The following is a 67,819-nucleotide window of genomic DNA, read 5'->3' on the forward strand; positions in this document are numbered from 1 at the left end:
AGTCATTGTTGGGCACAAATGATAGATTAGGCAATTTCTTAAATTCTTTCATGTTCCATTTTGGTAATGTAAACAACATTTATTCGGTAAAATTTTACCTGGTAAAACTATAGAACAGCTCCGCACGGGCTATTACCTTGAAAATTGAATTTTCCTATACTTTCAGTGTTGCTGATGAAGGCGGTGGTTTTTATTTTCGATCGATGGGTGGGGACCCTTTGGGAACGCAGAGTTTTGGGTAGGGAAAATCACTGGGAGAAAGACTAGACTGTCATGTCGTTATGGAATGGTTCTGCGCATGGAATGGAACCATATGTTCAAGAAGGGAGTGGCTAAGGACACCAATCATAAAAAGGAACTATACTAACCTAACGTACCCAAACCTAACCTAACCTAGTTGGCTGTGCTACTTAGCTGGTGGGCCCGGGTTAAGGAAACTCCACTTTTTACCAAAACTTCCCTCATAACACTGCTCGTGCATGATAGCATTCCAGGAAGGCCAACATACAATTACATATCACTTCTGAGGTTAATTATAGTTGACCAACAAAAATTTACGGTGAATTCTTGATAAGCTACCAAAATATAGACAGTCCCCGGTTTACGACAGGTCTGGCTTACGACGTTCCGAGGTTACGACACTTTTCAAATATATTCATTAGAAATTATTTCCCGGTTTACGACGCATGTTCCGGGGTTACGACGCATCGTATGCCAATCTGACGGAAGAAATATGGCTCCAAAACGGCAGAATAATAAAAATTTGGAGGCTTTTTTGATGAAAAACTCAATAAAAATGCAGTTTACATCGTTTTCAATACACCCAAAGCGTTAAAAGTAAGTTTTTCTTAGGATTTTTGACGATTTTTTGGTTTACGACGCAGCATAAAAATGGAACCCAGTCGTAAACTGGGGACTGCCTGTACTATAGAAAAAGTCAATTTCCAAGGTAATATCCCATGCAGAGTTGTTCTATAGTTCTGCATTTTACCGTAAATAGGCTTTCCCTATCTGTGAATTAGTAGTGGGTAGTTTTTCCAAGTATACATCATTTTATACTCTTGCCACGATGAATAGATCTCTCTGGCGAGGCTTTTAAAGCTGCCCTGTTGCCAGTTTTACGAAAACAGGCAACTGACATGTGTGTGACAGACCTTTAAATGTCTTCGAGACAAACCCTGAGGCTATACTTATAAGATTTTCGGGGCTTTTGATTTCCAGGTACTTTAATCTCCTTCCTACTCCACCCTGCTCTCTCTCTCTCTCTCTTTTCTAAATCTTACAGCTTTTTTTTTTTTTTTTTTACATATGATCACCTTATCTATTTTGTCAGTACTTGTAGATAGGTGTACATTTATCATTATTACACAATTAGATACTTAAAAGTATTTAATTAATGCTATAGAAATAGGTGATATATTTCTTGTTCATTTTTCAAATTACGAATTAAAATAAACTTCTTTGTCGCCTATATGTTATCTATAACGAAGAGTGACGACCATCTTGAGTTTTAAAATACTATTTTTTTCAATCAAACTTTTTTTCCACACCACCACTAAGGTAAAAGTCAAAGTGCGTTTTTTTTGAGAGAGAGGTTTCCCCTGTAGGCCTAATACTCTTTTTTATATATAATTTATTCAGAAAACTCGTCATCAGAGCTATCAGCTATGTTGATGACAAAACTGTCAACCAACTTGTCTACAGCCACATCTTGCCGGGCATCCTCTTTTTGAATTTTCTCTACGTGCCCCACTGCATTCTTCCAGTTTTCCGCCGTAACATTATTCAGTGCTTCTTGCACTAAAATTTTAAGGTCTGCCAGTTTGAACGTATTCTTTTTCGCTATATAAGACTTCACTTGAGCCCATATGAGCTCAATAGGGTTGTATTGACAATGGTACGGTGGTATACGTACTACCCTATGCCCTGCTTCAGCTGCAATTTCGTCAATCTTATACTTTTTTCCCATGCTATTAATACGTCGTTTATAGAGTTCATACAGCTCAATTTTCAGCAAATCATCACTTGGCTCTTCGCCATTCTCTATCAACCAATGCTTTATGTTTTCTTTCTTCCAAGATGAGGTTGGATGCTTTTCCTGTTGCATAGAATGGTATGATGCGTTGTCCATCACGATTGCACATTTGGGAGGGTTGTTCGGTAGCAACTGATTTCTAAACCATTTTTCAAAAACTTCAGCATTCATCTGTTTATGGTAGTCCCCATCATTCCTAGCTTGAAAAACCAGTTCTGCATTGTTGACAAAACCATCTTCTGTTCCTGCAAATATATAGAATTATCAATCGGCTTCCTTTACCGGTGGGAGGTTTTACCCCCGTAGCCTGCTGGGATGATAAACCTGTCCAACACTTTTGAACAGTGTAATTTTGATTGACCCAAGTTTCGTCGAGATACACGAATTTCAGCCCTGACTCCTTGTGAATATTACCGTGACCACCAAAAGTGCTCCCTAGAGAGAACCTACGCGGCTTATCCTTGGATTTAAACGCACGAGGATCTGTGTGTGAAATACTGGCAACGCCACCAAAATGAGATGCCATATTGATAGAAAATCTGATTCCGTTTCTTGTTATTGCGTAAAAAACCATTATCAATCGTGAACCTATGTCATAGACTTGGAATTCTGCGTAACGAAAAAGATTTTATTTGATATCTGTAATGGGAGAAATGGTTTTATCTCTCTGTTGTTGTTATACATTTGGCAGATATGCCATACCTGTGAAGACCCAAACAGCCCCACCGGAGAGCTCTCTTCATTTTAGAAATAGTATAGTCAAATTATTCTTCACATATGCACATTCTAAATGAAGGTATGTGGAGATGTCAGTTTACTTTGGTATTTTTATGTGTGAGATAAGGGCATGGAGGGTAAGGTTGTGCATTGCCCAGCCATTCATAGAGATGTTTACCCAGATTACAAGCTTCAACATTTCAGTTGGATGTTGAGTTAACCCCTGTGCCTGAGCTGTCACAGACTATAGACTATTACCCTACTCTTAGGGTTTTCTACTCACAGGTACTCTGCTGGGATTCATGACCTATTCTGTCCCCAAGTAGTCTCCTTGATCCAATGGATCTTCAAAGCTGGGACTCAAACTTTTTGACTTATCACCTCCCATTCAACTCTCTCACTGTGTTATCATTTTACATTAATGACTGAGGAGAGCATTTACTCCCTATTGATGGGTCAGAGGCATGGATGTGTGAACAGTTGAATCTAGCTGTACTGCTGCTTATGTCTTCAAAACATCTTGTCTGAGGGGGATTCAAAACTGTGAATAAATCTAATTAAGACTGGTGATTTATATAAAAAATTTTTCTAAGACTGCTGAGCTTGTAAAAAAATTTTGTTTTACATTAAAACATCTTAGTTTTTGGGTTAAAATACTGTATTTATTATCACATCATTTACCATACAACCAACGGAACCTTGAAAGCAAAAAGACAAAAAAAGAATAAAGATTCCTCTGTCACAACACTTCCTAGTGTTTGTGACTGAGGGAGACTGTACCAAAGGAAAATGACTTCTTTACTGTGCTTAATTAAACTTCACAGCAATTTCACATAGTGGAAACACGACATACCCAAATGAATTCACATAGTTTAAGCTTTCTACAAAAGTTTCAAATATGCAAAATTTCACAAACTTGAAGTATAAAAGATGAAAACTTAAGGGCTGCTTTTGGCAAATTATTTGAAAAATAAACTACATGATGGGTACAAATGCAGATGGCAACACTGCGTATATATTGCAGTATGTGTACTGTATTGGATTTTAAAGTTGGCACATTCAAAACACGCACCACAGCATACAAAGCCACTCCACTACATTACATCAATTATAAAAAGTAAATCTCAGTACTGTCTCACTTGAAAAGAAAAGGCAAATTGTTCAATGGCATTAACAAGAACTGACAGAAACTGCATTAACAACAGAGTTTACTCACAAAGTGCATATTAATAAATATGTACAAAATATCTACTTTGTGCAATAATAATACCTTTAGCATATAAAATATACTTTCTCACAAACAAATACTGTAAAAACGCTATCTACTTTCCATTCATATACAGTGTATCAGTCAATAACACATACAAAGGATAAAGAATGTGTTTATTAAAAAACCTCTGTTAACTTTAGTACATTTCATAAAATTAACAAGACTTGCACCGGGATAACAAAGAATATATGTATATATTTGCATATATATTTTACATACATATTTATGTATACCTTAAAGGCATGGCATTGGAGATAGTACTGTACACAGTAATTCACAATGATAGATGTCATCTTAAGATGAAACCTGTTGCTTTGAGCATTCAGAAATAACAGAAGCACATGTAAACTGAAAGCAGAACTGCTTAATAACTGTGAACCACAACTATGTTGCAAACCTTTAAGGTTATAATTATATTGCTAAATAAGTGTCTGAATGACATTTTTTTTTTGAGGGCCAACCTAGAGACTACAGTAACACCCCATCTAAGGTCACATGAAATAACAGTATAAAATAAACCAATTGTAGTCATTATAGATTCTCAATAATTTGGATGTGGTAGGTCAATTACAACACAATCATGCATCTGTGGAAAACAATTATCTTTCATTGAAGACTGATGTCAATTAGCCTGGATTTGAGATTATGAATAAAATAATATACAGAATTTCATCCATATAAAATTTATAGACTGAAAAACCAACTACTGTACTCTGCACTTTGCTCATATATAGCTAGAAAAGCAAGTTACCCAGCTGTGGCATTAATTGTTACCATACAAACTTCCTGCCAAAGTGGTATTAGCAGAATCAACAACGGTTAAAAATCCTAGACTGCTTGCCCAGTGGGGTACCACTTGCATGGCACGTTGTAGATGAAACTTTAGGTTCTTTGCTGTGTCTTGTCAAACCAACTTATAAATAACCTTGAATAAGTGATAAGAAATTCTAATCAAACAAAAATGTAATGCGACTGGAAAACTAGTGTTTCTTTTAGCAATTTTAACATCCCTTAGCAAATCAAGTTAAAAATATAACCAGGCAAACTGGTCAAGATTCCATGACTTTTAATGTTGATGTAAGTAACTTGCAGCATTCTAATCTTCATTAAAGCCACTGTATTATCCTTGTTTCAAATTCTATTGCAAGTGTCCTCTTTTCACTAGGTAACAACCCTCATATTTAACACAAACAGCTCACAACCAGACAATGTACTGTCTGTTACAAATATGGGCAAGAAGTTGAATATTTCCATAAGTAACAAAACAACTAATGTTTTTTACTATTTTCATACATACACCTACATTAAACTTGTAAAAATTAATTAATTTTCGTTTATGTGCTGCTTAAATAACAAGACAAACTACTAGAGTAGTCCATAATATCAAATGATATTTCCTTAACAACAGAGGACAGGAATTAGTTTTGTGCCATACTTTCCATTGTCTAGGTATGATGAAAAGAAAGGATGAATGTACAAGAGAAAACTGACTGTAAACATGCCTGACGACTGTCCTTTACACAACACAGCAGTCAAGTGGGTTTCCTGAAATTTATAAAGTAGAAAAATGGCAAATAATCAATTACAGATTATCTCTGCAAACTCCAGTTCATGTTCCTGAATTTACCATGGTTCATCAATTTATACAGATTGTCTCTGCAAACTCCGGTTCACATTCCCGAATTTACCATGGTTCATGAATTTTATGTTATTATGCTATAATTAATGTGAGAAATATTTACCGAAAATGTTTTCACACCTTATTTTGCTTTTTAGATGTTTACCAATTTTCTTACTTCTGTTGACAGTAAATTCTTGATAAGCTACCAAGATACTGTAGAAAAAGTCAATTTCCAAGGTAATATCCCATGACATAACTTCGGAAAACTCATGTTGAATTTTTTCTTCTTTCTTCAGTCTTAAACTTATCCAAATTACTCCCAGGAAATGGAAAACCCAACAAGAAGACTCTTCTTCAATCCCACAGCAGACAGCACCTGGAAATAAATGATTAACATATAATTTTTTTCATGTCCCAGGCAAATTAATCTTTTGCATTAAAAAATACATTCGTTTAATAAACTGAGGCCAGTAATACAAAAACAATTTTTAGCACTGCATATACTGTACCTGTAATAAGATTCCTTACCAAAAAAGCATTAAATGCAGTTTTGTGTTTTCTTTTTCCTTTACATACCTCCTTAGACCGATCTTCCTATGAGGTCAGTTGTTGAGTCTCTACAAACTGATTACAGTAATGTCTAATTTGGTTATCCATAAGGCTCCAATGTGCTTGATAAGTGACTGACAGTAGTTAATTATGGTTAACTGTATTTTTATAACTCTAAGGCTAAACCTTCTGGTGAATTTCTTGTTACAGGTTTTTGTCACTACAGCATATACCACTGGCCTTGAAAACAAGGAGAGGTTAGCAAATAAAGTTGCATTTATTCACTCCCAGCTAATATGTAAGGAAGTGGCCATTACTTTTAACAAACATCCACATAGAACAACAGGTGGTGTTATCACTAATCTCATGCAATTAATCCATTCAGTCATTTGTTTTATATCGAATATAGAATAACAAAAATTTAAAAGTATATCTTAGTTTAACCAGACCACTGAGCTGGTTAACAGCTCTCTTAGGGCTGGCCCGAAGGATTAGATTTATTTTACGTTGCTAAGAACCAACTGGTTACCTAGCAACGGGACCTACAGCTTATTGTGGGATCCGAACCACATTATGACGAGAAATTAATTTCTATCACCAGAAATAAATTCCTCTAATTCTTCATTAGCCAGTATGAGAGTCGAACGCTGGGCCAACAGCGTACTAGGCGACAGCTCTACCACCCCTCCAACGAAGAACTACAAACTGTGTAGACTCTTGAGGTATTATTAGGATGAGGCTAATCTAAGGTAACTATAAGAATGAGGTTAATTTAAGGAAAATTTTTAAATTTTCCCAAATTGCACCAGCAATTTCTGTTCTCACTATATAAACTTATAAAGTGAAGTACTGTATACAGAATGCTAGGTAATTCTTATACGAGATTTTGCCAACAAGTATTTCTCAATTATAATACTTGTGTTATTATAACACAGACTTGTAGTGCTTGTAGTTAAATAAGCTACAAGAATGTACTTAATATAAAATTATTCAAACTCTGGTCTAGTGCTCCAGTAATATTAAACATAAACATTATTCCAACGGCTAATGCTCCAGTAATATTACTCTACTGTACTGTATTTAGACTTTGGTCTGAGTATTTCTTGATATTACTGTATTTATAATATATATGAAATATATAATGTAATACAACTTTGCAAGTGTATTAATGTAATGAACATCTCATTAAAGCTTTTTTTTTTTTTACTAAATTTTGGTTTTATTAACTACTTACTTAAGAGATCAACATCCCCTTGCCTTCCCCAAACCAATAGGCCTTTTTGGCCACTTATTAATATATTAATAAAAACCCTGGTTGGAGACTGGGTTTGATAAAAATCTGTAATGCATTGTACACATCACATCACCATCCTTGGGAAAGCTGAATGAACACATTTCTGACTAAACAATAACAGCTCTCTTACTTTGTTCTTTAATGCTATGCACTCTATCCTTAGATTTAATTTGGGCTTTGCTTTTAAGAGATTCTATAATTCACACTGCTACCAATTCTTGAGCTGTGATATACCCATCAGGCTTTGCATTCCTATCCATAATGCTAAAAAAATTAACATGGTGCACATGATTTTAGTATAAGCAAGTACTATGGGAAAATAACAAGCAGAAGATCAGTACCAAGCACTGTCACGTTAATTCATGCATAGCTGGGGTACAAAATTTTGTGCCCCGACGATGTGTGAATAAACATGAAAGTGCTTAGGACTGATCTAATGCTTGTTATTTTCTTGTGATATTTGCTTGTCCTATCCATAATGTAAGCAAGTTACAAACTTGACACACAATCTATTTGATCAGTCCATAGTATTTACATCTAGAGAGCAGCACTCTCTGCATTTCTTTACATTTCCTAAGCAATATCTTAAATCTATTTAAGAAATTAAGTGGGGTAACTGGTTAAGCAACACCTTCCTTGCAATAAGTAAGCTTGATAAGGGCATCTAAATTTGTCTGTCTCTTCAACATAAAAATAAATAACACATAAGTGCTACACTTCAGAAGGCATCATGTACAAAGGACTGGCAAAGATACACAAAGTAAGACAGTACATAAATACAATTACAAGGTTATAATGAGTCCAGGCTTGGCACATAAAATAGCACATAAACAGGGAACAAACAAATCTTATTGTTTTACTGGTTTTCAGAGCTAGGCCTCTCCATCCAGATCATCGATAAAGATAACATAAAGATGATACGCATAAATAATCTTACCTTTGTAATTTCTTCATATGAAAAGGTAACTTTTTTATTGTCTACATAGACAGCAGTAACATTTCCATCTACTCCCAAGATCTCGAAATAACCTAGAAAGCATAAAAATAGTTAGTATAAAAGAAACTGACACTAAAAGCATTTAGAGATCAAACCATAAAATACTCACATTATTACTGTATTAAAAGCAAACCAGTAAACATTTTTCTATGAACAATTGTTTCATTTTCAAACTTGTGGTTTTGCCATATCAACTTTCCAGCAAGCTATTTTATTCTCTTATGTTATCATGAGGATATAGGTTTACTGACAAGTGAATTCAAACAGAGCAAGCCTTCTTCAACACTAGGGACATGGAACTCTCATTAGTTTTACTATTTGATTCGCCTACCTCAGGAAGCAGGCTGGTTGTTTTGTGGCCATTTATTGAAGGCTACAGCCTACCCTAGCTTTGGCTTTGGCTTGAGTGCTTTTCATCTTGCAATACACACATTATTATACAAAGCTTGTGTACATGTTGGGCAAGCTTAGGTTCTATTTTGTAGATTGCATTCAAGTAGATCAAGCCTTTTGTAACACTAGGGATATGGATTTCAAGATGGGCAGCCTGTGTAATAGAACCTAGGATGGAGTACATTTAAACAACAAATTATGTATATTGTGAATGTCTCACAAGACCTATTAGATTAATCTAACTTTGACTCGTGTAAGGTATCCTCAACTAAGGTGTTTTATGAATGGAATCCCATTCATGTAAGCTCTGCAGACCTGAAGAAAGCATGCAACCCAGTGTTACAGAGGGCTTGATCTATATAATGCAACAGTTCCTTACAGTTCTTTTCTTGCAAACATTCATGTGATAAACCAGTAATACACAACTTACAGTTCAACATTTTGTTACCAGAATTTCCAGTGTATACACAGCAACATAATACAGTAATTGATTTAAATATTTTGATTTGCTTTCATTAACACTGTAAAAGTTGTTTAAGAAGAGGAAACCTACTTATTTGATACAGATAAAATAACTGTTGGTGCAGTGGATACAAACTCCAGCTATAGACAGTATTTTGCAACTCAACCTTATTCACAGTAAAATAACCTGTGTGCTGCTCACCCAGCAGCTGACCCATATCATCACAGTAAAACAGCATATGCAATACCTTGGTAATAGATGGCTTGGCAGAAACACACAAGTCCAAAAATGAAATTACTGCCCATGCATACTGAAATTCATGACCAAACAGCAACTGAAATGCAAAACTGTCTCAACAATATACTGTACCCGTTGCATAAAATGACTACTGTATAGTTAAAATGCAACTGGTGGATATTAAATACCACTCCAAATGGTAAATTAAGTAATCCCACTGAAAATGGTTTTGGCCAATATTAGACTTTCAAAATTTTATTATGAACTGCTCGACTCAAAACACCAAAACTCGCGATCAAAAAAGTGGGAAGGCTAATACTCTGCAAACTTCTGGACTTCTTTAAAGAGATGCAAATCTATATTTCTCCTACTTTAGCTACAAGAGTTGTGAAGAAAGGGAGAAGTGTGGCTTAACTAAAACACTAAGCATTTACAACTAAAAGCTTTTGTATCTTCTCAGTTATTCAACATACCTAGATTTGCTGGTTCTTGGTATGCTGCCAAAGTCACATTCACAGACACATTCCCAGGTTCAGCTGAAAAAACTACATGTGTGTAGTTCATGTTTTCTGCTGTATCTGAAAGAGATTCAATCGACACCATTTCAGGTTTAATTTTTATTTTAAAAACCTTCATTACAGGATACAGAAAAATAAATTCTAGGGGAATACATTAATGTAATATTAACAATAACATAATTCTGAGGTGATTCAATGACTGTAAAACAACATACACACACACACACACACAACTATGGTAAATTTGAAGTTAATATCTTTTCAATTTCTATGCCAGTTAGTGATTTTTCTATAATTCTATCTATTACCATCATCATCATCAACATCTTTAACACTGTCAACTTTTCACTTTATGGGGTTAGATGTAAAATGAGTTCTCTCCACTCTCTGTCCTGTGCACTTTCTCCTTAAACTCCTATGTAGTCTAGGTCTCCACCTATCTAAATTTTCTATGAATTCCAAAGCCTTTGCGCAGATCTTCATCCAGCTATTTCCATAGCTAATGTTTTTCTGACTAATTGGTTCCTCATCCCTTCTCATTACACATCCAGAACATCCCAATCTTTGATAGGTCAGTCTGTTTTCCTGCCACTACATATACAACATATCTGTGCCACTTCCTCATTCCATCTGCACCTGGACATGAATCTTAACATTCTAGTGTCACGTTTTCAAAATCTCCATCTTTTTTGTCAGTGCCCATACTCCTGGAATATGTTCTGCTTATAGAACATATTCCAGTAAACATCTTTATTCCATAAACTATTCTCCGATGAAGGTACACTTGTACCAGCTATTATTGGACTCATTTTATTGAAACTGTCTTTCTGTGATGGGATTATCTTCTGTTGGGAACAGTGCAATACCTGGCAAAACTTCCACAACAGATCCTGTGTTTCAATATCCAAGGCACAACATACTGGATATACTTGGTAGTGACAAGAATTTCCTCACCTGCTTCTTATAATAAGTTGCAGATACTGTACAGTTCAATAAATACATCCTTATGAAAGACTTAAATTAAAAAGTTATTTTTAATTTTTTATACAAGAAGGAAGTTCCTCAGGTCTAGGCTGACTCCCAACCATATGATACACTTCAGAGAGATTCTTATCTCTCTCTCTCTCTCTCTCTCAACAATAAAAGTCTATTCATTAACAAAACATTAATGAGTTTATATGGAAATAAATGCTAAATTTCTATGTGAAGATAAATCAAACCATCTACAATTGCTCTCTCCTGAGAGAGAGAGAGAGAGAGAGAGAGAGAGAGAGAGAGAGAGAGAGAGAGAGAGAGAGAGAGAGAGAGAGAGAGAGAGAGAGAGAGAGAGAGACATCATTACAAGAACTGCATACCTAAGCTTTCACCGTCATCCCAGAACCACTCTCCTGCTGCATGTCCACTTTCGTCAAGTGCTGCTATGATGCCCATGTCATTCTTTCGACTGAAAAGAAAATAACAGGTGGTTATTCCCTATTCTGGCATATAATGGTCGCATTCACATAATGATAAACTCAAGTTGTGCCTAAATCCATCTGATAATACCTGTATTACCTTGCGGAAGAAATTAAACCTCTACAACTCAGTAAAATGTGTCAGTCAGTTCCTTTAACAGTGGCAACCAAAGAATTCACATTTGCTGAATAAGGAGTACAAATTTTATTCCAAGGAAAGGAGGGTCGATAAAACTTCACATCAAGGAGGATTAATAAAACCTCCTTTCAAGGTCTCTCTTCCAAGCTAATTTTTGTGGCATTTTTGGCATTCTGGAGCAGAAAATATGCCTTCATGACAATGAGGCATAAGTGTATGTAACCACAAGGAGCCAAAAGATGAGTCAAGCATGCTAGTTAACAATGGCATGTTCTTACAAGGAAATAAAAAAAAGACTGAATGTGCAACTTGAAGAATAAACACTAAGCGCAACAGTAGCAGTGTGTAACATGCACTAAAATAAAGAGAAGTCATAATTAACGAGTCCCACGGGTAACCTATGGCTACGTATGTCATCCCATCAGTAAGAAGGGTGAACTAAGTATTTATAAATGATCCCAATGCAGCCTGAAATAATAAATGAAACCTCAGAATGGCCTGTCTAGCACATTTCTCTTCTACAGGGAGAAAGCCCTTAAGAGTTACTGTCAGTGACCACGAAAAACCCCAAGCGAGTAGCGAGGCTTAGCAATAAAGCATGAAATCCATGACACTGTATAATGCGACATGATCCAAGAAAAAGATCAAGGATTTTGGAAGTATTTTCAAAAGGGAAAAAGACGACTCAATCCAAATAGCATGGTAATAACCAAATTAATGAAACAGGACACAGTAATCGTAAATCTGCTGACGTGCATTTGTTTGTTTGTAGAGCATTAGTACCATTTTTAGCTAAAATGAGATATGGCATGGAACACAGCAATGTAATTTACTTGTAAAGAACCAGTAGGCTTACCCATCTAATAAATTTTGTAGTTTTTACAAAGTGTTCATGTTTTCCTGGAGGACATGGTAAAGTTTGTTTGGATTTTTCACAAGTGGAAAGATTGTGTTAATTTTCCAATTATTTACTGGAAGTGTATTCTGAATTTGGAAAATGATTAAATGAGAGGTTAATACATAAAACCCAACTAAAAATTACATAATTTTAGACAAATTCTTAATAAATACTTGTTGGGCAGACCAACTCTTTCATAACTGAGTCAAGCACCATTTGCTTGACAGTACCACATGGGTTCGTCTTACTGACATTTATCTTACCTCCTGGTCGTGGTAACCGCAGGTACCTGAACTGGCATGATTGTACCTCCTCGTATCAGCAATGGGATCACATCACTTGGGGCTGCCAGCATCTCATAACTTCCTTTTCCTTCTATAATGGTTTTGGAATACCAGTCATACCAGCGTCCCTCTGGAATGTATGCTTTGACTTCCGTGACATTCTGATTCATGATAAGAGAAAAATATATTTATAAATATTGCACAGGATGAAAGAGAATTTAGAGTCATGAATTCAGATACATAAGTAAACCTTACTGTCATTAGGTCATACCCACATAATAAGAGTATTTTGGTGAAAGAATACATCATTTGAAATTCTTGACAGGATGGGGAGATGACTCTAATGCTCATAGCTACTGAGCTCTTTGACCCACAAATCAAAGAGCTGATAGAGTATATAATGTTTATAAATGTAATATCACATATCTGTAAAGGTGCATATTGTAATAAAGGGTTATCAGACAACTAGAAAGATGTCTGTAGAAAGAGACATACAGGAGTCAAAATGACATTCATATTGTGCGTCCAAGTCAAGCAGCACTCCTATAGGCAGATACATCAGAGCAAAAAATTTAAAAGATATACCCAATCAGTTACACAAAGCCCATTTGGAGACTATCTAATAATACTGTTGAAGTAATGAACTTTAACCTGACTACGGACCCACTTCTAAAGTTGCGCAAGTATGAACCAAAGGATTTTTTTCATATGGGAAGCAAAGTTGAAGCGAGACCACATTACTGAAGTGCAGACATCAAGCAATACCTCTTTTAATGCTGGAGCAATCATTAGTCCTGACCCCCACATGAACTGAGTGTCGATTCCATATGTTCTTTCATCTTTGTGGAATCTGAAATGAGAATTCAAAAGTCACTTCCAGCTGGATAAGACCTCAACAAACTAAGAAAGTTTCAAAGTCTTAGATATAATAATAACTATTAGTGTTACTGTTTAACCAGATTGTTGAATCAAAACTCTGTACTCATATAGGCCTGGACTTAAGGATTTGTTCCTAATAACAAAGCAACAGTTAGAACACAAAAAAGATGAGGACAATAAGCAACCAAGTAAAACAACAGCACCTAGAATAAAAGTACTGTAGCTGGAAAACCAAGGCTAGTTGGAGCCAAGTAGAGGCTGCCCCCAATGTCCAATGCACAAAAAACCGTAGATAGCACCTTGTTAAGGCAGTTTCTATGCCTCCACCATTGTTCAAAAAACTTCAATCCAAATTCTAGGTAAAATATCATCAAGACTATTGCTAAAATGAAACAAACAAAAGGCCCGTACAGTTACACTTGAATAACTCGTGTTTATAACACTAGAAGCAAGGTCATAAATTCAGCACTCTGATGATTAGTTTGGTACTGTATGGATTGTGTGGACATGCAACATATGCATGTCATATTTGGTCCTTAAATAGTGTGATGTTAAGGAAAGGAATAATGTGATAACTACTGATGTAACTGTTGAGGGTATGAAGAGATGGACGTAGAAGAATAAGCTGGATTGATATTGTGAGGAGAATCAAGAGGACCTTTAGTACAGACAGTAATCAAACCTAATGTTAAAAAATCATGAAGAGAGAGTTGATATGCCAACTTCCTAAAAAGATGAAACATATATTAGGAAACAAGATGTTAACCAGAATTTAGCAAAACATTTCGTTACCCAGAATTCAACAGAAGACTATGTATGATCAGTATAAAACATACAACTACTTAAGAACATGTACTAATTCCACATGTACTGATTCTAACTACACATCTCTGGCATCTCTCCCAAATTTCAGTAATGCATCTCTAGTGTAATTAGATGCCTACATATTCAAGTCCAAACTCACAATAACATCAACAAACCACACTTTGAAAAGATAACAAAAGAGAAAGATACCTGGAACAAGTTCACTGAGCTCCAATATACAGTACAGTACCACAATGGGTACCAGAGAACGATAGATGATCTCACTATGCAACTAGGGTTTAATTCAAGTAGCAAATACAGAACAGTAATATAAAATTAGCTCCAAAGCATTTTTGCTTCATTTGTGGTATCATTATATTAAAAAAAATGGCATTTCTGTGAACACTTACTTTCAACAGAAGATAGCAGGTCATTTAATATTACTAATAATAAAAAAAGTCTGGTCCTCTTAAACTGAGGGATGGCCAATATTTGGAAACAGTTTTAATTTCCCAAATGCTGAATAATGCATTATGAAAAATATAAGGTCTTGGAACTATGCAAAGTAATGCATGACCACAATGCAGCAAGAACAAAAGCAACAATTTAATACATACTGGAAAAACAGAGGCCTAGCTACAGGCTCCCCCGTAAGATGAGCGTTGAAGAAGAGGGAATACAGATATGGCAGAAGGAGGTATCGTATTTCCAGTGCTTTGCGTGATGCTTCCACAACATCTTGGCCCAAGGCTACAGGATCCTGGTCCTGAAGTATATAATAATAGGAAGGTTAAAATAAGTTTAAGTCAATATATGGTGAGTGCTGAAGACTGGAATATAACTTGAATTGGCTATGGAAGCCAAGGTGGGAATGTATGAAGAGATTACTAAGATAGGCTACCTCTTCTTGAAGGAAGGGAAGTGTGAATGTTGAATTCAAATAAGCTTCCACATTAAAGATACTTCTAAATACTTTTTCCATTGCCATAGGTCTGCCTTCACTTCAGACAGTATCTCTTCATTTGAATTTTTATGTGACCAATCAATTTACTTCATAACAGAATTACTTTTTATTTTCCCTGTTCTTCTTCTCACCTCCCTATTTTGATAGCTCATTTTCTTTATCACTTTATTCTTGACTACCATATCCTTCCACCTGTTGGCTTTGCATGATATCTTCTGTCATGTGACTGCACCTCATATTATCTTCCATCTAGTCTGTATTCACACATAATCTAGCAAACTAATTTTGTCATCACTTTCTCTTTCCCAAGAGTACTCATATATTCTTGTTTAGAAACAATGCAATTCCAACAATCAATTTCCTTTTCCAATATATTTTCATGAGACTATTCTCATTTACTCCAGCAATGCCACACCTATCAAAACTGACATACCCTTTGGTCACTTAACCTTTCATTATCCAAACCAAGTCAGGAAATGAAAAAGACTATCCCAAAAAATTAACTTTATCTCATTTTTCTACTCTTGGACTGTATAAATTCACTATTATAACTTTTTCTACTCCACAGATCTTCCTCATGCTAAAGCACTACCCTTTCCCTAGTTCAACACCTTTTAGCTACCCCAGACACAATCACTCTGTCCTTCCCTTATCTGCACACACACTGCCCTTTCATTTTTGTCTCACTTAGTTCCAACACATCTAGCTATTCTGCCTTAAATCAATTGTCATAGATTTCTCCCCTTCTGTGACATCCATGCATACACACACACACACACACACTTGGATGTAAGGCTTACAATACTTGTGGAAATGTATGTATGCATGTACTGTATATACTTTGAGTCTGTGCCTTCCAGATGTGGAGAACAAATACATACAATGCACTCATATAAGACATCTTAACTGTTGATTAGTAAAGAAAACTTACTAAGTATGAAAGGTAAAACCTGACAAGTTACTTACATAAGCAGTGTCTGTATTGTGATTTCTTGAGAAAGGGTAAAATGCTCCCAGCTGCATCCAGCGCAAACAGAGGCTGGCTGTTACATTGCCATTGAAACCACAAATGTCCGCACCAACCATTGGAATTCCAAACATGTTGAAGTTGAGAATACCTATACAAAATAGAAGTCTTCATGAAAAAGAAGAAATCAGACGTATCATGAGAAAGAGATGGTGTACAGTAATTAATTTAAATCACTCATTCTGATGTCTTGTTAACAGAAATCAATATGTTGTAACTAAAACCACATGCCTTTGATATTTTGTTTCCCTAACCGACTGCCATAAGAAAATGATTTATAGATAACTCTAATACAAGCAGTCCCCAGTTTGCGACAGGGGTCCCGTTTTTATGCCGTGTCGTAAACCGAAAATCGTCGTAAACCGAAAAATCGTCAAAAATCCTAAGAAAATCTCAGTTTTAATGCTTTGGGTGTATTGAAAATGATGTAAACTACAGTACATTTTTATTGAGTTTTTCATAAAAAAACCTCCAAATTTTTATTATTCTGCTGTTTTGGAACCATATTTCTTCCGATGGATCGGCATACAATGCGTCGTAACCCCGGAACATGCGTCGTAAACCGGGAAATCATTTCTGATGAATATATTTGAAAAGCGTCGTAACCTCGGAATGTCGTAAGAAAGGACCCATCATAAACCGGGGACTGCCTGTATTGGCCTTCTTTTTGCCATTCACCTGTCGAATACATGACCTACATCCTTTGGAGCAGAGACCTTTCAAATACCAAGTTCACATGGAAAAAATATCAAGGCCAGTATTTCTGATTTTCTCTGTTTATGAATTTTTACCAAGTTTCTGTTTGCTTAAATTTTAATTACTTTTCGTCTTTCAGAAGCTGGGTCTATTTCTTCACATTATAAACCTCAATTTTATTTGTCTCCAATATCTGTAAATCATATTTTGTGTAAATTTCTCAATTTTCAACACCAGCATTATTTTAAATTAATTTATACTGGCAAATTACATACTGTACTTTAAGACATACATAGGCTATCTCACAAGATTTCTCCTCAAGTCATGGGTGGAACCAGAAGAAAGAAAATTTCAAGTGGATGTTGTACAACCAAGAGGGAATATCATAATAATAATAATAATAATAATAATAATAATAATAATAATAATAATAATAATAAATTATTATTACATACTTTAATTAGACCAATGTGTCAAAACACTTCATTATCACAGGGATGGCTTGAAGGGTTTGTCTTTTATAGTGATTTTTAAGTTCTATAAAAAAAACTGCAATTCTTTAAAATGCTTTTTTGGATAGTTCACGAATGATAAAGATTCAAAACAAATTTTCTTAACTGATTTGTTTCTAAAGATTGACATTCACTGTTGGCTGAAGTATGGACTTTCATGTAAAATGTGTTTAAATGTTAGTGTTGACCTGCATTCACTGCATAAAGGATCTGGATCAATTACCAGACAGAAAACTTCAATATGTTATTGTTTTTGGTTTCATGTTTTATTGGTGCCAAGTTCATTACTCCATAAAATCTGCCATTCATTTGTGAAAACGTGACTTATTTTACACGATGACAAAAATATAAGACTACTGTACAGTAAACACCCCATATTCGCGTTCTCGTGATTCGTGGATTTCTCTATGGAACATATATACATATTATTCATGGAAAATTCACCTATTCGCAGTATTTTCCACTAAGAAATATTCACTGATTACTGTATTTTCATATCATTTTCATGACTAATTGCACTTTTTGTGATAAAACTATTAAAATACTCAGGTATAAGCATTTTTAGAGGGATTTTTATGTTTGAACTATCAAAATAGGCAGTTGTAAGTTTTTTTAGAGGGGTTTTAAGAATTTGCAGATTTTAGCTATTCGCAGGGGAGTGTGGTACTAATCCCCCGCGAATACGTGGGGTTTACTGTATATTGATTCACCTGAGATGGACTGCCACAAGTTAAACCAGTCCGACCAAATGTCGCCAGTCCAGTGTCCACTGTAGTGGCCAAGTCCAGCAAATGAGGAGCGAGATATAATGAAAGGCCGCTTTCCCCGTATGATTTGTAGAGCCCTGTGAAAGAAGGTGAATGATATTCTGAGAAATCTAATGATGCAACAATAACCCATTTTTTACATTCAAGAGGTACTTGTCTTCATTTCACTCACGCCCTTGACCTTGCATTGTTACGTTTAAATGGTTTGTACTCCAGACATCAGAAATTTAAATAATTTCTCCAATTAATAATTGTAAAATTCATTTCTCCTTTTACCTAAATGCTGATAGGAGCATAAATAAAATTATCAGTGTAAAATGTTACATGGTTTCTTGGTGATATCAATTTTGGTTGGTTAACTGTGAATTAAAATGCTACATAAAACTGTACAGATTAAAAAAATATACTAAGAAATATCTGTGAGTAGTTTTCTGATACTTGTAAACACTACAATATCCACCACTCGTACACTACACTATAGTGTGTTCTGCAAGGGTTTTCTAGCTACAAGAGGTTCTGCCTTCAATTGCTGTATTAAGGAATGCATCTATGTTCATTGGCAGTTTTAATATGACATTCACACGAAAGGGGCAGTGAGTCACTGACTACTGGGAAATTTGAGTACAGTATATCTTTATTTGTATTATCCATAAATTTTCCATGCTGCTGAGAATTACCAAGGATAAAAAAATAAAACTAATAGGTATGGAAAAAGCTACCTAAATGACTGAAATCTATGCATAATGATGACTAAGATACAGAAGTATGGGAAGTGAATAACTATGAAAATAAGTGGAATGAAACTACTAGATTAACATGTATAAAATGCAGTAGGACTACCCCATGAAGGCTAAGATTTTGGACATTCATCAGGTTAAATTATTTATAACCAAAAATATGAACCAGTTTATCCAAACTAAGGAAAAATTTCCACACTCATTTGATCCTTCAACAAGAGACAAACTGGGCTAAGAAAAGATAAAAATTGAAGAGACAAATGGGAAAATGGCAAATTGATCTCATGATAAAACAGAAAACAGGCCAAAAAAGACTTGCTAGAAAGAACTTTCCCCAATGAGAATAAGTATATTTAGCTACTCACTTATTGGTTGCTATTGCCTCTGTAAAACCATAAAGATTGTGGATACTATAGTGCCTGCCAAAATAATGCCTTGCTGTCATACAGATAGTGTGGTAATAGAGGATTCCTCCATGAACGTGAGGAAGAAAAGGAGGATGCTCTAAATTGTTATCACCACAGCCATCATAGCTACCAGACCAAAAGTTCGATGGTTCATTCATGTCCTGTAAAGTAGAAAGCAAAGCATCAACTCCCAAACTAGGCATTTGAAGGCTTGTTTATGTCCTATAAAATATAAAGTAATGTATTAACTACCAGACCAGAAGTTTATTAGGTCATTCACACCCATTAAAGTACAAAGGAGCATTTACTTCATACCAGAAGTTTGACAGTTTATGCATCGTTAGGAAAAATACGTACTGTACAGACAAAGAGTTAGATAGCTCCTTCATGCCTTGTACAACAGAAAGCAGAGCATTAGCCCCTAGACCAAAGTCTGAAAGGTTCTCATCAACTGTAAAACAGAAAACAGGCCTTCTATCATCAGCATTTATTGATTATCTATAATAAGGTACTTTAATGAGAGACACAACTGAGTCCAATTTTGAGGCATAAAGCTTGCCACAGAAGAAGAATCAACTGATACAAAAGGTGATCCCAATATATGAGCTCCATTTTACTTTGGTTTGATATGTCAATACAAAGCATACTGAATACTGTTTTCTATAAAATACTGTAATGGGCAATTATGACGAGTGGAGAAAAAATTGTTTTATTTAAACTGTGTAAATATTAGCTTGCCTCATCACACACCCAAACTTACAGACTGCTCTAGGTAAATGAAGATATGTAAAATCAGAATAAACAGAGGATGCATAGAGTCTCTGTTGAAATTTTGTATCTTTACCGAGTCAGACATATAAAGTACTGTACTGTACCTACAAAACAGAAAGCTAAAGTAGTGCTGTATAATCTGCAATTCAACTTAAGTGGTTTCACAAGAACCCTGGGAGAACAGAATATGATAGTTCACATCTAGATCTGCTTGGATGAGAATTACAAGGAGGGAGGCTGAGGATAACTGGAGATTTGTTGAAGATAAAGCACAGGAAAGACATGATTGGATGAATTTCACATGGGTACTTTGTGTCACAAAATGTGAGTGGTAATGAAAAAGATGGTGTTTTAAAAACAAAAAGGTTTAAAAGTTGAAAGTTTATAAGTTGAAAGTTAGGGACAATCTGTACAGTTAGGGAAGAAAATATGAAGGTATAATATTAAGCACCTGGAATATGAATACAAAATGACAAATTTTAAAAATTAAGAATTGTACTAACAAGTAAATCACAAAAAACCCTAATAAACAGGTGCAACAAGAATTATAATTAAAAAGTAAAAACTTACAATCCACGCTCCATCAAATTCAACCCAGCTGTGATAGCGCAGCAGCTGACGACCCCAGTAGTATGTGCTGAGTGGCTGAGTGAAATCTGGCCAAGTTGTAGCAACTGTATTCCAAACCTAATGAAAGAATGACCAAAAACAATCAGCATTCCGCTTTCATGTACTTATTTGCTGGTCTACAGGGTCCTTTGTTAACATGGAGTCTAAAACGTACCAATTCAGTATAACAAATAATAAATAAATTTCTTGAGCTGCTAACCTCCATAAGTACTGTAGTATTTTGGCAACTCTTTAGTTGAGGATAAGACACTTCACATTCCCCTTTGATGGTCAGAACATTCAGTTATCTTATACAATGTTCACCCTGTTAATCTGCTTTCCTCTTTAAACCGACAAAAGTATGAATTATTCCAGCCTTATTCTTGACATTTTTTTAATATGAACTTATACAGTATTTAAACAAGAAAACATATCAAACTTCTGTGATTCATAAAAACTTTACTAGTTAATGATAGTAATTTTGTATTAGCAGATACGCTGCAAAAGTTTATATCTGCCATGTAACAAGATCTTTTATTTTGGTCCTTACAAAACATGGTGGTATTGTATTTCTTATCAAATGAGGGTTTACATGACAATTAAGCAAGCACCCTTATCAACCCCAGACTTAAAAGAAAAGATTTTTCAAAGTTCAACAAACAGTGATTTAGCCTGTCTCCTTAATTAATCTTTCTCTCAGTTTAATATCACTCTACAGTATTTCTGTAATTAAGAAATCAACAAATAATCAGTACTGTATTATTAATAACAACCATCAACATACAAGATAGCACTGTATTATAACATACTAGGAAAAGTACTTTACTTAATGAGTTTACAGTCAATCGTTCTTCATTTAATCAAACACCTCCATACTCTTACTTAAATGAAAGTCCTGCTTGACTATTTTCTCATAATCCCAAACTCTCCCATTTTCAAAGTTCTTTTTTTTTTGTGTCTCTAAGTCAAGATATATGTATATCAGCATCCTATTACACATCACAGTGACTTTTGTGCGACAGGGAAGACCTTATCATTATGTACCTATAGTTTACCTTTGTAAACAAAATACCCATCTCTCGGCCCTCTTACCTTTCCGACAAAAGGCATATTGGAGCCATTCCTTACAAAGACATGTAATGCAAGGCCTTCATCCCAAGGAGGATAAGTATGAAGAGGTTCTGAAGCACTGATACCTGGATCCACAATGGGCACATAATGCATTCCAACCTGTTGATAACAAGGCTTTGTGAAGTTCAATGCATTACCTTCCTTTCTAAATTAAAAAAAACTATAAAGTAGTTATCGCTACAACCACCAAGGGGGTATTGCCTACCGTGTACCTGGCATGGAAAATTGTAGGCAGTACTACAGATTCTCTGCAAGGTTTCTTAGACCAAACCACAGCTCCACTGCCTTCTCTCCATTACTATCCTCTGTTTATTCTCTTTCCACTTGACTATCCAACTTCAATTTTTCTCCTTCTTCCCAACATTTAAGAAAAAATATTCTGGGCAACTTTGGGAGCCTAGAAACTTGAACTGGCTGTCTTAGTATAAATGAACATAAGCAACTTACTGAGACTAACGAGTTCTCATATGAAAATTAAAAATACAACAAAAAAAGTTTAAGTTGGACAACTCTAAGTGAGCAGAGGCTAACGACAAAGGCAAAGCTAAAAGAATGCTACAAAGAGTATTTAGTACTATTTACTGTATAGTGTGCTATGCAAGGCATATTTGAATTGGTAATTACATATATTCGTCAGGTAAAGTTGAAGAAGCTAAACAGCAAAACAGGAAAAGGATTAAGGGAACATAGTAAAGTGACAATCAAAACAGTTTAAGTAGGTCTTGCACCCCTTTACTTTTTTTTACTTCTGTTTTGTTCTGTTTCTCTCTTTTTTTTATTTGCTATCCTATTTCTTCACCTCTTTCTTATTCTAATTTTCCCCCTCATATGATCCTTTCTAGATTAGCTGGACCTTAGTCAAGGTAACCTAAAACACTGAATATTTCCAAAACTTGCAGAAGTCTTGCTTATATGTAAACATATGTATATGAGGTAACTTAAAAGACTTGTAAAGCCTAAAGGTTATGGTACTATACTAGAATTTACTATATAAACTAGACCAAAATCTCATATGAATAATACATAATATTGAAATCTGAAGATGCCACAACAAACTTTTTCTATAAGAGTAGTTTTAACTCGAAAGAATGTAGAAATACAGGAATACAGTAACAGTAGTCTTCAGCAAAATATGCACAACTACTGTACTTTAGGTAAGCCTAGTAAAGTTTCACTCCAGCAGCCAGGTAAAAGTATTTTAAAATTCTAAAACCTTTACCTCATGAAGCTGTTGGACAAATTCTGGAAGTTCCCTGAAATGAATCAGATCATAGGTGAAGTCCTTGTTCTCCTCCATGTAATCGATATCATTCCACTGCACATCCTACAAGGAAGAAGAGACAGTGCAATGTTATGACTTGTAAATTTGCGCCTAACCATATCTTATAACATCCAAGCCAGTGCATATTATCACTTGTCAAGCTGATGATAATCCACCGCAATCATAAGACAAAATATTGTACAACAGTATTCAGAGCATATGATCACTAATCATAGTGATAATTTGTCAAAAAATAAGTTTCAAACTTTAGTTGGCTTAAAATCATTTTAAGATCAGGAAGCAGACATAACAGCTTTGGTCACTATCACTAGTATTTTCCCTCCTTTTTTTATCTGTGCTAGGGGAATTCCTTATTAATCAAATATCTATCTTAAGAAAAAATGTTTACCTTATCAAATAAAAAAATTAGTTATCTGTCAATTTTTCATATACAAAACAATAAAATCCCCTATTACAATATTATTTACATTCAGAACATAACCTATAACAAAGTCTTAATCTGCCAAGAATAAGTATACAAGTACAGTACCTGTATACTCTGTCTTGTTTTCATAGTATCTATGATGAAAACTACTTACAAGCTGAAGAGCACTATCGTGACATACAAGCACCCTGCTTTAAGATTTTTTCTCTTTAGTTGGCAAATATGCTAGAATTGTAAGTGTGCGTCTTACTCAAAAGTTAACATAAGTTGAAAATAAGTCATTACATCATACAGAATTCATCTCATGCCAGTTCACAGTAAAATCCTTAAGTGGGGAAAGATTTTTCCAATAGTGTAAAGATACAGTACTAAATTACTTAGAATTTATCCCTGTGAGAAAACACTTGTACTTACAAATGGTATTCCAGCATCACGTGTGCGCTGCCAAACTGCTTTGGTTTCATTCAAGGACTTGTAACCGTACCTGAAAGAAATAAAGATAAAAATGACAAATAAAATGTTATCTTCAAATCTGCTTTTAATATCCAACTTTTATTTTTTATCAAGAGAAAAACTGAGACCAGAAACCCCTGTACTTTTTATCTAGCCAAGCCTGACATTATAAGAAAAATGAGAGGGGCATAGCCCAAAGACAGTGACATTGTGCCTCTTGAATAAGCAGAGTTAAAGGTTATCAAATACCCCTTTCTCATTACAGGCCTAAACTTCATTGTTTGCGATATGATCTTCCTCCCCAATAAGATTCATATACAAACACAGGATTTATACACAAATTTCTTCTCTGTTTACAAATATTCTTACATATACAATGTATTTCAACTCCCTTCACCTTCATTTCTTGTGTATAAAAAGCCAATTATCAATATAAAGGTAGAAGAAAAATCTTATGCATTAATGAAATGCACACAGTTCTCTGTACTGTATTCACTTTATAGTAATTATTTAAGCTAATTATTTTTATGTCATAGATATGCAACAAAGAAAAACATCTCTCTTAACTGTACAATATCCCTGTTGCCTGTTATCTGTTGGCATTATTATGCTATTGAACTGAAGGGGGAAGGTACTCCATACAAGTTGCAACAAAATATCAAAAAACATACCTTATCCTAAACTTACTATGTAAAAATAAGTAATCCCCAGACTGTTCAATTTAAGAGTTTCTTTCCCTCCAAGTTTTGGAGCTCTCAACTTTCCTCAACCAGCCAACACTGGGTGACCTCTTCATTGTGACAATGTATTAGCCAACACAGTGAAAAGTTCATTGGTACAAAATAAATAACTCTGTATAGAAGAAATGTGTCCCACCCAATCTAGAAGCTTTGGACACAATCATACGGCATAAAGATAAAAACCATGTTACCAGCATCAGAACATTAAATAAATTATCACTCTCCAATTGCTGTGCCACTATGTCACCTAAATGAAATTATCTCTAGACAAGCAATACTCTATACAATGGGTATTGCAACTCCAGAGAACAGCTTTTAACTTTTCCACTGGTGGAAAAAAAGAAAAGAAAAAAATTAATACCCAAATCAATCTAAGTCACAGCAACAAAGCATTACAAGGCTTCCCCACTTGAGTAATGAAAAGTATCTCGCTGAGAGAGGCCTTTTAACTATTCATATATAACAAAAAGTTTCTACCCTTTTAGCATGAATTTCAAATTCACAAATCCGACAATATTTGTATTAATGCAAACCCAAGCTTTACTTTCAACTTGAATTTTACATAGGCACCTTAAAATACTCTTTCAATATTTCATTTTAAGAACTCCCTTCTCTGGTCTTTTATCTACATATGGTAGAGATAAATTACAGTCCTTACTTGCACTGGTGATATCCTAGGGACCAATATGGCGGAAGAAACGGGCGTCCAATAACCTCTGTGTACTGGCTGATAACATCATTAGGAGTGGGGCCTAAGAAGACATAGAGGTCAAGAATGCCTCCTATGATCCTGAATGTTGCAGCTGGAGTTGGCTGGAGAACAACGTCTGTTTGGAGACAAGGAAAGTTAATATCTCATTAAGAAAAAAGAGTCACCTCACTGAATTTATAGTACCATATATAACAAACTACCTGTCCAGCTATCAATGAGCCTTCAGGAGTATTTGCTCACATTACTTCTGAAATCCCAAACTTCATAATGAACCACTGTCTAAATATCTGTTCATACAGCAATAATTGGCTTAACAGACAGCCAAAGATTCTGGGATGTCTGTTGTTAAAATGACTATTGCAGGCGTTTTCTAGTAAACTGGTTACAGTAGCTAAAAATTGTACACATTACATTTGAAATTCATAGTGTAATGTAAATAAGAAGCTAATGCATCTTTTCACAAAGCAATTTAGTTCTCTTATAAAACAAAAGCTGTTATATCTAATGTATACTATGTCAAAATACTGTATATCAAATTTGAATGCAAAAAGAAATATTTTCAGTCTAGAATGTCATCCACGACCTGTCATGACAAGACAAAGGTAGTACCTCCCTAATTAAAGTAATTATACATATTCATCTTCAACTACTCAGCAATTAAGCTCCTAACTCAAGTCCAACCTCGATCCCTTACATCCTCTTTTTGTCACAGTGCATTATCACCTCAACTGAAAGTAGTTCAGCTACAGAAATAATTAAAAATTCAAAATCATCTCACCTGTCCAAAGTATAAGTTCCTAGAAGAGGAAAACTGAAGCTGGAAAATCTGAAGCAGTTGGGCAGCCATGTAGAAAGCACAAAAGGAACAGACAATAAACAGATAATAAAGCAACACAATTTGGGGCTACGTGGATGCTTCAGAAAATCTTAGGTGGTGCCTCTGCAGCATCATGAAAAGTACTAAGCAGGCAGAAAGCCTATTCAGTTTTTCAACAAAGATGACTCACCCATAGCGTTGCTGTTGAGAAGAAAAACGCCATGAGCATTACCATCAGGTTCCAGTGACAGATAGAAGGGGTGACTTCCATAAGTATTTTTCTGAAAGATGAAGACTGCATTACTATACTTATAAAATGAACAAAATTTGTTATAGTTAAAATTACAACATAATTTTTCGTAATATCATATACTGTGTATATAATAAAGTAGTTTAACAACACCACTGAAGCATGGCAAAGTTCAAGAAATTGGACACCTAGATTAGAAGAAACCAAGATGAGAATTAAGAAGTAAAGGCAGAAAGCAATGCAGCTGGGGCCCGAGGGGACACTGCCAATAACCTGTAGCACCATCTACATTGTGTTACAAGGCAGTAATCTGAGCAAGAGATCAGCTCAAAATTATGATGCATCACACTGTTAGCATTCTCCACGATGCATCACACTGTTAGTATCATCTCCATGACATCTTGTGAACCAATAAAAGCAGTAATAAAACTTCTTTGCACCACCCCTTCAGCTACAAGCTTCACCATGGGCAGAGCAGACACTGAAGTACATAAAAAGAAGGCTTTAAGGAATACCTTAATTTATTCATATTAAACTACCTTTCCAGCCACTATGTATTCAAGTGTGTATTTATTCAAGTATCATATTACAGTAACTATATACTGTACTCATATGCCTTTTATGAATCTTTTTGGAGATGGTTAGATTACTGTGAAAGTTGTTTATCTTTTTAAGCAATTTTGTTAAAATGACTACTGTTTGAATAATAATAATAATAATAATAATAATAATAATAATAATAATAATAATAATAATAACAACAACAGCAAGCGAATGTACGGCGCTTGCACAGAACCAGTACAAAAAGAGGCATCATTCAGTAGCAAAAGCCCTCCATTGGAGCCTGTGCAAGAAACACCAGCTAGCTTGCAATAATAAATGGTACAAACACCAACCTGAGGGAGTGATAGAAAACGATCGGGCAAAGATCCTCTGGGACTATGGTATAAGAACAGATAGGGTATACGTCCCAATAGACCAGACATGACGTTGATTGACAAAATCAAGAAGAAAGTATCACTCACTGATGTCGCAATACCATGGGGCACCAGAGTAGATGAGAAAGAAAGAGAAAAATTGATAAGTACCAAGACCTGAAAACAGAAATAAGAAGGATATGGGATATGCTAGTGGAAACTGTACCCATAATCATATGAACACTAGGCACGATCCCAAGATCCCTGAAAAGGAATCTGGAAAAACTAGATGCTGAAATAGCTCTAGGACTCATGCAGAAGAGTGTACTACTAGAAACAGCGCACATAGTGAGAAAAGTGATGGACTCCTAAGGGGGCAGGATGCAACCCAGAACCCTAAACCACCCAGTCGAATAGGATGACTGTGACAGACCCCCCAAAAAATAATAATAATAATAATAATAAAAAATAAGAATAACAATTAATAATAATAATAATAATAATAATAATAATAATAATTATAAGCAGGCAATTTTGCATAGAAACAAATCTCTTCTTTGGAGATCTGAATTGCAGACCAGAGATTCACCAAACTACATCCACCCATGCCCTTCAAATCTGAATGGATATACCACCAGTAAGCAATTCAAATTCCCAAAGATGAAGTCTGTTTTGTAATTAATACCATTAGTACACTGTATTTGTAAAATATATTTCAAAAGACAATAACTAATTTTCAGTAATGTACTATGATGATGATCCATGCCCTATTAATTTACTTGTTAATTTCATCCACACTTTAGTAAGTTTATATTCTTCTTTTTCTTTTTTACATAAGGGCATTCTATGCAGTGGAAACTTGTGCATCAAATTGTGCCCTTTTTAACTTGTTCCATATAAGGTAGAGGATATTTGAATAATAGTAATAATGATAATGGAGTATTTGAAATATTTAGCAAACTATTATAGCTTTTAAAAAAAACTTGCCAAATTAACCCAGTCTCTAGTATTACAGGCAGACTCAATCATTCTATAGCCCCTAGCAGACTTACCCCAGGTTCTGGAATCTGATCCAGGTTCCAGAGAACACGCCGTTTCCAGAAAGTGTCCAAGAGCAGTCCTTCAAGATGTTCACCAAGGCCATACAAATATTCAGATGGCAAGCGTGTTGAAAGCTGCAGGAACTGATCAGCATACACAAGAGGGGCTGCACTCCGTGTATCAAACCTATTCATAAGAGAAACCTTATCCAAATGTCATAAGATCACAAAACAAAATGCAAGAATGATGTTTTATCATAAAAAAATACATGATCATGTGACTCATCTTGGATTATCTTAATGTCAGCTAAAATCTCTCTAGCTTTCAGAAAAAAGGGTTTCATTTGATTTACCACAGAGGCCAAAACTGTTCCCATCCCTGAAAAATTTTATGTGTAACTTAATTTCATGATCTAGTCATTATCTGATACATGAATATTGCCATATGAGGCAATTCTTCAAATGACAGTTCATTTGTTTATTTGACAGTGAATAATATGCAATCTTAGCACACATCAAAAGGTTAAATTTCTCTATTCTACCTCAGAATGTGTTTTACATAATCTTACCTCTTGGATGAAATCAACAATGTAACATCTTGCTTATACTACAGTAATTTTAAATTTATTTTACCAACAATGTGACATCTTACTTATACTACAGCAATTTTAGATTTAGTAAAATATATATATATATATATATATATATATATATATATATATATATATATATATATATATATATATATATATATATATATATATATATATATATATATATATATATATATCTAAAGCAACATGTTTATCTTCCAGTTTACTAACACCTTGGAACAAATAAGTTTCTTGTACACCTTGGTATTAACAAATTTATATCTAATTTTGTATTATTTTTCTGTTGGAGTGTTAGGTTATCCCTCCAATGAAATAAGTTGAATTTTCTCAAATTAAATCTGGAAGGAAATATTCAGTGAACTATATGAAGAAACATCTACAAACTTGCAAATACTGTATATGACAATATGTAATGAATACCTGAATACTTCGCTCAAAGTAACTCTGACTGCACTTAGCTCTTATCTTTCTCTGAATTTTACCACTAATATACTGAGTTTCATTTATTCTTCATATTACCCTCTACACAGCCAAACTTTTTTCACAGATTGCATGGATACCCAAACTTAATAAATACAGTAATTACCATCTAATAGCATACTCACAGAGGAAGAGAAGATGCTTTACGGAAGATGACAAAGGCACCGTCATCTTCCTCAACAGTGATGCCATACAGAGGTTCTACAGCACCAAGTTTAGCATTAGGAACTACTGGAAGTGGTGATTCCCATCTTGGTGAACTTGGATCTTGGATCTAAACAGAACAAAGGAACTATTTACAAATGAATTCAATTTACATGAATTCTGCCACCAACCCTAAAAGTCTCATATGTTGCAAGAAAAATAATTCACAATAAAATGTCTGTGCATGAAAAACCAAAGTGATTCTTATACTGTAAAAAGTAAATCAAGCTAATGTAACGGGTTAATTTTACAATATTCATATACCATTTATGAATAGCATACATTGTACTTCATGTTAGATTTTCACAAGGCCAACATTTTCATTGTAAAAGATTAAATGCTGTATGATACTTCAGAGAAAAACAGAAAAATAACTTATACAGCATCAGAAAGAACTAATTCATCAGTCTTGAGAATGAAAAATAATCCTGATGGCACGTGACTGCACTAAGATCTTATAAGAAGCATATGATGGAATATTTGGAAATTCCTGCTTCATTACATAGCCTGCTTTTGATGAGCACTAAGATAATGAATTGCCAGACAAAATAAATCTTGGGTATCCTGCGTCTAGAAGACAATCACTCCTTTAATACATCAAAAATGCCATACAATGCCTCAAACAAAGCAGTTTTGCATGCTCTATTTTCCTATGACCTATAAAAGACCAATGATGATTTCTTATAAGCTCTACCATTAAGGCCAAGATGTGCTTCAGTATTGCACTCCAAAAAAAAAGCCTGTCCAAATTTCTAAGAGCAAGAATGTCTGGTACTGATTGTGGGATACTTTGGAGGGGGTACATGTTGGACTCCATCTGTTAACAAGAATATGTGGTAGGTGATACCATTTCTGGAAGCCACTTAATCTGATGTCCCAATATGATGAAAAGTTAATTTGTTTTTCTTATGTAGAAGCAAAAAATGATTTCTATACAAAATGATGAGAGGCAAGGTAAAATTATCCCCTACATGATTTCCTATATTTTTCACCAAAGAAAAGACACTATTAATTTTTTTCAGAAGTAAAATGTTTACCAAACTGATTTATTTTTCTACTGAATTTACTTAAAAGGATAGCATTTTTGTTGTCTTCCTCTTCTCCTTACTGGCATAAGTATGCACTAACAAAATACAGTAGTAGTTTTTCCATATAAAAAAATTACTTGTCCTTAAAACTGGCACAATTTCATGACCCTTCAGTCCCTTTCAAAAGAAATAAAGAGGAAAACAACAGAAATGTTAGCAATTCTGCAGCCCTGTGTATGTGCCTGTGGATCCTTGAGTCTGCAAAGGCTAATTGTTTCACTCTTTGGAAGACTTAGCTGTGAGGAATGAGTGGGATTGGAAAGCAGAAACTATGTATTATTAGCACATGTAATGGATAAGTATGACAAAACTAATTTGGAATTCTATCCCAAAATCTAATAATTTGTTAAAAGTCATGAGGATCACCTTTGGTATAATTTTCATATAAATCCATTCACAGTTTATTGTGTAAACCTGCCAATAAACATACAGATAAACAAACACATAAACAAACCAAACCAAAACCCTAACTCCTTGGCAGAGGCAACAAAATTAAGCAGTCCCCCTCCCCAATAATTACTCTTCCTGAAAAGATACACTCTCATTTCCTGAGAAATTATAATTACTTCTTGCACATAAAAAGACCCACTTTTGGTAAATTCTTTTTATAAATCCATACAAAACAGTGTGTGTAATTCTGCTACCAAGCAGACAAACAAACAACCAAACCTAAAACATACCTCCTTGACAGAGGTAATTATATTTAAAACAAAAACTTTAACCACATTGAAATTTAAAACCTTTTAAAAGTGTTTTGCATTCCTTAACTCATGAGGCCTTTGAAAATCTTGATCCTCTGTATAAGAACAATTACTAATAATTATCCTAATATTTACTTTATAAGTCAGTCATATCCTATACATAAAAAATGACAGATATATAGTGTTTGGTCTGACACTGACACAAAACTTTTCTAAAATAATCAGGCAAGGAAATCACAGATAAGATGTTGGTGATAAACATCATACCTTGTTGAACCAAATAAAGAAACAAACAAAGTGACAGAAGCAAGGCTGAATGCATGAAAAATTCCATATAAAATAAGCTCAATAGTTACCCTAACTCTGATCCGAGTTGGGGTCTCATAAAAGACCTCCATCTTGAGAAGAGGTATGTCGATGAGGGTAACCACTGGAGGTGTCTCTCTTCAAATAACCAATGTTGCCATAGGTATCAGAAGAAAAGTTGACAAAGCGGTAGCCTTCGTAGTCTCGGGGATAGAAACAGTAAGGAATGTTTAAAGGTATGTCTTCCAGTGGCTTACCATGAGATGGATGGTGCAAATGGGGAGATGGGAATGGTTTTTTTCGCTCTGGGACCTGTTAAAAAATGAAAGTATAGTCCTTTAAACATGTTTCTTCATGAATATATATCTGTATTAAAGTACTTAACTTGTATACATATCACTTAGTAAAACCTTCAACAATTATGAACTGGCACCTACACCCAATTAATATACAGTATTCTGAAGTGGTTGCTTTAGAACTTTCCCCAAGCAGCATAACCACAGCAGTAATATTTTTATGGCATCTGACATAACATAAGCACAAAACATAAATAAACGAAAATTTCTCACATCTAATTTAATACCTACACGGCAATTTCTACTGTCAAAGAAAAGGTACAGCAGGACTTTTACTGAGTAGCTATGCCATTCAGGCTTTAAGAGTTTATCTCATTCTTAGAAAGTAGCTGTAAGAAACTGAATGGCTTAGCACTTAATTTAATTCAAGATGAAGGTTGTAACATATGGTCTGTAATGGAACTGTACCACAAAACATCTAAACTCCACACAGTACCTGTCTCTCATATTACTGTAAAGTGAAGCATAATTTATGAAAGAAAACTAAAAACTTGAATATAAACAATATTGGTCAACATAGCTTGATACTTCGAAAAGACAAACAATTAAGGACAAGAAAAGAGAAGCATTTACTCCATTATATAGATATTACCTCTTGATCAGCAAGCCAGCAACATCCTCGACTTTCACAAACATTTTGATCCACAGTTCCTCCAGGTAGGCAATCAAACCGAAGGCTCAGAGGTATGTCGCTGCATTGCTTGTCATCCTGGACTCTAACAGGATCTGGGAGTGGTTCCCTGCCTTTAAGAACTTGCTGCTCATCACTTGGGGGGGAATCATCAGCTTCCCAAAATAGGCAGTCTACACCACAATCTTTCCTCTCACTTCCATATTTAACCCAGTTGATGTAACTTCTCATTCTTTCTGGATTTGGTTGATGAGAGAGATATGGTGAAGACTCCCACCTGTGTTGAGGATGTTCTGGAGTTTGTTCTACATTCATAAAACTTTCTGAGCCTTCTTCTTTAGTAGGAAATGCAGTGCTGCAGCCTCTAAACATAAACAGTGCTCTTCCATACACATAAACAAAGAGGATGCACATGATCAAGCCTACACCCATCATAAGACCCACAAAATTGACAGCCCACTGATTTTTCTGTAAAAAGAAAAGTAATTTTATTTTAACTTGAATACAATTTTGAAAAATACTGTATGGTTGCCAATGACACAAAATATCTCTCTCCATAATCTATGGGCTCGCTGACATCAACATTTTACACAAGGGAAATAATACTATAAAAATACAGTAATGATATGACAAAACAACAGTGATATATACATTAATATTTGAACTCTGAAACTGATGTCAATTGCATGTGTTCGTAAAAATAAATAAACTACTCAATGATGTAAAAGCTAAGTAGCTTTCATGATAGAACTGGATTAAAGGTAGCCAATTTGCCCTATTAAGAGATCATACTCGTTTTTTTCAGACTGCCTTATGTTAACCAATTATTATTATCACAATGTTCCATAAAGGTACACAGCAAGAAATCTTCAGAAATGTAACAATGTTCCCCCAAAATTCTTCATCTGCTCAATGGTAATCACTAATTCCCATACTCCTCAATTCAAGGATGCTCTGTTTATCACTGCCAAATCGTGGGACTTAGATTTTCCCTGATTCCTTTAACCTTCACTCACTCACTCACTTCCTTCAGGTTCAGGTCCCATTTTTCATTCCTCCTCTCTCCCAGTGAATGACTCCAACATATATACAAACTATGAATTCAGATGGCATCAAACTGACATGCCCCTCAGACATCTCCCTCAATTAAAACCTTCAACTGGTTGAAAATAGACTGATAATCTACTCAAAGATATCATGAAATATCCACAAAAGGAGTTCAAGGAGTCCATCTCATTTTCATAAAGGCAGCCACATGATTAATTGAAATGAAAAGATTTTGATACTGTATTAATAACAGATGATAAGCTCAAGCTATAAAGTGAGTCAAGCAGGCACTGTAATTGCCTATTTACCCAAACTAAGTACAATTCATGATTTATTTGACAGTCCTTACATTTCAATCAAGATTAAGTACACAATCATACTCTTAATATAAAAAAATTATGACACCTGGAACTTAACACCTTTACTCACTTCGCTGAGTATGAGTACTCTATGACTCTGTGACGCTTTAACTTTGTACAAATTTGAAGTCAACACGAGCAAGAAGAGTGCAGGAAAAGAAGTGGTACTCAACTCCTAAGAAAGTAACAGACCTGTCCCTTGACAGATGGAAGATTTTGCAAGTCACGGAAAAGAGAACCAGGCACAGAATTGGGGATGATGTCAGAGGATCTCTTTCCTCTTTTCTCCATGGCATTACAAGCATCCTTGAATTTAGTTCTCAACTTCCATAATTTCCTTCTCCTCGGATATCTTTAATACTCTCCCATTCATGTTCAACATCTGCAAAGCTTAAGTGCTAATAAGTATAGTTCCAATACCCCTGAAATGGTCTACAATATGTAAATAAAAATAGTTGATCATATTTGGTCCTTTAAATGCAAAATGGCAGTTAACTATAAACTCTAAACTAACCATGTACCAAGATGTATTTTTTCAAAGAAAAAAAGAATTCTACATCAGTTGGTTGCAATTTTACATATAATTTTCAAAGCTACATATGATGGCGCATGTCATCTGCAGTTTCATAACTGAAGGGTGGAAGAGTTTAAGCTGCAGATAACCTACCTTCCGAGTAGGTGGGGGAGTGTCATTATGTTCAGGTAAGAGTTGTGCTTCAACACTTTTTGGACTAGTTGTTAGTAACTTCAGCTGAATCTTCCCCATCCTTCTTTTTCTTTATATACAAACCTGTAAGTAAATAAAAAGAAAATAATAATTTAAACAACATACTGTAATTCATTCTAAGAATTTTAAATCTCATCCTAAATAAAATATCTTGCAATACCTGTAATCGAAATAGTTAACTTTTACAGTACTTTTCTTATCCATAATGCACATATTTTTATGAAATAAGCTAAGATGTCATTCACTTAATCAGGAAGTTTACAAAGAAATGAACAACCATATGTGTAAAACAGAAGTGTGAGCAAAGACTGGAGCAAAATGAATTACAGAAACAACTAATAGCATAAGCATGAGAAGCTGAAATAATACAAAATATGCACTAAAATGCCATTCAAGAAAATAACTTCTTAGTATATTCTCAAGCAAGCAAACTCAGTCTGTGACACACCATGGTTCAGCCGAAAAACTTAGAAAATTATTCCATGTATATATGTGGCCACAAACAAAACACACTGTAGGGCAACTACAGTTAATGTAGGATCTCAGATGATCCAGCCACTTTAAATAATGCCACAGAAACTCCTCTCAAACTTCCATAACATGACAGAAAGGAGGAAGTTTATAAAAAATGTTTGCTAAAAAGTAAGCTGCAGTTCTCCAGCTGGTGGTAGACCATCTGAATAAAGTCAAATACACTATATCATCAAATGCACACCACAAATACGAATGGCTATCTATGAAAGAGGTGACAAATTGTTTACACTGTATAGCCGTTGCAAAGTATACAACTGTCACACGCTCTATCAATGCTATAAATGTCAGGAATTTGGTCACAGCGCAACAAATTGTAGAAATGACCAGTGCTAGCAACATCTTCAAGTGTAAAAATTGTGTAAAGAAAGGTCATAGTGATACTAAACATCAAACATGATGGCAATATGTGCATAGTATATAAAGAATATGTGTCAAAGGTGAAAAATAATACAGTTCATGGCTTTGACTAATAATCTTGCTTTGACTAATAATGTTATATGCAATTTAACACAAGAAGAAAGCAAATTTAAAAAGGAACTAAAGACTCTCCTATCCTGCAGGAGCTACGATACTGATGAGAAAACACTGAAAGACAATTATAAAATATAAGAAGCACCTTATATAGAAAACGTACAAGGCCCCGCCAGAGAGGGAATTATCCCTGTGGGGGGCTGTAAATAAAACCAACGTGAAACAAAGTGAAAGTGAAAGATATAATGATCTTGGCTTAATAAATACTACATCTTCAATGCGAGTCTACCAGGCTAGCATAACATAATCTCCTGTCTTACTACACATGGTACCAGTTGAATACTGGTTACCCTTAAGCGTTTTAAGAACCAGTTGAGAATGATTGACACAGGTTCTGAAGATGCAAAAAACCTAACCCTTCCTGGAATGTTGTGTCCCGACCCAACCAGACCTTCCTAACCTGAATTAGGGTGCCATGCCCTGACCTAGCCGGATGAGCTTCATCCCCACTGGCCTTCCCAAAGTAACACTGAACACTAGAAACATGAACTAAGCTCCACTTGGTGATAGTGTTAGAGCCTACTAACGTCATTTTCAAAGCTACCAGCGTTTTATTTCACTCAAAATATACTTAATACAACAGTATACAATCAGCTGTTACGTAGGTTTATACATGGCCCCTACAGGAATACAGTAATTCGGTCCACACGGTTACCTTACACTGATTTGGCAAAAGTACGTCACAGCCAAAACATACAGTGACCGGAAAAGACCAACTAAACATGAATTAAATGGTTAGAAGAATAAATTACTTATGACACTTTTGCTTGACGACAAAAACTGCAAGGCATCGGAAACGTAAATTTCGTTGGCAATGTCAGTGACAGGATCCACTCAGCGACAGAGTCTTTGTTTACTTCCGTTCTCGGATATTCTTCTTCTTCCTGTTTGTTATGTAAGTTGCCACTTACAGGAAGAAACTGGTTTGACCGAAAGTGCGCATTATTTTAGGGTCACATAGAACGATATTGTTGCTAGGGGCTACCCGAGGGCAAGAGCCTGTGCTGGCATAAGGACAGCTAAAGCTGCAATAACAGAAATTGTCATAAAAGTTCCAGTTTTTTCTTTACTTTCATATCAAAACTACAGTGTGGGAAAAATGCCCTGTAATATCTATCACATGCAAAGTGTATCCCACCTTTATTCTTCTGTTTGTAAAAGTGATAATCTACAAACCATGAACTCAACGTCTAACTATTACAAAATCTTAAAAATCCTTACAAGTTGGATGCAAATAACCATTACATTTCCTGCGCTATGGAGTACAATAAAGATTCAGGCAAGGGATTCTCCTACCAAGATACTATTTGATCAAAGAGAAATTTTCCTTAATAACCGCTCTCCTCCCCTCCCAGTTAGAATGGACTCACCGAAACTTCTTGCTTAAATATGGTTTTCAGGCTATTGCAGGAATTGTAGCCTCCTTGGAAAATAAAGTAAAAGTGTGCTCATATTTATATTACTTAACCTGAACATCACAGACAACACAAGTGAGATCACATAATTATTCACTCTGTAATCTGTGCTGATGTTTCCATTTTTTACCTGCTATCTTGGGTATATGGATATGCAGTATTATGACTTATTATGGTTTTCTTCTATCAGCAGATAAAGGTTAAGACTTAGATACGCAAAGAGACACAGAACATCTAGACATTGTACACGAAATGTTACATCCTGGAGAAACTCGACATACTATCATCCTTTTGTAATCAGCCGTGTTGTATGCTGAGAAAATTTGTTATATATTTGAAGAAAAGAAAAGGGTTTAAGATTTTATGATTATTCTTTTTATCTGGCACAGCCAAAATCAACCATCCAATTAAAAACATAAATTTCACAACATTCAATTATACATCATGACCTATTTTACTACGAACACTAAAGCAGCGTTGGTAAATGCGCTTTGATATAATAAGAGTAATAATACATTTGCCCTCCGAAAGATGATGGAAAAACAACAGGAAAAGCAGAAAGGACTGCACATAGTATTCATAGATCTGGAAAAGGCATACAATAGAGTACCACGCCAAGAGGTTTGGAGGTGCATGCGAGTAAAAGGAACACCGGAGAAGCATGTGAGGTTGGTCCAAGATATGTACGAAGGAGCAAAAACACAGGTTAGAAGCAGTTGAACGGATACCAGTACGAGTTGGTTTACCCCAGGGATCTGCTTTAAGTCCATATCTTTTTGACCTGATAATGGATGTGCTATCTCAAGGAATAAGAGATCAATCCCCTGGTGCATATTGTTTGCTGATGACATTGTGTTATGCAGCACCAACAGAAGGGTAGTGGAGTCAAACCTAGAGCAATGGAGGAAGGTACTGGAAGACAGAGGTTTAAAGATCAGTAGGAAGGAGACTGAATACCTAAGTTTTAATGAAGATCAAGACTCCTAGATTAGTATGGAAGGGACAAGGTTGAATCGAGTAGGAAAATTTAAGTATCTCGGTTCAACAGTGGCTGATGGTGGAAATGTCACGTGTCTTGTGCGACCGCAGAATCAATATAAAGGTTAAAGGAGACAGTAGTGAGACCAGCTTTGATGTATGGAGCAGAAACATGGCCGGTAAAGAGAGTGCAAGAGAAGAAATTGAATGCGGTGGAGATGAAAATGCTCAGGTGGATGTGTGGAGTAACAAAAATGGACATGGTCAAAAATGAAAGAATAAGAGGAACTACCAACGTAGAACTATCAAAGCAGGCCCAGGAAAGAAGACTGCAGTGGTATGGCCATGTGATGAGAAGGGATGAGCCATATGTAGGGATGAGAGTGATGCAGATGGAGGTGCCTGGTGGGACAACAAGAGGAAGACCGAAGCGCAGGTGGATGGATGTTGTTAGAGAAGATCTGAGAGACAAACAATTGTCAGAAGACGATGTGTTTGACCGAGCCGGGTGGAGGAAAACTGTCAAAAACATCGAACCCACATAGACGTGGGAAAAGATGCAGAGAAAGAAGACGAATACATTATGGCCTGAAGCAAGACTATATTCATATTCAGTTCTGCGAGCCTCAGGCCATATGCTAGATCCCGTCACATGTCCCCGGTACGGTGTGCACTTAAACAGTCATTCTCGCAACTCGCAACCGCAAGCACCAAGGGAGAGAAGCAACACTAAATAGTTCATTCCTCTTACTGTTCATAATGATATGCAAGTATCAATTTTAGATTTAATTTATGTTTTGGCATTTAAAATATGAGTAGTGTGCAATAATCAATAAAGATTTCATCATGAGAAAGAGCGATGTCATTGCATACATGGAGAATCATTACTTGATTTTATTATCATGCTGGTGTTTTCATCGCGATAACGGCGTTTGCTTAAATTGCTTTTTTAATGATAACAAACACAAGAAGAAGACAATTTAGACAAATCATAACAGTATTCTACTCTGAGTTGTGTGCTGTGAATTGTTGTCATAATCATATTTGGTCCATTGAATGTAACGTAATATAACGGAAAAATACTTAGCCGGTATTTTGGAGGAAACCACATTCCTTGGCTGCCTATGTTGGAGGTAACTAGTAGCATATTTGACATCAGAACTAAGCGCACGGTGCCAGTCTTCCCTTGTCAGACTCTGTTGCCATACAATTTGAACCCAATTTGACAGACAGAATTCATCATCTGGGGTGACTTTAGACAAGGGGTTATCAACTAGGCCTGTCACAGAATTACACAAAAATACCGAAATCTTCATAGAACAGGGCGGGTGAAACTACCTTGTGCAGGTCAGGGTAAGGTTAAGGTTAGATTAGGATGTATCAGGTTCTTGGCCAGTTTTAGGCTGCTTTGACTGGAGAAATTAACCTGACTTTCGAAATTTGACTGGAAAAATTAACCTGACATTTGTACTTTGACTGGAGAAATTAACCTGACTTTCAAACTTTGACTGGAGGAATTAACCTTACTTTTAAACTTTGACAGGAGAAATAAACCTGACTTTAAAACTTTGACTGGAGAAATTAACCTGACTTTCGAACTTTGACCAGAGAAATTAACCTGACTTTCAAACTTTGAGTGGAGAAATTAACCTGACTTTCGACTGGAGAAATTAACCTGACTTTCAAACTTGCCAGCAGATTTGTTGATGTTTCTTACTTGGATCCCTTGGCATACTAATATTGGGCTGTTGCTGTAGAATTTGAGTGAACTTTAACGTCAGAATTCAAATTTAGCCTAACTTAATCAAAGTTCAACATTAATGTACTATATATAAAAATGAAAAAACGTAGCTGAACATTACCCATAGAATATGTAGTGAAGATAATGTTTTGTAGTAAGGCTCTAAACTTGTGAATTTAGTAATCTTTGAAGATTGTTATCATGGACCTAAGTGATGTCTGGCCTTTTCTTTGGTTACTGAATTACTTTCTCTGTTAAGTAGCCTACTTACTGGTCTTGAACAATGTAAGCAAGAAACTCTGTGATTGTTGAAGAAAAATTAATTGAGAATAAGTTTAAGTCATAGGAAGGGTTGAAAATGCATTTGTTTGTATGGAAATACAAACCATTGCCTATCATGTAGGAGCTTGTAACCTATCACTTTTCTTTTGGCTGATGTAAGGTGTGAATGTCTTGCTGTGATCTCCTCTTGGTAATGTTGTGAAGTGTTGGTGATTGTGTTTGTTGCTTGTCAGTGTTGTTGAACAAGTTTTGCAACAGGTTGGTTGAACAACAGTGGTTGTCATGTTAGGAGTGTGTTGTTTGGTTCCCCATGCAGTGAAAGATTTGGCAGAATATGCATGTAGACTAAAAAATCTCTGCCATTGTCTTTTGTGAAGACTACCATGTCTTTGACACTCCTGAATCTTTTAAGAACATTCTTGCCTGACCACCCTGACTTCTCCCCTGCCCTTCTTGATCTATTGGTCAAAGGCTATTTTTGATCACAAAGTCCCCAGAAGTGGGATAACCTCTTGAAAATTTGGCAGATGGGGAGTAGTAGCCCCCCCTCCCCTTCCCCTGAGATGTATAAAACTCCCTTGAAGATCTTGACACTTGCTCCTGCATGACTCTTCATCAGGTCACGAGTTTTTATTTTTAATGGAGAGAAATCTGAAGCTCCTCTTGTAGGTGATGGATTTACTTCTAAGGAAATACTAGCTAGGCTGTATAAGGAGAGATAACATTACTCAAGTTGGACTAGTCATTATTGGTGCCAATACACTTTGTACTAAGGGTGCCTAAGGCTTTCCCTGATTTTCTGGCAGCTCTGCTTTAATATCCCCATTAGAATTGGATATAAGAAAGAAGCTAATCTTGTGACTTGTGATAGACTGATATAGGCCTAAGCAGTACAGGATGTATTTCAGCACCTCTGACACTTACTTAGAATCCTGCTGAAAGCAGAGGCATCCTCTTACAGGAGGAGATGGTTTCTATTCAACTGAGAGAAAGGCTATGTCCTCTGGAAAATTATCTAACAGGTATATACGCCAAATTCCATACCATTTACTTATGAAGTCTTCTTTTCTGAGCTGTGTCCGGGGAGCTGCTGATCACAGGATTGGGCTTCCATAAAGTGATGGGTTTATGCTAAAACAAACTGAATCATATTAGAATACATTATTGCTCAATGTTTCTCACGAGATAGCATGAAGTTTACCATATGATTTTGATTTTATTTCAGAATTCTGTAACATAAGGGAGTTTTTATTTTTGTAAGAATGTGCATGCTGAACAATTGCAGTGTTTCCAAAGCAAAATTTTGAATTAGGTTGTTACTAACACAAGGTAACAGAAGCTGATCAAAAGTCTTACCTTTATGTGTACTCATTTAATTTTACTGTTTTTTTATTTCAGAGCTGAAATCAGTGTCAAGTTCCAAAATGGTAGATTTTGGAGTAGAAACAAGGGATCATTTTGAGGAATCAGAATTAACGCTTTCTGCACCCTCCGGTGTTGGCTATTACCATGCCCATCAGGCACCTCGACTGTCTTCTTGGAGACAAAATGGCCAGGTAATATTTCTGGTGATATTACAATATTTGAATTCATAATATCTATATAGAGAATTCATCATTATACACTTAAGGGCCAGTTTTTTTTAGAAACCATGAAGACTTTGAAGAATAATCCAACCATTCAGAGACTTAGTATATATTGGAGGATGGTGAAATACATTTTATGGTCCAGACAGTATCAGTCTATGTCCTTATTATAGCATTCCTTTTTTTGTTTAAAATTGATTATTCTACTTTGATGGCAACATTCTCCATTTAAATTAGTATTTTTGTGACTGAATTGTCTATAACAAATAAGATAGCCTTGCTGATATACATGAGATATCCCTCCACAATGGAGATTTGATTTTATATATGATAAAAATGAGCTTCCATTAATGTACATTTATGAATTTATTCAAATGGACATTGATTGTATTGAACTATCATATACTGTAGTTTTACATGTTAATTTTTATTGTAAATCTTTAAAAGCTTAAGTTACTTCCTAAATACAGTAATCCTTTAGCATATCTCTGATCTATTTAAGTCATACTCCACACAATGAAGTCATCTTTGTTGCGATTTCCATGTTACCAAGCTTCAATGATCGAATTAGCTGTTGCTGAAGGATTTTCGAAATATATTTGAGAGCTTGTTTACCTAGAAAAAAATAAATTACAGTACTTTATAATATACAGCAAATAATTTTGATCTATGTCCTTATTTTCCTTTCTGCATACAGGTACTGGAGCCAGGACCCCAACACAATATGTTGGAGTCTCATTGGGATTGTGTGCAGATTAAAAAGGACCCACAAAATCTATCAAGATTTTGTAGTACTAGTACTGTGAACACTTTATCAGCCACTGAAAGTAGAACATCACTACCATCATCTTTACAGGTACTGGAGCCAACTTCTCAACAGAATATGATGGAGTCTCATCAGGATTTTGTGCAGGTTAAAAATGACCCAGAAAATTTGTCAAGATTTTGCAATACTGTGAATACTTTACCAGCCATTGGAAATGGAAATTCACCACCAACAGAGAGCGCAGAAGACAGTCGACTCAAAGGGCAGCTTCTTCAAGAAATCACAAGAGCGGCCGAGACTTTTGAGCCTTACAATGCTTCATCTGTGTCATCTTCTAATTACCGGACATATAATCTTGTTCCTGAAGTGCCTCATCCTTCTGAAGCTGAATATGCTTGTAAGTTGATTTTTTTTCTTGGCAAGTGTATTTTCATCCACAAAATGCTCAAAGATTGTGGAATTTTTAGATGCCCGTAATAAAAAATGTAGTTATAAAGTTGTGTATCCCTTATGTTAGTGATTATTAGGCTTTTGTAATTGTTAATACAGGCGGTCCCGGTTTATGACGGGGTTCCGCTTGCGCCGCCAGAACCCGAAAATCGTCGTGCCGGAACATCGTCGAAAATCGTCAAAAATCATAAGAAAACCTTACTTTTAATGCTCTGGGTGCATTGAAAACGATGTAAACTGCATTATTATTGAGTTTTACATCAAAAAAACCTTCAAATTATGATTATTCTGCCATTTTGGGGCCATATTTCTTCCGTCGGATCGGCGACGACGCTCGTTGTTAATTTCTGATGAATATATTTGAAAAGCGTAACCTCGAACGCCGTAAGTGTTGCCTGTATATAGTTGCCCATGATAGTCTGACAGACCATACACATGTAGTCTCAACATTAGACTTCTTATTTTGATCAAAACTCTTGTTTTACAAATGATATCCACTTGTTGCATGGTATTGTAGGTTATCTTAAGTTGGTTTAGATTACTTTGAGTAAGTCAGTTGGTTACTGAAGGTAGGGTGAACTTTTCTTGTCAGCAAATTTTTTAGTCTATCAGTACAAACATATTTTACTGGAAAGGCCTTCTAGTCCCTCTGATTGTTTTACCCGACATCTTAAGACCCACAAAGTGGATATGGCGTGCTTCCTGTAGTGAGCAATACTTGCAAAGTCATTACTATAATATGGTATTTAAACAAGACTACTGAGTCACATATCTAGGCTTTCATCAGGTTTGCCTTGAGGATTTTAAAGATGTTAAACACCTGTAGGTATGAAGAGACCAAAGGGAACAGGTGAGAAGTAAACAAGGTATGCTATGAAGAAACCTAAAGAGTTCTCTAACAAAAAGTCCATGCAGGGAAGAATCAAGACTTGTTTTGCCTTTTAGTACAGTAAAACTTGAAAAGATCCCGACTACTTTGTTGGGGACCTTTGGGAGAATGTTACAAAGATCTGGGCATTTTAGACCTTCATAATAGGCTAGCCTATAGTCTACTAGCCTATGATATTCCTGTATAATCTTATAATATTACAGTATAAATATTTTAATGTGATTATCTTCTTATAAAGAAGAGAGAATACAGACCTTCATTATTTATGGGGAAAACCTTCAGCATAAGCTAGTTTGGTTGTTTAAGTTTGATAATCATGTATTATTCAGCAGTAGGTAGAGTGGTTATTGGTGTTACCATCCACTCACATTTTGGTAAGCATTGGCATTTTTTTGGTTGTACTCTGGGAAAAATGTCTTTGCTTCTGCTCATTTTTTTCCCCCATGAGTATTGTTAAAGTGTATTTGGAATTGTCCTCTCTGCTGACAACTTTGGCTTTCCTTTTCAGTATAAGCATGAGGAAGTGTAAATAGCATAGATGTTAAGTTGTTATGTTGACTAACCAGTCCAGTCATAGTGAGAGACCCAAGAAGGCTTCGTCAGTGTCTTCCCTGGGTAATACTCCTCAGTTTACTCCAGCATCCCTTTGACGGCTACCTCAGCTGTGACCCCTGCTTCCTTTTCTGGGACCAACCCTGAACTTTCCCCTCTATCTTGGTCTGAGGATTGATTGGAAAGGATGGCCTGTGACTGATTCGCTCTCTCTGCTTGGGATCAAAGATGGGGGGTCACGATGGACATTCCCATTATGGTCATCGACTCTTTCTCTGGTCCTGCTCCTCTTACTCCTACATTGCTGACTACTCTGAGGCATCCCACAAAGACCAAAGTGTTATTGGTACTGGAACCTCTCTGGCCTTCTGTTTATCCAGGGATCTGTCCCCAGTGGCCCTTTGCAGTGCTAGGCAATGGCCAAAAGTTCATGCCTGTATTGGTCTTGGTAGAAGTGCCCTTGCTTTTGGCTTTTGGTCTATTCTACAAAGACCTCTGCTGCTTATCTTGCTGTCATTGAATGTGATGTTATTTTTACTAAACTTGCTGCTTCAATAGTGCCCATTGTAACTTCCATCCTTGTTGGAATGCCTTCATCAGCTAGCAGAGCTTGAAGAGAGCCTGCTGTCCTCCTCATAGTTCTTCTTGGTCTTCCCCATCTCCAGACCTAAGAAGGAGCAGATGATGTCCCAGAAGGCTGCACTCTGCAAAAAGATATGCAGGATTTCTAATAGACATCACACTTCCATGAAGTTGGATGTCAATCACTCTTTGAAGAGGGATGACGATCTTTGTGACTGTTTGTTGGAGTCTTTGACCACAGGTGGATTAGTCAGCCCAGTTCATGAGCTTGTTCATTAGCAACCCCTGGGTCAAGAGCTTTTTCATTCTTGTTTGCCTGCTTGTTCTACTCCGGAGAGGAGGACAGACCTCCTTGTGTTGACTATACTTCTATGGAAGTATGATGGGAGAGTGGATTTCTTGTGGCTACTGGTCATCCTGGTTCTTTGGAACCAGCTTATCAGGTCCATGGACATGTTAGTGACTGCTCTCCTGGATTACTGCCCAACACAGCAAAGATGTAGATCATCTTCAGTCCTTTCCAGTGCCTACCAGTTGTGGATTCGTCAGTCTGTAGATTGATGAACATTACCCCTCCTCTCCCTGGTAGTGACTTCAGGCTGAGGCGACATCTTTATTTACAGCTGAAGCAGCAGCCTTGGAGTCCATCTTATTGGCTTCCTTCCAAGCATCATTGTGGTATGATCTTTGGCTCAAAAGTGGTGAGCTTTGCCTTTTTTAGTGTTCTGAGAAACACAAGGCAAAATTCCAGAGGTTGATGTTAGAAGGAAGGACATTGACCTTTCTCATATACCAATCTGCAAACCTCCGTTCTCATGTACCAATCTGCAAACCTGTAGGCAAACCTGGTCCTGAGATGACACAATGCCCTTTGCAGATTGTTCTCAAGACAGGTTTCGATCAAGAGTGGCTTCTTTAAGGAATAAGTTGGTGCTGAGCTCTTTCTCACTCTCTCTGAAAAGTAAGGTCGAGTTTGCAGTTTAGGAAAAGGCAGTTCAAAATGCCCTGATCCACCATGGGGTACTCTTCAAGGCCCCTTTGGGATCTTTGCAGGGGTTTCCTGCCAAGCCTTTAGGGTTGGCTGTGCCATTCACCATTGAATTGAGAAAAGACCAGACCTTTCTCAGATCCTGATTTGGTTCCCAGTAGTCTTCCACTTCGAGGGAAGGCCAGGAGCCTTCCTAGCCCTTTCGATCTACCTCTAAGGCCTTGTCCAAAAAGGCAGGTAGGGAGAAGAAAGAAGGGATTTGGAAGTTGAGGCTGTCCTTTCCCCTCTCCTTCTGCTGTGATTAGGGGATGCCTGTTAAGCCAATAGGCAGGAAATGTGGCAGCGATAAGGGTTGGACCCCTGGGTAGTCTGTTTTCTTCATGACAGGGTACCTTTCAAAGACCAGTGCTTCCCCCCAACACCCATTTTCTGTTCTGATACTGTTTCCATTCTGTTCTCTGGGATCATCCAAATCACTTTCCTTCTTTGCAGAGGGAAGGACTATGTTAAAGAAAGATGTGCGGGAGGTTTTTGATGAATGTTCTCCGGGGTCCAGGTTTATACCCCTATAGGGGGTTTGTGCCATAAGTTCACCGCACTTGGTGCGGTGTAGACATTATTTAGGTTCTTTACAGCATCCCTTTGGCCCCCAGCTGCAACCCCTTTCATTCCTTTTACTGTACTTCTGTTCATATTATCTTTCTTCCATCTTACTTTCCACCCTCTCCTAACAGTTGTTTCAGAGTGCAACTGTAAGGTTCTCTTCCTGTTACACCTTTAAGATCTCCTGTACTCTCAGTTTCCCTTTCTGCACTGAATGACCTCAGGTTCCAGTGCTTGGCCGTTGGCCCAACTTTTATATTCCAATTCCAAATCTAGGTTTGTACAGTTGGCTTCTCCTGATGGAGAAGTTGACTGGGATTGGAAATTAATCATAAATCTCTCTCCTCTGAATGAGTTAGTCCTTTGGACTTGGTTCAGAATGGAAACCATATTGTCCCTTTTAGATTCCTTCAAAGAAGGTGATTTTATGCTTTTGTTAGAGCTGAAGGAAGTTTATTTCTGGATACCCATCCATGAGGACCCTAGGAAGTATTCCTGCTTTGTCTGTGACAGGACAGTTTTTAAGTTCAAAGCTTTGCACTTCAGACTGTTTATTGCCTTATTGTGTTCACATGAGCTGGTGTCTATTTAGGCCTATCTGCGTGGGATATGACTTCTACATTATTTCATTAATTGTGTGAACCTAGCTTCTCTGGAAGTGCTGTTGCTCTGTGGTATTGTGATAAACTTGGAGAAAATGGACCTTCAGCCCAACAGCAGATGAAGTACCTGGGCATGTTGATCAGTATAGTAGGAGTGAGTTTTTCCTGCAGGATGGTACTCCAGACAACTTTTACTTCTTACCTTAGGGACGTGCCCCACAAGTCCTCAGACACCTTTTCCTAGAACCTTGTGTAGCTCGGGGCTCCATTAGATAGAAAAGCATGTCATTTAGGATTCACAGTTGGCTTTAAGTTGGTGTGAATGAAGTAGGAGTGGTATGCCTTTCATTCACCCCTCTCTCCTCTGTCCAGCAACCTACAGCAGCGTTCACAATAGTTTGACCAGATGCAAGGGATCTGCTTGATAGAGTATCTATCACTGACTTTAATTGGTGGATGGGATTCCTTCCATCTCTTATTTGAGAAGGGGTTAACAGTAAAGCCTTATTATTTTTGGGTTTGATTGTGATAATAATGCATACTCCTGAGCTGGCACTCCCATTGCTACAAATGCGAGGACCAGTTTTCTCTGTCTTCCAAAAGCTAGGTTACTGTAAAGGCAAACTGACGTGGAGCCTCTACCCAGCTTCTCTCATCATTAAAAACCAATTATAGGAGGTACAGTACAGGAGTTATCCTTCCCCTCTCACATCTGACCAGGAAGCTAACATTTCAAGCTGTTGATAAACCTTCCTGTCAGTGCCCCTTAACTTTAATGCACAGAGTGTAAGGGGATGTGCAGAGGTCACATCCTCTCAAGCTTCATGAGACACCTCCCACCAAAGGAGAGAGTCTCCTTTATGAAATTACAGGTTTTTATAAGTCATTTGAACAAATGCAATTTTGCAGTGTAAATTGTATTTTTACTTGATTTATAAACTGAAATCTATATGCTCTATACTGAATCCTGCCTTTAACTATCCCTTCATTTTGTCCCTGCAGCTGAGGGAAAAGTACATTGAAGGCTCAGGTAAATGGCTTTCACTTGAAGAAGGCTCCAATATAGAGACCAGGTTTGTATATTTAGGAATAATGCAGTATATTTGAAAATGTTGAAGTTTTTATGACACATACTAGGTTTTCATACAAACCCATCAGTCATTATACTATTTGGAGTTCCCTCATCCCAACCCCACAAATCATGCTGCTGTAGCACGCAATGTGAACTTACCTGTTGAACCTGTGGAACGTTTGTGTAAAAAAATTGTATTGTGGTATAAATACATATTACTGTTCTGTGAATTGCAGAGGAAACCATTTTTATTTATGAGATCTTTTGTATTGAAGCTATCACTAAGCATCCTTATGGTATGTTTTATTTTGTTTAGATGTATTTTACATTATTTTGAGCAAGTTTTTAACACTGTAACTTTTTGCCTATTTCATATTACTCATCTTGGATGTAGTTTCAGAAACATCACAGTGGGTGTGGACACGCTCTGCTAGTGATGACCGTAGTTTTGCTGGCACTTCTTCAAACAAAATTTTGGTTGAAAATGCAGTTGGTACCATTCAGTACATTGTGCCTTCACAGTTGGTTGCAGATTCATTTCCATCATCGTTTCCACCTTTGACAGTTTCAGAAGCACAGTCTTCCATCATGTCATCAAATTCAGTGGTATTGTGTTGTTAGAATCTTTTCATGTTTATAAGTACAGTATCTTTAAAGTTAGTAAGAATGATAAAGCCTTGTATACTGCCTTTTGATGATATTATTGGCTAATGGGAGTTTTTTTTGGCTTTCATCATTAAATAAACAACCCACAGAATTGGTCATATATTTAATGTTCCTGTGTTTACAGGAACAGCATGTATATAGTAGCTCTAAAGTTACTCAGGTTAGAAGAAAATAAAGATGACCTGGAGATGTAATATCTAATGCTGTTCTTCATACTGAAAGTATTGAGTAATGAAATCTTTTACGCGGACAGGTGCAACGAACACAGGAGTCATCAGTATCAGTGTCTTCGTCTGCTCTAGACCTGTCACCAGCATCACCCATTCAGGCATCTTCTGTACATCCCTCTCAGACATCTCCGGTTCCTAATATTCCCACCTCATCAGCCCACCAGTTAATGTCATCACAGAACCCTCTTGGTAATTTTGACACAGGAACACAACAGCAAGAGCTATCTTACCACCAAAATCTTGAAAGCAGTATCACCCTTGCACCACCTCCTCCTGATGAAGAAAATGAGGAAACACCACCGGATGATGTAATGGCCTATCCACCTGAGCTAAAGTGTGATCGTTGTGGAGCTGTTTTTTCTCATACACAGCACTTGAACCAACACTTAGATGAGTGTAACTGTGCACCTGTAAGTATTGTACTTGATGCATTTGTGTATTTGCTTTTCAGTATGTCTAATACAAGTGTATACATATGCTTTTCTGTCAAATTAACCCTAATGGTCAGGTAGTTAATTTCCTCATGGGGGTACTGCATACAGCGAGTCTCATGCAACAAGAGTCCCTTTGGTCCACAGCTGTATTGCTCTCTCTTTTTTACTTTTCATTCAACCACTGTATCCTCTTCACACCAAGGTGTCCAACGTTGTAACTTTGATCACTCAAATATTTACTTCTTAAATAAGAGCCAGCCCTTCCAACCAGAGCCATAAGTCTTGAAATAGATCAAAGGTTTGGTAAAACTACCTTAGATTTAATAGCATAATAAATGATCAAATCTGATATTTCACAATATTATTTTAAATTTGTTTAATGAGATGGTTGGTTTACATGTCATGATGGTAGGTTTTGCCTAAAGGCTCTGTAATTGAAAATTTGAGCTATGGTAAAGCAAAAGAGATTATGGCTATGCAGGAAAAAACCAAAGGGACCAGTAGAAATAAAAGTCAAATAGCCATGTGGAGGGTTAGATGGCAAAGGGGTGCTGTAAAGAACTATAAATACAGCTAAGCCATTTCAGTCTTTGATATTTATCTATTTTCCTGCCTAAGGACATCACATCAGTCAGAAACTTTATGTGTAATGTCTACCAGATGCACCACAGCCATGAGTCTATTTTGTAGTCAGACCTCTTCAGAATCTGCTTTATTTACTTTGTAATACTCATGTCTCTGCTGGCTAGAATTATTATTGTTGTTGTTGCTGTAATTTGTTGTTGTAATATATACAGGTGTTACCAGAGGGCTGTCTACAAGTTGAAGAAAATCCATCGACCCAAGTAACAGAGGAGAATAAGCGCCCTCAGAGACATCAGGCAGACCAGCGATCTTTTTCGTGTAAACATTGTGGGAAGTGCATTTCAAAACCAGAAAAATTGAAGGTAAAGGTGGTGGTTAACATTATTAGTGCTATGAAAGAGGCATAGTTATATTTTATCAGAAGATTCTATACATTGTAGGCCACTAGTTTTCTGCTACTTTTTCCCCCCCTGTAATTTAACTTACTGTATGGAGATATATTTCTTATGTGTATTATGTTGATTATGTTACTCATGAATACTGACAGTTACTGGTTTTTTATAGGTTGAGTTTAACACTTTCCATTACTTACAGGCACATGAAAAGCTTTTCCATTGTAATGAATGCACTACTACTTGCAGTACAAAAACTATGTTAGCAAGACACAAAAAGGTAGGATATGTTGTCTCTCTTTGCCTGTCTTTTAGAGGTTTGTGTTTTGACTAAGATTTTATGAAAACAGTTCATATGGTTATGCTGAGAGTTTGCATTAATTTTCTAGCTTCTACAGGGGTGCTGATCGCCTCAGCCTGTTGTGTAATTGTTTATAAACAAGATTTTTCCATACTAACCCATTACTTATGTACATATTTTGTTTGTCAGGAAATGTCCTAGACAAAAATTTTCGGAAGAGTTATTTTCAGCGAGTCAGTACTGAGTGTCCACAGCCAGATCCATAAGTTCCCAACTGTCAGTCTGGTTCATTCTTTTTGTAGTCTAGACATTTGTCAGTTAGAGCTTGGGGTAGGGAGGTGGAAAATTTTTTGAAAGCAAGGATTTGTATAAAGAAGTTATTTTGTTTTTAAAAATTGTTTGTTTCACAACAATCCTATCCTGAAGGGGAGTACTGCTGTCAATGCACCTCATCCTTTGCATTGTAGACCTCACTTCAGGTTCTTTGCAGCATTCCTTCAGCCCCAAGCTGCAACCCATTTCATTCCTTTTAGTGTACCTATGTTCATATTCTCTTTCTTCATCTTACCTTCCACCCTCTCCTAACAATTGTTTCAGTGCAATTGTGAGGTTTACCTCCTGTTACACCTTTAAAACATCCTTTACTCCCAATTTCCCTTCCAGTGCTGAATGACCTCATAGGTCCCGTGCTAGGCCTTTGGCCTAAATTCTATATTCCATTCCATTCCACAACAATCCTATTACTTATAATCCTCAGTATCTTTGTTTAGGGAAGGAATCTAAATTTCAAAACCCCAGACTGTTACCTGGGAAATGTAGGATCTGTATGGAGCCTTGAGTTGATGTAAGCCCCCATGCACCTTTACTTGATACTCCAAAGGTCAAGGAACTGTCTGTGAGACAGAACTCTGAATATTAAAACTAATGACAGAGGTCATAATTATACACTCTTATATTGTCCATTGTATATTAAGGACCTGTAAGGAACTAAAATGGGGCAAGAGCTCATATCGATAACGGCTCTCCTTAAAGAGATAAAAGATCATAGAACTTCCATTAGGGTCTCCTTGAACTTGCCAATAAACTGCAGTAACATCTACATTATCGTAGAATATCACATCATGTTATCATATACCCTTAGATAATTTGTCTCAGCAAATGTGAAATTCTAAGGCTAGCTACTTGATCTCTTTACTCATTCTGTTGGTAGGAAGAAGCTAGGTGTACCTTCTCTGGAGTTTCTGGCACTGTAAAATCAAAGAATGGGAAAGGCATAATATCCTGACCAGGCAAAGGATGTCTTCAGCATTCTGGGCACAGAATTTAATATCACTTTATATTGATTTTTCCTTGATGCGTTGGGCTCCTTGTCAGTGTTTGTAGCAGAGTAAGACCCATGGAACAGGTCTTTTTTTTTCCTGTAGCAAAGAGTAAGACCATGGAACAGGTCTTTTTTTTCCTGATGCCAGGTGCTTCTTGACAGTATGTAACAATGAGAAAGATTAAGGAACTCTAGCCTACAGTGTATTGATCCTTTTTAAGAGTGTACTGCAAAACTGCAAATGCTAAAAGAAGAGTTTTTGTCAGCAGGAGATAGTAAAAAGGCTTGTTCCAGTGACTCATAAGGAACCTAGTGAGACCAGTTAAGACCAGTGTTTGTTGCAGAAACTTCCTCAAGCTTTCTGCGTATGTAGATCCCCTGAACATAAAAAATTGAGGTAAGGTAGATCTAAAGGCTTTTTGCCTAGACTGACAGACCCCTCTGAGTCAAAGGTAAATGAAGGGGCTTGCTTTTTTGGTCATTGGCACTGACAGGAGCAGTGCTTCTTCCACTTTACAAACCACAGGAGTTTCAGGTAGTTTTGTAGAAGTATATGTTGAATCTCCATAGCATAAAGATTACTTCATCTGAAAATCCTTTGCTTTTGAGATGTTGTAGGTAACCCACAGGTGTAAATATGTAGGGTCCCCAGAATCAAGTTGAACCTGCTGAAGTTATTCCTTGTTGGGGAGCTTCCTTGCTCAACTCCTGAATCATTCTTCCTGATGTGATTTAAACAGTTAATTAGATGTAGAATCTTGACCAAAATCTTTCCTGATTATTGCAAATGGAGGAAAGTTGTAAAGTTCCAGGTAATGCTAAGGATATAAGAAGGTGTTCAACGTTTAGGATGCTAGATTTGATAGGGTAAACAATAAATTGGTAGCTTGTTTTTGAGACTGATCATAAACAATTTTTATTATTATTTTGAGGTTCCTATAGCCACCCCAAAAGCTTTAATGTTTGGATTCATTGAACATTTTGAAGAGAACCTGGGCCCATCTTGTCAGCATTCTCAATGGTATATATACAAACATAAAGTGCAGTTTTCATTCCACATTCTTCTGTGCATTTGAAATTCTTTTTGTCATCAATGAGGCTTCATGGTACTTCCCTGAAGTATTTTATCACCAAAGGAAATACAGTATCTCTTAATGGCATCTTAGATGGGAACTAGGTGACTTTGTGGAAAGGCAGTTGCCTAGGACCCAATCATTGTAAAAGTAGAGAACTGATCTTTAGTTGGCTGGAAGGAAATAGTTCAACAACGTGCCCATATTCCCCGATCATGGGTCGTCAGAAACTAGCAGGCAATTTTGAATTCCAAAGAAATTCCTGCATGAATCTGTCTTCTTTGTATAGACTGTGGTAACTAAATTGTCCACATCTAAGGTTAAAGATGCAATCTTTGAAGACAGTTTCAGACCTGACTTCTCCCAGTCAACAGAAATCCCCTTTGTGGATACAACTGAAAAAGTCTTTCCTGTTGATAAAGTTCCTGAGGGGTCAAGAACATCACAATTAAGTCTTTCCAAAACTTAGCCAGAACTTGGGTAAACACATACTGGGTATTGGCCAAACCAAAGTAAAGCACCTTGATATACAATGAATTCTTTGCCCAGACAAGTCAGAGGTACCTTTTGGACTTAGGGTGAACGGGAACATGGAAATATGCATTCTGAGGATTGTTGGTGCTAAAAAGTCCCTTTTTTGGATGAATAAATGAACCAAGTATAAATTCTGTCTTGAGTTAGGTCTGTGTGAATTAAAGTTTGTGGGTTGAGGTTGATGTTGATGATGTGTGAGAAATAGTCACTAACAGTTAGCAGTGCTGACTATTAGTGGAGAGTTTGTTGGTTGATAAATTAGAGGAAAGTTTATTAGTGTTTTATGTCTTAAATACCAAAAGTGGTGTCACATCCCTAGGTAATTTGACCAATTTACAATTCTTATTTAAGAACAGATACTTTAGGTGAGACTTTAGAGTCTCAAAATGTGAATTAGTGGCCTCTTTAGACTATTTTATAAAAAAGGGATGCCCTCAGTTTAGGGGTCACTTATCTGGCTCCATGGCATGTGTAAATTCTTGTCTATGGACTTATGTCATTATTCATGAGATAAGATCATAGTATTTTGTCCTGTGTTAAAATGTTTTCTATTTACAGTAGAACATTTTTAAAGCTTCTGCAGTGAAATTTCATTCATTTGTGACAGCTGAATATGTTCTCTGATTTTAATGTAGGTTTGATTTAATGGTAGGGGTTCATACCCTCTCTGGTGTTCAGACACTACCCTACTTAAAAACATTCAACTTACAAATATTCAGAGATACAAACAAACGGGATCACAAATTCAAATTGTGTTCAGAGTGCTCCCCTTTGCCACCCGTAAGTTCAGATTTTGTTCTGTGTGCCTATTCTATAAAATACAGTACTGTATGCACAGTACAGTGAATTGTGTTTTAGGATGAAAAAATGTATGTTATTGTATTGACTTTTATATCATACTGTACTTGAAGAGTACAGTAACCAACGTACAAAAAATTTATTATACAAATGGCTGTCTGGAATGTAATTCGTTTGTAAGTAGGGTGGTGTCTGCACAGTACTGTTTCTGTTTGAGGCAGTCATACCTTACCTCAAGCTCTGGGTTTTATTTGAAGGAATTGTTTTATAATTTCCAGGGTATTAGTTTGCAATTACTTCCAGCCTTGGTGTTCATCATTTCTGGAATGGAGTTTCAGTACAAGATACAGTTGAACATTTACTTTCTATTAGAAGGCGGCAACAGTTTCAAAGTAAAAGAAAGAAAATAAAGCGAACTGAAAAATAAGTAAAGTAAAAAGTGAAAAAAATAATGGAAAATGAGCTACAGTATTAAGAATTTAGACACTTATTCAATCTTAACCAACTTAAAGTTTTTGAGTCCTTATACATTAAAAGCCTTAAACCTCAGCTGAATCATGATTAGTTATCTTTTGCTTTATACATGTGGAATACCTCATTTTCCATTATTTTCCTTTTTCTCTTTTATTATTTATTGTTAAAGCTTGTCTTTTTAAGTTTTCATTAGACATATTGTATTATTCAGTGCTCTATTATAAATGTAATAATGTTCTGCTTACAAAGTTGGACAAAAAATCCATTTTAGGAATAATTGAGTATCTATGAAACATGAAAATTGTTCAAAAAGTCTGTATTTTGTAAAGATGCCTGACATTGTGCATGATTTATTTTTATTGTATTTTTGACTCTTGTCATAGTTTTTGCTCTTTGATATTTTCATTTTACTAATGACATCATTTTTCAATTCACAGTATTTTTGAAGCATTGTTACTTTATTCTAATTTTTAAATTATACTGTATTGAATGTAATTCTCATGTTTTTTATCTATTGTAGATACATACTGGTGAAAAACCATATTCGTGTGGTGAGTGCAAAACAAGCTTCACTGAATCTGGGAGTTTGAAAGTTCATATGAGGCAGCATACAGGAGATAGACCATACAAGTGTTCATTTTGTAATGAAGCTTTCAGTGGTGCTGGGATGTTAGCTTCACACAAAAGAAAACACACTGGTGAGAAACCTTATGTTTGCAGTGAATGTGGTGCATCTTTCAGGCTTCTGTCCACACTCAAAAGTCATAGTCGTAGACATACGGGAGAAAAACCCTTTTCTTGTGAGTTATGTGGAAAGTCTTTTACGCAGAAAGCAGCTTTACGCCGCCACAAAAGGACCCACTTAAATGTTAAACCTTATGAGTGTGATCATTGTGGTTTCAAGTTTCGAGAAAAAGAAAATCTCAGAAGACATCTTCTTCTCCATAAGATTGTTTGGCCATTTGTCTGTGACATTTGTGGAGCAGGTTTCAACTACAGTAAAAAGCTTGAAACTCACAAAATGCTTCACAATGGTGGAGATAAGCCTTATAAGTGCAATAAGTGCTCTTCAAGTTTTGCTTCTCCAAAGTACCTTACACAGCATAAAAAAAGGGTTCATGATAGAAAAGGTTCAGTTAGGTGTGAAGAATGTAATGCCACATTTACCAGAAAAGAGACTTTGCGATCACATTTACGAATTCACAAAGGCTCTGATCAATATGTATGTGAACAGTGTGGGGCAGCCTTCAACCAAAGAGCAACTTTAACAAGGCATACAAGAATTCATCTTGGTTCAGCTGGAAGTGATGGGTCTTCTTCCAAAGAAAGTTATACTTGTAAATTTTGTAAAAAAGTCTTCACAACCAAGAAGTCTTTAGATAGCCACCAGATGGAAACTCACATGGTTGAGGACTTTGCATTTGAGTGTCCAACGTGTCATGTAGGGTTTTCAGATCAATGTGAACTTGCAAGACATAGAAGTACACATCATCAAACTTTAAGACCTGTTTCAAAAGCAAATGAAGGTCAGAGAGAGGCAGTAAAAGACAAATATATTTGTGAAGACTGTGACCAGACCTTCCTCAAAAAATGGCAGTTAAGGGCACATTGGAAGTACTGTCTCTGTAGGGATCTTGATGCAGTGGATAGTGAACCAGTAGAGGTTAAACCAAACATTTCTTCACAGAACAGCAGTAAGGAAGTGAGTGCCATGAAGTTAGTGTCAGCTGTGTTGGCTGCAGCAGGTAGCAGCTCAGGTAGTGAAGTTAGTTACCAAGCTCCCCAGCACTCCGAGACATCTTCAACGTCAGTTCCGTTAACTGTGGCTTCCACCTCCAGTTCACAACAGTCACAGCATTGCACATCAGCTCAGGTCACTCAATCTCACAGTGGTGTATATGAACATGTGAATGAAATTCCTCAAGAATTATCCTATCAACAGCCAGCTCAGGAAGTCCCTCAACATTCCTCAGATGTTAATGTTATGCAGTCACTGCAGGATCCACATCATCACAACTCTGTTCATGATAATGTTCAGCATGTAGATCGACAAACTGTCTTGCAAGGAGAAACTCAGGGAACACTTTTACAACACTCACTGCAAGAAGACATGCAGCATCATTCATTTGACTTTGATATTTCGCAAACTGAATTCTACAAATCTGTCCCTTCATTGCAATCATCCTCTCATCATCACCACCACAATCAACATTACAGTCACCCTGATACAAGCCACGAGTCCTCTTTGCTTCATAGTTCAGTTCTTCAAGATATTGGTCAAGAACATGATTCATGTGAAGATCTGCATGATAATTTGCATCATTCTGGCTCTTTTTTAAGTAATCAGCGAGAGGTTACTCTTCAAGAAGCTGTGCACCATCAGCGGGGACAGCATAGACTTGACCACATTGAAGATGAGAATAAAGAACAAGAAAGTGAATCTTTTCATTCTCATTCTGAAAATTACCAAAATACATTTCAAGATCAGTACCATCCATATAATCGGTGTCAAGTTTCAAAAGCAGAAGAGAAGTATACCAGGACTGAACTCCAGTCTTATGTTTTACAAGACCCAACTGGTACTAAAGTAAGGAATGCATGTCCAAAGTTGTTAGGATCATATAGTAATTTGCGTAGTAAATATTAATTGTAAATTAAGGGGAAATATATTTCTTTTTACTCCATTGTTTCTCATTTATCATGTTTACAAACATTGTATCTTTTGTAGGTTATTTTATAATGAACCATTTCATATTAGATTTTAAAAATTTTAATGTTGTTGATGTATATGTACATTATCAGAATTTATATCAGAGAATAATACTTCTCTAGTGGTCCATTCCAATGGTAGATAAAAGGAATTGGAGTTTTGTCAAGGAGTAATAATATTTATTGAACAATTAATGGGAAGCATAAATTAGTGTGATTATTACCAGTCATGTTACCTAAATGCTGATAAGCTGGTGCCTATCATTATTTCGTTAAGTAATTGTTGAAGGAGTCACTTCCACTTTTCGCTGTAATTTATTGCCTTCTAGCAGAAATTCTAAGAATGTAGAGTATTTTGGTTTTATTTATTTGCTGAGCCACTATCTTCAGTATATTTCCTCAGATTCTGTACTCTTATATAAAGCTGTCCTTCCTAATAAGCAGCAGTTAGTTTTGGAGTGTATTACTGTAGTTTTTTGTCATGTGTTACTGAAATGTGTTGGTCATTGATAGTAAAAAATATTAGTTGATAGTGACCTTTAAAATTTACTGTAATAATTTTGTTTGTGTACTACTAATATGCCTCTTTTTTTTTGTTACTGAACAAAAGTACTTCTATGATATATATATCATGAAGTATCTCATTAACTTAGGTTACTTTCTGTAAGTTTGGATGATTCTAGGGTTTAGTTACCCATTACTTTAATACCAGGGAAATGATACAGATAATTTTTGTTGCCCTGTATTTGGCTTCCTTCACCAAGGAGCTGTGTTTGCTCCAGTCTTTGTGGCTGTCTGTATGCTTGTCAACATACAGTAATTACATGACGACAAGTGAACAAGTTTTGATAAAACTTTTTTTTTTTAAGTTTTTGCCATTGATGAAGATTAACAGTTTTTTTACCACAGTACCATCTCGTGTCTTCACTGGCATCCACAAAAAGTTTTATCATCTTAGGGACTCACCTAATTTAGTTGCAATTAAATTTTCACCAAAATTTGCTTATCATTTTGTAAGTTGATTTCTCCAAACAGACATGGTTGCCTTGGCATATTTTTTCTATTCAGAGTGTTGCTGGAAGTTTGATTATAAGCTGTTGCTTCTTGTGATCTTTATCTACCTTTAAACTTGAATAATGGGAAGTATTGTTTAGAATGGAGAAGATGATACTCTTATCAGTAAATTTGTTTGCTCTGTTAGGATATTTTTATTTTAACTGCCTATAAATCTTCTATGATGAAAGCAGATTTGTTTTTTTTTAAATCTAGGCTAGATGCAATCAGGCTTATTTTCATGGTTTGCACATTGAATGGACAGTCACTCTTTCTCTGGGTTGAACTCTTAAATGTTTTTTGTTCATGACAAACGCACTATTAATAATTTCCGACATTCATGGCTAATAAATTTCCTCTGACATAACAAGTCTGCTTAAGAAAATGGTAGTAAGCAGGTAAGTGCACGCACTTAGGTTCATGCATCCTAGTTATAAAATAATCAACTGTGTTCACTGGATTGCCTCAGTTCATTACCTCATTATTTGAATCATACTTATGTGCTCAAAAGCACCAAGTGTGTTTTATCATGCATTACAAAGAAAAGTTTGTATTTCATTTTCTCAAATGAGTTTCTTTCTTGGGTCAGGTGAGTTTCAGCCTTGCAGCCACTCTGAGGACTAAGTTCATTGTGGTGATTGCTTCACTCCACTCTGATTTTGGTCTTTGTGTTTTTAAGGTTTTTTTAATTTGTTGACAATTTGGTGAATGTTTTACTGGTTTAGCTGCTAACTTGCAAACTAGTCATTAAGAAGTTAGAGCTAAGAAGTGAATTCCTGTTTATGGTAAGCACATTCTTTTCCCATTTCATTTACTTTTATTGTTGTGAAGAGTAAGTGTAATTTGTTTTACTTATAGTCTTTGTGTAGGGTGATTTTTGGTATTTTGGGTGTGTGGCTTTGTAATTACCCTATATTTGCCTTATATACCTAGCTTGAACAATTGATTTTTATTTCTAGTTTGGTTATTATTAAGTATTTTTCTGATCTGACTTTTTGGGATTGTAGTAGTGTATCAGTTACATCTGTTATTCCCCTTAATTGTCCCTACATTTAGCTGTTAAATATTTGATTAATGCAGTGAGATTCATCCATTCCATTAGTAATGACTTTTCCAGTCTAAAAGTGATTAGTTAATTTGTGTACTGTCAGCTTTATCCTCACTGTGACTGGTGTACTCTGCTATTGCTGTTCTTTAGAGTGCATTTATTATGTTGTTTACTATTCAGCAGTGTGCTCAGTGAGACCTTCCAGTTAAGGCTTTTCTTGCTCTTGTGTCATCCCTGATACAGATCCTTACTTCTTAAGAAGCAGCAGTCATGGCCATGTAATGTTTGTTGTTTCTCACGTGTGAGATGTGCTGTACAGAGGAGGGCATACAAGACTAGATGATTAAGGAATCCCACTGCTGATGTGTCTGCTTCATCCATTTTGAAATTTTCAGTCTCCAGGTTGCACTGTGCATGCTCTCTTAACTAATTTGCTTGCATTTCTGCATGTGGCCAGTGCCCAGCCTGCTAGTAGCCACAACCACTTGGTAAGTGCCTTGCCTGCTCATCTCTGCCTGCTACTCTGACTGTTTTCTTGATTGCTTTTTCAGTTAACAGGCTTGCCTGTTCAACTTCCCCTATACCTGTAACTTGTCCCTCAATTGTAGTGATGTTTTATTATTATTATTATTATTATTGTTCAGAACATGAACCCTATTCATATGGAACAAGCCCACAAGGACCATTGACATAAAATTCAAGCATCCAGTGAAATATGGTGTTCATTTGAAAGTATATATGCCTGGCTGAAAGAGACTGCTTTCATCTATGCCTAATGCTATGCAGATGCATAGCATCTCTGCCATGCTACCTTCAGGTGACTGCTTCCCCTCTAGCAACCATTATTCCAGTTCCTGTTATACCAGTGCTAGATTCTAAAGCAAAACCATGGCTTCATCTCAAGACACAGACACACCCGTGCCTGAAGCCATGCCACTGCTGCATTTTCAAGAAATTCCATGCCGTGTTCCTAGTCAGCAATCAATCCTTTCCAGACTGACTTCACTTTCATACCTTTAAGGGATCTCGAAGCACTGAAATACTTTTTCTAGGACCAAGTTCTTCCTTTTCAGAGGGTGCACCTAAGACACCCAGGCCATGACCAACACCATTATTGCTTCTTCCAGCTTTGACCATGACCATAACTGGTATTGTGGAGACTGGCTTATGTCATACCATTTGTGACTCCTTGTGTTCTTGTGCCAGGTACAAAAGTAAGAGCCAGCTGTAAGAATTCCTGGCAGTAGTAGTTGGCCTTTGTACTCTGTGAGATAGAGGGACTCTTCAGTGGACTACATATGTATGTTCATGTTGACCCTGATCACCTTCAGAGGAAAAGCTGTTAACCAACTTTTCTTCTGCGGAACATCTAGATCCTTGGCCAAGAAGAGTTCAATACACAACACTTTTCCTTCATTGTTTTCCTCCTAAGACATCTTCACTAGAGACTTTGGTCTCATTACCATCATCACCTTGGATTGGTTTGTCTTGTATAAACCTTGAAAAGAAGCCAGTCAACCTTGCATCCTCTGTGCCAGGGACTGTAGCATCTTCTGAGATGCTGATCATTTGCACAGTAATGCACCCTCAGTTTTCGGAGTGCTTACTGTTTCTTGTTTCTTAGGGAGTGTAAGAGTGATCAATTTCTGCTATTAAAGATTACAGATCTGTTCTGTAGCAGGTCTTCGTTTTACATGGACTGTTGTATGTTCATTGGAGCTCGACGCTTTGTCTGTAGTTTGAAATGGTTTCACAGAAGTCACTCAGACCATCAAGATGGGACTCCCTTTAGTCCTTAGAAGTCTTTTGAAGTCTCTGTGCAAACCTTTGGACCTTTGAACCATCCTTCATTAGCTAAATTTACACTTAAGATGGTCATCCTTCTGGCATTTGCATCTTCAGGGCATATCAGAGAACTCATGCTTTTGAACAAGGTCAGACATACTGAGGATTTAAGGTCACTTGGTCTATCTTTTGTGGTTGAGGTCGTTGCAGAGACCGTAACTCAAGGAAGTAACCACCTGTTTATGTGTCCCTTCTTTTAGCAGATAATTGAGTGTGTCTGAGGAAATTTGTGGAACACAAATGTAGATAAATAAAGATAGTTGGTTTGTATATAAAAAGATTGTATTGTTTTTAAAAAATCACAAATTTTTACTTGTTTTGTTTTATTATAAAGGAAAACCATGAATATTATGTAACACATTTTGTCTGAGCAGTTAAGTATTATTGCAAGAATCTAAATCCCTAGAGGTTTGATATATCGTTTCGGGGGCAGCCATAGCATCTACCTGACCAGAGTCTCATAACGTAGATCTGTGTAGTGTTCTAAATGAAAAACAAAATTATTTATTTTTTCCATTTGTGGGGCTCCTCTTGCTCCCTTTTGTCCTGTCATTTAGTTAAGATTCCTCCTTAACTTCATGAAAATGATGTGAAGTTATGTGAGTCTTATGTTATGCCTTTTTACCTCTTTCCTAGTGCTGGATCTGGTTTTGGTAAAGTGATGACCTTAAAGGCACTAGGAGCATTCTGTATATTTGGGTGCAAGTGGTAGAGCAGCTCTGTCCATAATGGTAGACCCATGATAAGCACAAAAAGTGCCGAGATAAATACCATTGATAACCTTATATGTGAACATGGAAATTTCTTTGGCCCCTTCAAAGTTAGCTTTGAGCAGCTCAGAATATTGAAACTGTATGAAGATACACAACAAAGAATGCAGGAAAATTTCAGGAAAGGCCCAAACTTGATTGGGTCAAATTTTTTCTGTGTCTCACTGCTAGATACTGGGGGCCATTTGGTTTGGAGAACTTGCATACTATTGAAGGTGCAATTTTTGTTACAAGTTTCCACTGGTAGTCAAAATTCCTCATATAGTATTACTGTATAGACAGGTAAAAATATCATTAAGACTTAAAAATTACAGTACCTATTTACCAGATAGTCAGATACCTAACCAAGGAAATGTCATTGTGACAAATTAAAAATAATAAATTGTTGGCTGAAATCACCACAAAAAATGTTCCAGGAAGACAAAGCAACATGAAAGACAGCAAAATATGCATCATACACTGGAAGAAAAAGAAATTATTCAGAAGGGGTGCAAATTAAATTTATTAGAGTTTTAAGCTGAAAAACAGAGCTGCTGAGATAATGTACAGTAAGACTTGCTAATCTGATGCATTTTATATCCATATTGTAGTGATTTTGGTCTGTTGTTTAATTTTTGATGAGTTGTTAACATGTTATATAATGAAATAATTATGTAGAACAGGAAAACAGAACAGTAAATAAAACAATACACAATGTACAATAAAAATAAACATTTAAAATTCCATTTAAGAAGAATAGGCTCGTTTTTCACTTATTTATATTCACTTTATATATGGAGTTACTGAATGAAATAGGCATTTAGAGTTTTAAAATATAATTAAGCTATATTACAATAAAAGCAGTGGAAAATGCTGTTTACTATTAGAATAAAAATCTTAAAGTTCATTAAAATATAAAAGTCTTGTTGTTCACGTTATAAATACTGTATCCACTACATATTAAATGTCATTGTTTGATTTAATGAAATAAACTCATAAGGAATTAAAATATATTGCATACATACTACAATAAACAAAATTTAAAAAACTGACATATACATGTGCTTTATGTATATATCAGTATATATGTACTTTTTATATAACTTACAGTGATGCTGTTGTCATGATGTATTATCCACTCTTCAGTGTGTTAGGAATGATTTCATATTATGAATTGGTAAAAAAAACTACAGAAATTTGTTACACTCCATCTTTAATGTGCAGTACAGTATTTATAACTCTGAGATAATTCTTGTTATTACAAAAAGAAGCATGAAACTGCAGTAGCCAGAAGTGTATGGGTAAAACCCACAAACTTAAAATCTTCTTTGGAAAAGTGAAGATATGTGGACAAGTTCCTCAGAATAAGAGGACAAAAGGAAAATTAACCTTCTCGAAGGTTTACCAGTTGCATGCTATCAAATCAGTTTTCAGGACACATACTGTACCGGCAAAACCAACATATGGAACAGACAGATTAGCATGTCCCCCACAATGACCGTTGTTTACACTCATTCAGCTAATTAAACGCATAGTCTTGGAAGGTACTAAATTTTTTCACTACTTTACTGCATTTGCTTTTACATGAAATGATGCTTCGAAATGATACAGTAGCTGCTAAGCCATTTCACTGAGTATTAAGTTATTTTAAATCCAAGGGAAAATAAAAACAATCAATTTGCATCTGTTTTGATTATATTTGATTATACAGTAGTTTAATACTGTAAACCTGGGACTAGCATCTCTGTTGTTGTTTTCTTGATTTTCTCCTTTACTGTATATACTGCTGAAATTCATCTTGTGTACCAAAAGTTCTGTTTTGCATTAAACCTTGCAATTGTTTCCCAATCATAAGTTTAATTTTTATATGATTTTGTAGCATTTCTAGCAGTCAAAACAACTTCAGTTGTGATCTCAAATTCTGTACAGTTGAGTATTTCTGGAACCTTATGTTTATTTCAAACAAATGTCCAGTTTCAAGGGTGTTACTGATACAGAATGTATTTTAACAGTTACAGTATATATTTTATTATACAAAGCATTGTATTTAATTTTTAGCCCATGTACAGTACAATTGTAATCTTAATGCATAAGAATTATATAGAGGTTATTTTTGTAAAAAAAATACTGTTGTTGGATATTAAATAAAGTGTATCCAAATTCTTGTTTCATAAAGCTTTATGCCTCTGTAATTTATACAGTTATCCTCTGTTATTGGTTGATTCAATATATAGTATTTTCATGGTTTCAGTTACCTATGGTCAAAGAATATTCTATATTAGAATAAAAAATCCAGATGTTGACAGAATTTGATTTCAGTTTTCATATGCTTGGTCACTATCTTGATGAGCTGCCCAAGTGATTCATCTCTGGGCCTCTGCAGTTGCTCCTAAGTTCACTTGCCATAAATCAAGTGACAGCTGTATCATGTATAATAAAAAAAAAGAAAAAGGCAGACCACACCCAACTCTCACTTTTTGAGTGGAAACTGGTCAAGGTTTTTATTGGGATGTCACTCAACAGAGACATTCTTTAGACAAATGAAACAATGAATGGATGGTTGAAACCACAGCCAAAATTTAGTTGGCAAGCTGTATTACTATGACCAAAGTTAACTATGCAAATGTTGGAGTTGGTAAGTAATACATCATGGAACAGTGCACAAGGAATGGTAATGTACCTGAAGATGAAAAACCAGTTAACACAACAAGACTAAAATTCTCTCAAAAGAGATACAGCAACATCAATGTACACTTTGAGATTTATGATGTACTAAGATAGAGAAATAAAGAGACATCACTAAAATTTGGCGAAAATAAAGTTCAGTAGCAAAGCCTACGCCTAAAAATCAAATACTGGGCGGTGTTGAGAAATTAGGCCATACAGTGTCTGAAACCCTTCCAATAGAAGAACTGTAGCACATATGGGCATACCATCAAAACATGTAACAGCCATCAGGTTCTGCATTCTGCAAATCAGGCAACCACACAACTGTGTGAAACCGTAGTACAACATTCCAAAATATGTTGACTGTGGTACACCATATCTAAGTCCAAAGAATGCTCATTCTACTTAAGTGAAATTGAGTTTAAAATATTTCAAGCTAGAATAGGTTTGACAGTAAAGCTAGTAAGATTAGAACTAAAAGAATTTGTTTCACTGATCCATCTGGGAAACTTAAATAGAAAACTGCAACTAATCAAAACCTGAAAAAAATAACTTTGGAAATAACATTAATGACAAAGCAGACTACTTGACTAATGATCTTAGAGAAAATTACAAAATTCCAGAAGTTAAAAGGAGCAAATTTCTTAATCTAAAATAGGTACAAAGTTCATGTAACACTGCGATCTGATGAATCTCTAAACCCTAAAAAACTGAAGAAATGCACAAGAGAGAGAGATAATAAAACATTCAAAGAAGGATCATTCTGTAGTCCCTTGTAAAAAAAAAAAAAGTAGCCAGATCTATCTGTGAGGCCACCAAAAGTATTAAAAAAAAAGGATGAGATTAAGCCATCCCAGTTGAAGAACAACCATCAGGGATAGAGGTAGAGAAAAACCATATACAGTCATGGTATTTTAATTACATATTCTATTCTTCAGCACTTGATGAACCTCAAAAGGTCACTATATGGCCTGTTTACAGATTTAAGCGGAATTTGCTTATATCATAAATTTTTATTAGTGATGCTGCAGAAGAGTTTGCCTTATTAAATCCGTACTTGATAACAAAAGAGAAAATCTATGGTCTGAAGAATGATCAGAAATGACCCATCAAAACCATAAGAATCAACAACCACCAAGACAATATAGTAATCTCTGAAAATGTCCTTCTGAATAAAAAAAATTCTAACATTAAATTTAACTTTGTATCAAAGAATTGAAATAAGTACGCTGATGTCATTGTGCAATCCAACTCTTCCATCTATTTTAGACTGTGGAAACCAAATATATGGCTTAGCATTAGATGAAGCATTAAAAATGTTTCTTAATGAAGGGCTCAGAAACTGCACTGGAGTCTCTCCGCCCTCTTGTAATAAATCTGTACTAGTCAAAAGGTGTGAGATAGTAACTGTGTAAAGTACAATGAAGATACAGGGAAGGGACTCGCAAAAAAAGAGCAAACATTCATGAACGATCATTCGCAGTCTTCTTAATGAGCGCCAACAGCCTTTTGAGTCAGTGTGAATGTCACATATCCTCCAGTACTAAAACTCACTCTGCATTGATTTATGTGTAAGTTTATATACATGCACGTACACAGTATTCATCCAAAAAGCATCATAAGCAACACAGTAGACAAAGCGAGAGCAATTTATACTGATGACTTTCAATCTCCGTCTGATGCTCTATTAGCTGCAATATCATCTAATGAAACATGTAAATTCTTTTTATCTAATAATGCCACTTTTTTCAGCAGAAGCGTCTGCAGTGTGCAATACAACATGCCTTTTCCAGTCCATGGATTATGGTATCATCACTGAATAATATGCTGGTTGCAGAGCTTCCCTTAACCGAATGTGAACAGGACATGTATGCCAAGAAGGCCTGGGAACTGGTTTGTCAAAACAGAGATTAATGCCCATCTGGCTGGCCAAGAGCTAGTGATAAAAAAGGGCTAAATTTGTTGCCTCTTTCTTTCACCTAACACATTACCCATCCAGCTGACGGACAAGGGAATCATCTCAGTCTATAAAAGGAGGTACAGTTGTA

At 36.0% G+C, this 67,819-nt stretch overlaps 3 protein-coding genes across 4 annotated transcripts; 2 read left to right on the plus strand and 1 right to left on the minus strand.

Annotated features, from left to right (window-relative positions):
• Positions 1-3,392: 3,392 nt before the first annotated feature.
• On the minus strand, positions 3,393-37,272 carry LOC136849186 (lysosomal alpha-glucosidase-like). Its single transcript, XM_067122308.1, is given in 23 exon segments — positions 3,393-6,019; positions 8,424-8,515; positions 10,050-10,154; positions 11,450-11,538; positions 12,849-13,030; positions 13,635-13,719; positions 15,170-15,318; positions 16,483-16,634; positions 18,462-18,595; positions 19,621-19,823; positions 21,004-21,120; positions 22,135-22,272; positions 23,393-23,497; positions 24,294-24,363; positions 25,731-25,899; positions 26,792-26,882; positions 28,821-28,995; positions 30,028-30,176; positions 32,252-32,317; positions 32,319-32,513; positions 33,150-33,656; positions 35,262-35,384; positions 37,139-37,272. Coding segments are annotated over 22 exon segments (3,135 nt in total). The 5' UTR covers positions 35,361-35,384; positions 37,139-37,272; the 3' UTR covers positions 3,393-5,956.
• Positions 37,273-38,332: 1,060 nt separating this feature from the next.
• Positions 38,333-39,324, plus strand: LOC136848955 (uncharacterized). Its single transcript, XM_067121765.1, has 2 exons — positions 38,333-38,506; positions 39,094-39,324. Exons 1-2 carry the CDS (start codon positions 38,333-38,335, stop codon positions 39,322-39,324), a joined length of 405 nt encoding a protein of 134 aa, XP_066977866.1.
• Positions 39,325-39,724: 400 nt separating this feature from the next.
• Positions 39,725-60,646, plus strand: LOC136849187 (uncharacterized). 2 transcript variants are annotated; one of them, XM_067122310.1, is made up of 8 exons: positions 39,725-39,912; positions 42,201-42,358; positions 43,245-43,551; positions 49,287-49,498; positions 49,812-50,198; positions 51,020-51,169; positions 51,402-51,479; positions 56,221-60,646. In XM_067122310.1, exons 2-8 carry the CDS (start codon positions 42,227-42,229, stop codon positions 58,345-58,347), a joined length of 3,393 nt encoding a protein of 1,130 aa, XP_066978411.1. In that variant the 5' UTR covers positions 39,725-39,912; positions 42,201-42,226; the 3' UTR covers positions 58,348-60,646. The 2 variants fall into 2 exon arrangements, with proteins under 2 accessions (XP_066978411.1, XP_066978410.1); XM_067122309.1 differs by having other exon boundaries at positions 39,740-39,912; positions 43,086-43,551.
• The last annotated feature ends 7,173 nt before the right edge of the window (positions 60,647-67,819 follow it).

The sequence above is a fragment of the Macrobrachium rosenbergii genome, chromosome 20 (assembly GCF_040412425.1).
Source record: "Macrobrachium rosenbergii isolate ZJJX-2024 chromosome 20, ASM4041242v1, whole genome shotgun sequence".
NCBI classification, from domain to species: Eukaryota; Metazoa; Arthropoda; class Malacostraca; order Decapoda; family Palaemonidae; genus Macrobrachium; species Macrobrachium rosenbergii.

Bases quoted from the DNA above. Each gene is read 5' to 3' on its own strand.
- LOC136848955 (XM_067121765.1), top strand. From the start codon at position 38,333: ATGATGGAAAAACAACAGGAAAAGCAGAAAGGACTGCACATAGTATTC. The intron at 38,507-39,093 runs GTTAGAAGCAGT...CTATCAAAGCAG, and splicing joins ACGAAGGAGCAAAAACACAG to GCCCAGGAAAGAAGACTGCA.
- LOC136849187 (XM_067122309.1), top strand. From the start codon at position 42,227: ATGGTAGATTTTGGAGTAGAAACAAGGGATCATTTTGAGGAATCAGAA. The intron at 50,199-51,019 runs GTAAGTATTGTA...TAATATATACAG, and splicing joins ATGAGTGTAACTGTGCACCT to GTGTTACCAGAGGGCTGTCT. The intron at 51,170-51,401 runs GTAAAGGTGGTG...CATTACTTACAG, and splicing joins CAAAACCAGAAAAATTGAAG to GCACATGAAAAGCTTTTCCA.